The 68,429-nt window shown below is 53.4% G+C and overlaps 3 protein-coding genes across 12 annotated transcripts; 1 reads left to right on the top strand and 2 right to left on the bottom strand.

Moving 5' to 3' along the window:
• Positions 1–18,489: 18,489 nt before the first annotated feature.
• Positions 18,490–35,506, top strand: Fam131c (family with sequence similarity 131 member C). 2 transcript variants are annotated; one of them, XM_087906945.1, is made up of 7 exons: positions 18,492–18,684; positions 28,122–28,240; positions 29,353–29,388; positions 29,636–29,729; positions 31,990–32,172; positions 32,382–32,492; positions 33,029–35,506. In XM_087906945.1, the coding sequence occupies exons 1-7, from the start codon at positions 18,663–18,665 to the stop codon at positions 33,289–33,291; spliced, it is 828 nt and encodes a 275-aa protein (XP_087763071.1). In that variant the 5' UTR covers positions 18,492–18,662; the 3' UTR covers positions 33,292–35,506. The 2 variants fall into 2 exon arrangements, with proteins under 2 accessions (XP_087763072.1, XP_087763071.1); XM_087906946.1 differs by lacking the exon at positions 29,353–29,388 and having other exon boundaries at positions 18,490–18,684.
• LOC125395355 (chloride channel protein ClC-Ka) lies at positions 34,304–46,550 on the bottom strand. 2 transcript variants are annotated; one of them, XM_087906944.1, is made up of 19 exons: positions 46,331–46,550; positions 45,587–45,715; positions 44,835–44,963; positions 43,881–44,020; positions 43,521–43,598; positions 43,361–43,439; positions 42,790–42,915; positions 41,128–41,212; positions 40,937–41,038; positions 40,336–40,420; positions 39,853–40,026; positions 39,269–39,338; positions 39,026–39,136; positions 38,468–38,681; positions 37,117–37,250; positions 36,253–36,341; positions 36,040–36,123; positions 34,913–34,999; positions 34,304–34,621 (listed from the first exon to the last, which is right to left on the bottom strand). In XM_087906944.1, exons 1-19 carry the CDS (start codon positions 46,428–46,430, stop codon positions 34,574–34,576), a joined length of 2,064 nt encoding a protein of 687 aa, XP_087763070.1. In that variant the 5' UTR covers positions 46,431–46,550; the 3' UTR covers positions 34,304–34,573. The 2 variants fall into 2 exon arrangements, with proteins under 2 accessions (XP_087763070.1, XP_087763069.1); XM_087906943.1 differs by having other exon boundaries at positions 34,304–34,999.
• Positions 46,551–54,064: 7,514 nt separating this feature from the next.
• Positions 54,065–66,948, bottom strand: LOC125395360 (chloride channel protein ClC-Kb). Of its 8 annotated transcripts, none has more exons than XM_087906937.1 (22): positions 66,827–66,948; positions 66,221–66,407; positions 65,470–65,598; positions 64,909–65,037; positions 63,568–63,707; positions 63,326–63,355; positions 63,129–63,206; positions 62,976–63,054; positions 62,709–62,834; positions 62,274–62,358; positions 62,079–62,180; positions 61,524–61,677; positions 61,095–61,268; positions 60,271–60,340; positions 59,994–60,104; positions 59,421–59,634; positions 57,778–57,911; positions 55,543–55,631; positions 55,311–55,394; positions 55,004–55,090; positions 54,650–54,705; positions 54,065–54,249 (listed from the first exon to the last, which is right to left on the bottom strand). In XM_087906937.1, the coding sequence occupies exons 2-21, from the start codon at positions 66,318–66,320 to the stop codon at positions 54,658–54,660; spliced, it is 2,163 nt and encodes a 720-aa protein (XP_087763063.1). In that variant the 5' UTR covers positions 66,321–66,407; positions 66,827–66,948; the 3' UTR covers positions 54,065–54,249; positions 54,650–54,657. The 8 variants fall into 8 exon arrangements, with proteins under 8 accessions (XP_087763063.1, XP_087763061.1, XP_087763065.1 ...); XM_087906935.1 differs by having other exon boundaries at positions 54,065–54,194; XM_087906939.1 differs by having other exon boundaries at positions 54,065–54,194; positions 61,524–61,608.
• Positions 66,949–68,429: the final 1,481 nt, after the last annotated feature.

The following is a 68,429-nucleotide window of genomic DNA, read 5'->3' as shown; positions in this document are numbered from 1 at the left end:
GCCACATCCCCCTGCTGCAGAGAGCAGGATTTAGAGGTGAAAGAACCTACAGAGAGGTTCCTTTACCACCCCCACCATCGTGTCTCCTCATCCTGCAATGAGCCCCGAGGCTCTGCCGGGCCTTCCTGTGGCACCTCCGCTCTGTCCTGTTTGCCTTGGACATGGGCCCTGATCTAGGAACAAGGAGAGACAGGGTGGAAGGACGCAGCCCTGAACCCTGAGCTCTTAGCAACGATCTCAGCCATACTGCTTTTCCAGCCAGGAGTCTAGTGACTGAGGACGTCTGAGGCCCACCTGAACCCTGGTCTGTTCTTCAGTTCAGCCCAGTGTAACGGGCTAACCTTCACAGAGTTAGTGTGGAGAAGGGGAGACCTGCCTACTCCAAGGTATAAAGTGGCGGAGAGGAGCCAGGTGATAGAACCAAGTCGGAGAGCTGTCAATCATTTATCCCACTTAGCCCTGCCCTGCCCATTTTCCAGACAGAAAAACTAAGGTGCAGATTGTCTTTTTTTGGTTTTGTTTTGTTTTGATTTGTTTGTTTTTTTGAGACAGGATTTCTCTGTAGCTTTGGAACCTGTCCTGGAACTTATTCTGTAGACCAGACTGACCTCCAACCCACAGAGATCCACCTGCCTCTTCCTCCTTAGTGCTGGGATTAAAGGCATGTGCCATCACTGCCCCCGCAAACGTGCAGATCGTAAAACAAAGAGAGGTAGCCTCAAAACAGAACCAAGTCTCCAGACTCCCAAGCTTGTGCTCCTTCCCTGCCTCTGGCCTGACAGGTATTGGATGCCTTCAGGGGATGGGGAGCTGCCATGGGGACTGGCAGGGGCGTCACATCTCACAGTTGGTCTTTGGTGGCCAGGGACAGGCAAGCGCTGTGGGGCCAGCCTCCTACCTGAGATCCTGGAAACAGGCCCCCTGGCAGCAGCAGAGATTAAGGCTCCTCTCCAGCTTGTCATGCTTCACGGGAGACTGACGCTTCGCTGGCTCCCAGCTCCAAAAACATCAACAAAATAGGCTGAACAAAACAGGCCTTGTTTTGTCATGAGGACTGTGTCCAAGACCTCCAGCCACAGGACGCAGCAGGCTTTACCGCTGCTTGAAACTCGGGGTACGCACACCTGGAAAATGTGTGGTGTCGGAGTACGGGGTAGGGTCTTTGAAAGGTCCCGAGGTGACCTTGGTTTGTGCTGAGTGCTTTTGGGGGTGTTAGGAAGTGTGGCTTTGCTCTGGGTCAGGTGTCGCCACAGACCGGAGGTGACTGTGAGGGGGATCTTAGAGATTTTGATCTAAAAGGAAGAGACAGGAAGCAAAGCTAAAGCTGCTGTCACTCATCCGGCCAGGAGAGAGGATACTGGGTCCTCCCGAGGTTTACAATGCCTTCTTTTTCTCACTGTGTTCACATGTGACGTGGCACAGTCTTGGTTTTGTCTTGGTGCTTTATGGTCCTGCAGTGGCTTTGCGTGACGTGGCAATCTACAACACTACTTCTGTTGGCAGGGATGGCTCCCACTCAGGGGACCCTTCTGGCTTTTACCCAGGTTCTGGGGAGGGGCGGGCCCCAGGCAGGTAGGCAGGCTTGCTCCGTGGTTACAAAGGAAGTGTGGACCTGAGTTCAAATCCTGAGGTTTGTCCTTGGAAAGGCTTGCGCCCCACCGTTCCTTGCAGCTTCATTTTTTTTCAACAAATATCAAAATAACTGTTTATGCCAAGACTTGCATGCCTCAGGCCAGCGTCTTAATTCTCAGCTCTGGAAAATGGGAACAATGTTGGTACCTGAGATACATGAGAGCCCAGCATTGCCCAGCATTTCTGTGACTAAATACTACATGTCAAGTGTGGAACTGTGCTGGCCTCTGCGGTCATAGACCTCTTATTGGTAGACAGGCAAGCGGGGGTAGCTCAGGAGAACAAGTCTTGCTCCTCCTGGTCCTGGTCTAGGGGCCTGACTCCAATGGTTCCCCATGCAGGCCTGGGCTGCACAGACTGGGAGCTGAGGTCCTGTGAAGAAACATTGCATGTCAGGTGTGGAACGGTGCCATCATAGATCTCTTATTAGTAGAGAGGCGAGTGACCTGCACTTTCCCTTAACTTCCCAAAGACTGTGCCAGGAAACATAGCAGAGAGCGGGCCCCATATCTTGAAATTGCCCTGCAAGGAACCAGTAACTGACACCGCCCAGGCTCAGAGGGAAGGCTACTGTTTCTGGCCTGCGCCCCACCTCTGCATGCCAGGAGGCCCTCCAGAACCGATGTCTTGTGGTTCTTCAGTCTCTCCAAAACATCCCAGGGAGCTGCTGGGGCCCAGAGAGGCAGAGAGGGTACAGACTGTCGGGGGTGGAGGAGGGCATGTACTGTCCTGCCTTCCACAGGCGTGGAGGAGGGGGCGGTGGCATGAAGACATAGAAGGAAGTTTGTGCACCTCCTGGAGATGGCAGAGGGAGCACCTATGACATGGGACTGCATGATATGGGCAGGCTGGGTACTCAGTGTGCCCCTGAACGGGTAGGTGTGGACGCGTGTGTGGGTGGCACTCTAGCAGGAGGGTGGGTGCGTGTGCTTGTGCGTGTCTTGCTCTAGCCTCAGTAGGTAGGTCTGGATTCAGGGTTCAAACTGGCCTGGCTCAGTTCCCATTTGAGCTCCTTCCTGGCTGTGTGGTCTTGGCCAGGTCAGTTGCCCTCTCTGAGCCTTTCCCTTGACTGGGGTTAGAGAGATGGCTCGGCACTTGACCCAAGTTTGGTTCCCAGAACTCCCTTCAGGAAGCTCACAGCCATCTATAACGCCAGCTTCAGGGACCTAATCTCCACTGGCCCTGTGTACAAATGTGGCAACACACACATACACTAAAAAGTCTTTCCTAAAAAACAAAGTACAGGGGGATGGAGAGATGGCTCAGAGGTTGATAGCGCTGGTTGCTCTTCCAGAGGTCCCGGGGTTCATTTCTCAGCACCCACATGGTGGCTCAGTTTGTAACTTCAGTTCCAGGGGATCTGACACCCTCACTACAGACATGCATACAGTCAAAGCACCAATGCACATAAAATAAAAATAAATAATTAAAAACAAAAACAAACCAACAAAAAACAAAATATAAACCAGGCGTATTGGTGCACACTTTTACTCCCAGCATTTGAGACAGAGACAGGCGGATCTTTGTGAGTTCTAGACCAGCCTGGTCTACATAGCAAATTCCAGGACAGCCAGAACTACATAGAGAGACCCTGTCTCAACAGACAAAGAAACAATCTCGAAACCCAAAACAAAGTATACTCTGAGACAGACCATGACAGGCAAGTTCTTAGTCTCCTCGGCCTCAGTCTCCCCATTTCTAAAAGCAGGGACCAGGGAGCTGGGTCAAATGCCTTGTAATCTTATTTTCTTTTTCCTTCCAGATCTCTCAGATGGTGGGAACTAGGAACTGGAGGCCCCTTTAGGGCATGCTCCAGCTCCCATAATGCCCTAGTTCTGTCTAGAGGTGAGGCCTGGAACAAGTAGCCCAAGGCTTCTAGGTCTGAGGGAGATGGGGGGCCACCCAAGCACAGACCAACTGGAGGTCTAGAATACAAAGACAATCTGAAGACCTTGTCCACAACCCCTCCCCCTCACACCCAGTGTGGGTACAGGTGTGGGATGGAAACTTCTCCAACAAGTTGGGACACCCTCTGTCCCCAGGGTGGGGCTCCAGGGAGGGGGCTGGGGAAAGGACCTGAGGAGGCAGCTGCCAACTTCCCACTTCCCTGCTGTTTACACCCAAGCGATGAGCTGGCTCCTGGCTTCATTGCCTTCTCACCTGGCCAGGTGTGCCAGGACAGGCTGGCTGCCTTCTGCCGGGTTCCAGCTGGAAGTCAAGGCACTGCTTTGCTGTGCGTAGACACCAGAGGGGAACTGAGTGGGTCCACTGGAGACCCACTGGATGTAGGAGGGAGGGTGTGCAGTTCCCATGCAGGGCAGGGTGGCAGAGCCACGACACCCCTGGGGTATGAGGCATGTAGAAGTGGATTGGTAGATTTTCATCCAAGCATCAGCGGGGCAAAGTGGAGTATCACTGGGCAGGAAGGACCAGGTTAGACCCTAGAGGGATACCCAGGATGGTTGTGGGATCAAGAGTGTCAGCTGAGCCAGGCGGTGGTGGTGCACGCCTTTAATCCCAGCACTCGGGAGGCAGAGGCAGGCAGATCTCTGTGACTTCGAGGCCAGCCTGGGCCACAGAGTGAGTTCTAGGACAGGCTCCAAAGCCACCGAGAAACCCTGTCTCAAAAAAACCAAAAAAAGGGCTGGAGAGATGGCTCAGAGGTTAAGAGCATTGCCTGCTCTTCCAAAGGTCCTGAGTTCAATTCCCAGCAATCACATGGTGGCTCACAACCATCTTTAATGGGGTCTGGTGCCCTCTTCTGGCCTGCAGGCATACACACAGACAGAATATTGTATACATAATAAATAAATAAATATTAAAAAAAAACCAAAAAAAAAAAAAGAATGTCAGCTGATTCTTCTTGGTTCCCACCTCTGGTGAGGGTCAGACGAGGGGCAAGGCCAGAAGAGATGGGAGAAGTGAGCTCCAGAGGCTGCCATATCCTGTTTCTACCCACCTGCCCATTCCCACAGTGCAGACAATCCTGGTTGCTGGCTAGTTTCATGTCAACTTGACACAAGCTAGAGGTATCTGAGAGGAAGGAACAAACCTCAAAATGCCTCTGTAAGATCTGACTGCAGAACCTTTTTTATTAGTGATTGATGGAGGAGGGCCCGGCCCACTGTGGTTGGTGCCATCCCTGAGCTTGTGGTCCTGGGTTCTACAAGAAAGCAGGCTGAGCAAGTCATGGAGAGCAAACCAGTAAGCTGCATCCCTCATGGCCTCTGCATCAGCTCCTGCTGCCAGGCTCCTGTCCTGATTGTGTTTCTGCCCTCATTGCTTTTGATGACGAAGGGCGAGTAAAATAAATTGACCCCCAGGTTGCTTTGCCCCCCCCCCCCAGTTTTCTTTGATCAGGACACTTCATCACAGAAATAGTAACCCTAACTAAGACACCAGGCTTGGGACTAAAAATCACAGGGTAACCCTGAGTCCCTTTAACCCAGCGGTTCTCAACCTTCCTAATACTGTGACCCTTTAATACAGTTCCTCATGTCACAGTGACCTCCTAACCATAAAGTTATTTTACTTCTGCTTCAAAACTGCAATTTTGTTATGAGTTGAAACGCATATATATGATATGCATGCTGTCTCGGATGTCACCCCGTGTCAGGGTAAGTCAACTCCCAAAGGGGTCGTGACCCACAGGTTGAGAATCAGCACCTAAGTTTCCTCCTTCTGCATGAGGAAAAGGGTGCATCTGCCCCTTAGGACTTGCTCAGAGTAAGTAGTATCTTCTGGCTGTCAGACGTACTTATGATACGCCACGCCCCTGCACCAGACTCGCTAATTCCTGCCCTTAGTCCCTTGAGGCAGCACCCATAGGACCTATTTTAGAGAAGAAACTGGGGAGTCAAGGGAGACCCAGGTGAAGCAGGAGATGTTGGTGCCGACGTCTTCCCAGTGCATGGTTACGGAGTGTGGCTGCAGCCTTATAGCTGTGCCCTGTGCCAGGTTCAGGGGACCCTTTGCCAGGGGCAGTCAGTGCTGGGGTGTGTTCAGGGAAAGAGGTGGGAGGTCTCCTAGGTTCTGACCCAGTTCCACCCTCCCCTTGTCTTTGTGCATAATCAACAGGTGGAGGTTGGCAAATCATCAGGGACAAGGTGTGCTTAGCTCCACAGCTGCAGGAGGGAAGCGTAGGGAGCCCAAGCAAGGCCCCTCTGTGCCTGCACTTACATGGATCAAACCCGGCTTTGTCTTTCCCTGGTCCCATGCCGATGCCTAAATAGGATCTCGTTCCTTACCTGAGTCTCCCCTCCTACAACTGGCTTCTGGCCCCTAGGCTTCCCTTTTCCTGTCACCTTTTGCCCTCTGGTAGTTCTTGCGTCCTATGCTTTCTCTGTGGTCTCTGACTTTTTTTTTCTTTTCTTTTTTTATTTATTAATAAATTTATTTTTATTTTCTAGCATTGGTGTTTTGCCTGCATGTCTGTCTGTGTGAGGGTGTCAGATCCCCTGGAACTGGAGTTACAGACGGTTGTGAGCTGCCATGTGGGTGCTGGGAATTGAACCTGGGTCCTCTAGAAGAGCAGCCAGTGCTCTGAACTGCTACGCCATCTCTCCAGCCCCCTTCCGGGCCTTTTCAAAGATGGTTTCCTGGCTGTGAGTCAGCCAGAGAACAGCGGAAAGGCTGACAAGGGCAGCGAGACCCTAGAGGGCCTCCACCTTGCTCTTAGTTCCACGGCAAAGAAACCTTACCGACGCTCGGCCCCTGTACTTTGGACCAGGATCCCCGAAGTCACCAAGGAACCCAGCAACCCACAGGCATAGCTTTGCCTTCCTTCCTCCCCACAAACCAGGACTTATGAAAATCAGGATCCTATAGGGGTCACCCCAGGGTTACTTGCGCCCACTGACTTCATTGCTCACCCACGCTCCCTGCTTCTCCCCAGAGCCCTGCAGCTCAGGCCTACAGTAAGCCTCCCAGCCTTGTCTGGGGAAAGGCCGCCCTCAGCCACGCCTTTCTCCAAGCACGGAGGCCTCCGCCCAAGTCCGCTCCAACAGGTTGTTTTCCAGACTCAGGCCTGGCTCAGCCTTCAGGGCCTGCCAGTCACGTAGCCAAACTCGTTCCCCATCTCTGCTGCTCAGGTTGCTGAGCGCAGCGGTTTCCTGCTTGGAGAGCGCACAATGGAGGCTGCCCCGGGGGACCCACCCTGGGGTGGCGCCAGCCCAGCAGCGTCTGACAGAAGAGGACTGCTGTGTGACCTTGGACAGAGCCACGCCTTCTCTGGGCTTGGTCGTCTCCCCTGAGAAGTGAGGGGGTGAGAGACGGTCCAATAACAGAAGCTGCAAACTTTCCCTGAGCATAAGAGCATGGGAGGTCCTTCAGGCTCAAGAGCTGAGACAGAGAGGATGGTAACTCACTTGGCCGCCACCAACTCTCTCTCTTAATTAGCATCATGTATATGATGGGGGCGGGGCACATGCCATGACACTGGCGTGGAGGTCAGAGGACCACTTTGTGGGGTCTGTTTTCTTCCGCCTTAGCACGTTCCAGTACCTTTACCCGTCAAGCCATTTCAACAGCCTGCTTATTACTTATTTAGTTAGTTTTGAGCTAGGGTCTCGAGTATCCCAGGCTAGACCCAACTTGCTACACTGTCATATATGACCTTGAACTTTTGATCTTTCTGCCTCCACCTCCTAAACTCTGGGGTTGCGGGTGTGCAACACCAGGTCTGGAATGTACAGGGTTGGGGACTGAACCCGGAACCTTCTGCATTCTACATAATCACTCTACCAGTCGGGCTATGTCCCCAGTCCCATCGCCCTTCTTAGTTCAACGTCTCTGAATCTCTGCGCGTCTTGTGTCTCTTACTCAGAAAGGTGTTTTCTGTTCATCTGCAGCATCACCCCTGGGGGGCATAAGCCTGGACTGGGGACCCAGGAGGAAGAGGTGGGAGGTATAGGTGCTCAGGGGGCCCCTGGGCCCCAACCGGGGGTCGAGATTGTGGGACAGTGGACGCGGAGGCGATAGCGAGGGGCGATGAAAGAAGCAGAGGCTCCGACAGTTGAGAATGAACTTCCGGGCTGAAGAGATGGCCCAAACGTTCAGAGCGCTGACTGCTCTTACAGAGCGCTCAGGCTCGGGTCCCAGCACCTACATGGAAGCTCGCAGTGGTCAGTAACTTCAGCCCCAGGGGATATTATGCCCTCCCCTGGCCTCTGAAGACACTGACCACGCCTGGTGCAAAAACCACCAGACACTAGGGAGGAAATAGACTTCAAAAGGAGAAGGCAGCCACTGTGGGCTCCAGGTCGCAGGCTGTACCCCAGCTGGAGCGTTGCTGAGGCTCTGAATCCATGGCCTCCTGGCTTCTGCTTCTATCTCCTCTCCACCCGCTGCCCTCCCCCAGCACGGCAGCCTTCCAAAGCACAGTGCCGGGTGAAGTCCCTCACTGGTGGGGGTGGGAGTGGGGGCACACGCATAGGTGGCAGGTAGATCATTAATGAATGATCTACCTGAACCTCCCTGCAGCCCAGAATGCATAACGGAGTCTAACTCAGCACAGGTGGTCCCAGATGTTCCATAGCTACTTCTGCAGAGATTGAAACTGGAGGGAAGCTCTTTAAACAGCAAAGTAAACAACTCAAAATAGCCTCAGGAAGTCCCTGAAACTAACCAGATTTACTAGGCCCCGCCCCCTGCTAGAGTAAACAATAAAAACTGAGTGTTGCCTGATGTGTGGTGTATGCCTTTAATCCCAGCACTTGGGCGTTTCCTTTGAAATTTTTTTTTTTTAAAAGACAGGGTTTCTCTGTATCTTTGGAGCCTGTCCTGGAACTAGCTCTTGTAGACCAGGCTGGCCTCAAACTCACAGAGATCCACCTGCCTCTGTCTCCCAAGTACTGGGATTAAAGGCATGCTCCACCACCACCCGGCCCCTGGGAAGTTTTGAACATAGCACTAGAAGATCAGATCTCCCAAAAGGGCTTTCCTGGGAGCCCTGCAGGTCCCCCAATTAGGGCTAGGGAGATACAGAGAGGCTAGCCTTCCTGAGGATTCCCAAGGTAGAGGAATAGGACCTGACTATCCCCAAAGTCACAGCTCCCTCCTCCTCAGTCATGTTGACACAGCTGAACTGCCACCCCAGCCCTCTAGGACCCTCTGTACCTGGCTCAGTCCTGACCCACCCTGACCCAGCAAAGGCCTGAAATGTCTATGAAGCACTAGGTCCCAAGAGGACCCTTTCTCTTTTGCTCTCCCTGCCCACTTCCTGATACAGAACTCCACTTAGATTCCAGCCCCCGGCTCTCAGAGCCCCCGTTTAACCATCTGCACAGTGGTCCTCAGAAGAGCCTTCCTTGTAGCTTGGGGGGTGGGATGTGGGGGATGAGAGATGGGGCTGGGGATGAAAGATAGGGGTGAGGGTGGGAGATGAGGGGTAGGGGTGGAAGAGGGAAGTAGGGGTAGGGGTGGAAGGTGGGGATGGGAGGTGGGGTGGGAAGTGGGGTTGGGAGGTGGAGCTGGGGTGGGAGATGTGGGGTGGGAGATGGGGGGAGTGGGAGGTAGGGGCTGGAGGTGGTTGGTGGGAGATGGGGGGGGGAGATGGGGATGAGCTCTCCCTCTGTGGGTCCAGAGTCCTGTGTGTTTATCCCTCAGTACTGGAGATGGAACCCAGGTCCTTACACAGGGTTGGTTGGCAGCACTTGGGCTCTGAGTAGGCAGCCCAGCTGCCACCGGGGCATTTGTTCGTTTACTCATTTATTTATTGAGCCAGGGTCTCACTATGAAGCCCTAGCTGATCTAGAATTCTCTACGTGGATGAGGCTGGCCTTGGAATTGCAGTAATTCTGCCTCTGAAGTGCTGGGATTACAGATCTATGCCACCACACCCAGCAAGAATTGTAATTAAAAGTTTTTATTAATTAATTTGCTTTATCTGAATGGGTGTTTTGCTTGCACGGGCACCATGTGTGTGCCCGGTGCTCAAGGAGGCCGAGAAGGGTGTAAGATCCTCTGGGCCTGGAGTTGCAGATGGTTGAGCTGCTGAGAGAGTGCTGGGCCCCACACTCAGGGTTGCTGCCAGAGCAAGTCAGTGTTCCCAACCACTGAGCCATCTCTCCAGGCCCTGGGATTTTCATGTCTTATTGTGTTCTCTAACCAGCCCTCTGTGTGTTTCTGTGTAGGCCCTGCTCTGCTCTCTGGCACTTCTGGCTTCCCCGTTTCCAATGCTGGACCTTGTCGGTGCCTCCAACCTCAGACAGAGCCTCCCCAGTCTAAGCCCCTCCCCAAACTGGCTTCTGTCCTTCCCAGAGGTCTCAAGCCCAACTGAGAAACCTTGTAGGCCACCTTCTAGGTCACTCTCCCAGAAGGACTTCTGCCCTTCACTAGACATAGGGAAATTTCTGGAATTAGCTTATCTAACCTGCCTCCCAGTGGATGATTCCTGATGACTCACCTTCTTGGTCCAGCCATCAGTCCCTTGAATTTCCTGGGGTTCCCATAAGGCCCACCCTAACCTTGCTACCCTCTTCCACACCTGGGCTGGGAAAACACTTTCCCAGAGTTCTGGCTCCCTTCCTACCCATCTCTAACCAGGACTGGAAAGGCAGGAGTGGGTAAGACTGGGCAGGGTTGGGGAGGGGAGGCCAGCTGGGCTCTGTTTGTTTCGGGGAGGGGGTTCCTCATAAACTGGTCTTCTACACAAAAGGCCTAGCGGCTGCAGGGACATACATAGCCAGCTCCAGGCCTCTGTGAGTTGGAGAGGCTTACCAGAGATGCTAGGGGCCATTTGGACCCTTTGAAGATCAGGCCATTCAGTGGAATCTTTGAAGGCCTGTAACTCAAGGGGTACCTTTCCATTTCACAGATAAGGAAACTGATGCCCAGATGGGGGGGTGTCTCAGAGAGGAGGGTGCTGGGTGGTTGGCTGGGTGGGACGGGCTGGTTCCTCTCTTCCTTCAAATCCTTTTCCTCCCCATCTCCTACCAGCCTGGGCATCCCTTCTCTGAACCTCAGTCTCTGCCTCCCTCCATTGTGCCTTCAGCACAGTGCCATTCCCGCGTAGCATGGGTAGAAAGGGGAACCCATAGGAAGCTCTTCCCAGTACACGATACCGATGCCCACTGTCTCACCCCCTGGAAGAGTCGTCAGCTGTCACCCATGTCCTGGTGCCCCCCACAAGGCCCACCCTGGCCCCCTTGCTCCCTCCCTGTGCTGGGTGGGATACCCCTTACCCGGGGCTCTGGCTCTATACAGGGCTGGGCAAGAGTGGGTAGGGCCCACTACCAGCATTTAGAACATCACCCAGCCCATGTTGGCATGGTGGGTTTGCAGAGTCCCTCCCGTCTCTAAGAGCTGTCTGTCACTCAGTGTTTGGTCACCCAGCCCATAGAAGCTCTGGGAAGGGAAGCCACGAGGTTTCTTTTTTGTTGTTAGTTTTTCAAGACAGGGTTTCTCCGTGTAGCCCTGCCTGTCCTGGAACTTGTTTTGTAGACCAGAACAAGTTTCTCAAACTCACAGAAATTCTCCTGCTTCTGCCTCTCAAGTGTTGGGATTAAAGGCGTGTGCCACCATCGCCCGGCGATGTTTCTCCTTTTTGGGGAAGGACTAGACACCTTGAGAAGGAGAGGAACTTGTCCCCAGGTAGAACAGCTTGATCCTGGAACCTGAAGGTGCCGCTTCTCCATGCTCTTGAAGGCTCTCCAGCCCTGACCTCTGACCTAGGCTTCAGCCTAGACATCTCTCCTTACCTTTCCCTGGGCTCCCCAGCAAGAGAGTCATTCTGCCTGTCTAGTGTCCACCCTAAGCCCCCACGTCACTGTTAAGGCTAATTTGCTCCATGTTCTTACCCTGCCCAGTCCCTACCACTATACTGAGGCATCTTGGGTCCCCTGTGTTTCACAACCATGCCTTCATGCCCCCACTGCAGGCTTGATATCTGTCTGGGCTGATCTACCGAGGACCAAAGGGATTCCAGTTCGGTATCCACTCAGCTTCCCCATAGTGCCCTCTACTGGCTAGACTAAATTTTGTCAGCCTCTGGGTGCTAGCCCGTGCTTGCTCCCAAATCAGCAACATAATAACCCCCTAGGTTTATAGAATTCTTTTCTTCCCCTGAGCGCTGAGCTCTTTCCCATCTGTGATCTCCCTGGACTGGGACCAGCTGCAAGAGTGTGGGAGGACCAGCATGTGTTTCCCCATTTTACAGAGACAAACTGAGGCCTGAAAAGGGAAGAGGCGAGCCGTAGCGTGTGCGGCTGGCGGATCTTCCAGGTGCAGTTACCCAGCCCTCTTGATTCCTGACGACCACACTGAGGCCCAGCGGGGACAGACTTGCCCGAATAAGTCTTGGGCTAGAACCCATTGTCCTAAATACCATCGGGGGGTTTTCCCACGACCATGAGAGCTTTGCCTGCAGACATGGACCAAAGGCTTGGCCAATTCATCAAACACCACAGAACCTCTGCTAGCCCGTCTATAAAAGGGGTGCATGTCCCGCTCCTGGACCACGAGGGGACGATCATCAGTGGTTGGAAGGAAGGCACGTGAGGAGGAGAGGGAGGATGGGCCCCATGGATCTGACTCCTGATTTGGGCTTCTGCTCGGGCAGCTCTCTATAATCTCCCATGAGCGCCCAGAAAAGAGTCACTGTGTCTATGTAGCACACAGTCAACTCCCAAAGGACGGATGTCAACGGGACCTTCCCTTCCACTAGCCGGGCATGAACCACAGCTGGGGAAAAGAGCCCAGACCCAGCCTGACCTTCACAGAGGCAAAGCCATGTGTTCTGCCCACCTTCTGCCCAGGTCGACATGCTCTGGCACCTGGCGGGGAAGAGGTGGGATGAGAAATGTCTCAGCCACAGTCTCAATCCCCGCCCCCTGTTCTGCACCTCCTGGCACTTCTCAGGAGCTGCCAGCTTATCTATCCCAGTGATTTGCTATCTGCCCCCTCAGCCAGTCTTGACCAGATACTGGCAGACATTTCCATTCTCAGCTTTGAGGGTCACACCGTGGCTGCCGCACCCTCCCCTGTGAGAAAGCAGACAGCTAAAGAAAACGGGTGAATGAATAAGCACGCATGTGTTTAAATAAAGTTTCGTTTGCAGAAGCAGGGTGCGTGCCATAGTTTGCTAACGCCAGCCTCAACCTCCAAGACTGCCAGCTTGTGCCTGTGTGCTCTTTGCTGTGTGGGTGGTGAGCGTCTTATAGGAAGACTGAAGAATAGAGAGGAAGGTGAGGGAGCAGGATGGGCAGGACCCAAAGGACAGGCGTGTGTGGCGTGGCCTGACAGAGGGGGAATGCACAGCTGTGCAAATACCCAGAGGCAGGAATAGCGAGGGCAACGCTGGTCCCAGAGGACCCAGGAGCTTCCAGGTTTGGAATCACCCTAGGTGCCATGACAAAGGGGAGCTGGGCTGGGTGTAGCTTAATGGTGGTGTTCTTTTCTTTTCTTTTCTTTTCTTTTCTCTTCTCTTCTCTTCTCTTCTCTTCTCTTCTTTTCTTTTCTTTTCTTTTCATTTTTCAAGACAGGGTTTCCCTGTGTAGCCCCGGCTGTCCTGGAACTCGCTCTGTAGACCAGTCTGGCCTTGAACTCACAGAGATCCACCTGCCTCTGCTTCCCGAGTGCTGGGTTGAAGGTGTGTGCCACCACTGCCCATGGAGTAGTGGACATTACTAATGGGCTCCTCAATTTGAAGGGCCATCCTCACGACTAGGTGTCACTACGCCTGTGAGCTTCTAGGCTGGGTAGCCCGGTGCCAATGTCCCCAGTACTCAGGACAGGGTCTCAGCACAGTCTGCCATGTTTCTTCCATCAGACTGGGGGCTCCCTGAGGGTTCTACCGCCCCTCTCCTGTCCGACTGGGAACTCTTGTTACACTTAGCCCACGTGGGTGTCTGAGGAAGACTCGGTCACCTGACTCTGTCTAGACTGTTACTTTCCCTGTCTCCTCAGAAAGACCCCTGGGGCTCTCAAGCCAAGTGTGTCTCCAAATGTTTAGCACTTAGCCATCACCCCGTGAGTGTCCTGGATCAGAAGGGCCTATGACTGTGGGTTCAAGTCCTAGCTCTTCTACCTAGCTCTAGTCCTTTTCTTGACTCTCAGTCTCCACATCTGTACACTGGGCTCAGGACCATGAAGATCTCAGACTAAGGGATTGTGGTCTACATGGAGAGGTCCTTCAGGGTGGATGCAACCTTGTAGTTGAGGCTCAGGAGAGGTGGCACAGTCCTGGAACAGACACAACTCCATGGCAAACCTCGGGGCCCAGTGGTGAGAACGGGGACAATGCTCCAGCCCCTCCCCCTCACCAGGCACCAAGTTCAGGTTGCAGTGTGTGCACAACGTTGAGCCCTGGCTGGGTCAGAGTTGCCAGCGTGGTGCTTTCTGTGTCCATGGGCCCAGCGCGGAAAAGGAACGCGAAAGCTATTTAGAATGATGCCGTCTCAGACTGCCCCCTGGCGGTCACTTGCTGTATGACTTGTACAAGTCAAGAACCTTGGTATCATCTAGGCCTTGGTTCTGGCCGGGGGGGGGGGGGGGGGGGGGGGGGGGGGTTCCTCTGCCTGCAGAAATCATCAGAACCAGTGTTACATCAACATCACCAACCCCCTGGACCCTGAGAAAGGGATCCTGTCCCGAAGAAGTCATCATGGGCCACACCTACACTAGGCATTTGAGAGACAAACAATACACCTCTTTACTCCATAGTTCTCTTTACTCCTGGAGGCCTCCCTGTGTCCCAGGGCCCTGTACAGTCAGTGGCAGTCATTGCCTCCATCGGACTGAGCTCCCCTAGGACTGCCTCCCCGATCAAACTGAGAGTGTATGCCGTCTCACTTTCTCTCTCTTTTCTCTCTCTAGTCCATCTGTTGTCTGGGGATCAGGGAGACTTCCCATCTGAGAGTTCAGCTGGAAGCCCCCATCCTCATCTCTCCCAGGATGTGCCTTCTGGGGCCCAAACCAGACCAGGCCAAGCCTTTCTCCTTCTCAAGAGCTCCTATCTACCGTGTGCTGACAGAGGTCCCACGTGCACCCTGCTCGCTGCTGGAGAAGCATTGACTCCAACTTCCCCCACGGATATTGTAGTCTCCAGTACGCAGGGGCTTCTACACTGATGTCTCCCTTGCCGGATGCATCAGGAGGTACCTGCTGGTGAGGAGCAAGCTGACTGGGTCTTGGTCCCGATAGATCTTCTGAATGTGGGACCTTGGACAAACCTCACCTTTTCAGGTTCAGTCACCACCTATTAACTGAGCACCTACTAAGGGTTCTTCCATCCACAGGATGCCCACGCAGGTCTGCCAGGATCTCTGCTGCTCTTTCTGCTGTCAAGATTTGCCTTTCTTGGAGAGACTCCTCGCAAGGTCTCAATGACAAACCCAAGGGCAATTCCACCACAGTTTACCCAGGGGAGACAGTGAATTTGCCTGGCTCACTTACAGAGTGTGGGTGGTGGGTGAGGAAGTTTCTCTCAGGAACCTGGTGGGACCCCAAAGCAGCTGCACCCAACAGCTACTTCACCTTGCATGGATGATGGCCTCTGCATCGCCATATAAACGAAACCCCGTTTGATCCACTTTCCCTAGCCTGTATATTCTAGCAGCTCCTGAGGGCAGAACTGCATTCGGGTGGCTGAGAAGCGTGTCTGAAATCCCAGCGAGGGCCCAGTGACCTTCCCATCCTCCTTTCTGAGACGACAGCAGCAGCAATCAGTAGCCAATGGCCTCTTCTGACGAAGATCGCTGCTGTTTTGCTCAATAGAGGGCCCTCTATATTCAGAGGGCACATCCCCCCACCTCTGCTTCTACTCTCCAGATGTCACATGTGCCCCAAGTGTCCCCAAGCATCCCTGTTTTCAAACCTCTGTGTACAGAGAGCCTTCCACCAGTTCTAGCTGCCAACACTCTAGCCAACCTTCAAAAACCTGTTTTCAGGGTCACCATAAACTTGAAGCTGTCCCCAGGTCCCCCTGGCCCTCGACAGGAGCTCTCCTTTCCCAGGCTCTGCTGACCCACTCTGACCCTGAGCTCCTCTCACACATGGCTCTCTCCACAGTGTCCCTGCTGACCCCGGGACCAGGCGAGCACTGGTCTGATTCATCACTGTAGTGGCTCCCGCAGATTAGTCTGCCTCCCGCTCAGCCCTGCCCCGTCCTTCTCCATGCTTCAGTGCCCACAGCAGGGCGGGCTGGCTCTCTTGCCTGCAGATGTCTGATTATTGATGGACAGCCGTGGGAGGGGGCTCTGCCTGGGTCTTCAAGATCATGCCAGGGGAGCAGGACCTGAGGGGTGAAGGAGGTACCCTAGCACTGTCTGCCCATGAGTGGGTGTGGCAGGAGGGCACCCGAGGTGGGCAGTAGAAGGTCACAGGGCAGATGGGCTGTGGGGTGAGTTGGGAAAGGACAGGCCATCCCAGGGAGGACAAGCCACACATCTTGGAGCTGTCTGGACATTGCTTATTGTTTGCTTCAGCAGAATTCCAAGGACTGGGAAGGTGAATGTGGACATGCAAGGAAGAGCCACCTGCCTCCCCCCTAGGATGGCCCAGTCTCAGGGTGGTACCAGTGCTGGGGTGTCCATCAGGAGACCTATGTTCTGGTCCCTGTCCTGCTCTCAGTAAGTTGTGCAACCTTAAGCAAACCCCTGCCCTGATCTGAACACCAGAATGTACGGCGACAAGATTGAATCAGCAGGAAGAGAATCATTGTAAACACATGGGGCAGGCGGAAGCATCCATCCCACCCCACCTGTGTCTCTGAGTCAGCCAGGCAGGGACCCTAGACCTTCTGCTGACCCCATCCACCCCTCTCCATCCCAGGCACGCCCTGCTCTGTGAGCCGCCCTCTCTATCCTCTCTTCAGGGGTCCTCTTCCGCCCGCCCCACCCCAGTCCCCGAACTGTTATGTTGCCAGCTGAAGCATCAGCTGCTGTGACCAGCTCCTGCCCTTACGTCATGGTGAGTCAGAGCCCTGCCTCCAAGCCACATCCACTTGTTCTTGAGAGCGATGATAGAAAGGGCAGGCACATCTGCCTGCTCAGTGCCAGGCCGCAGACGCGGGACAGGACCAGAGCTCGGCCACAGGCAGGTCTGTCTTTCCTCCTCCACACAGGGGCAGGAGCGCCCCTCACGCTGAGTGAGCCACCCGGGCGTCCTTATAATAAAGAATGGTCCATTGGCAGCCACCTCTGCAGGGCTAGGCTTGGAGGGCAGAGTACCAGGCTCTGAGCAGCCCTGCACCCGCTGGAGGACGGCGGCTCAAATGTTGCTCACACTCGCGTGTAGTTGGTGCTTCACACAAGTAGTGGCTTCAGTACTCTCCATGGATGTAGGAGGCTGCAGTAATCTGTGTTGCTGTCGTCATGCCAACCCTTGAGGTCCTCGAGGGATCCATCACCAGGGGCTCCAGCCCCTTGGTAGAATGGTACAGTGTTGCCTCATAACCCATGCACAACCTCCCGTACGCTTTATTTTCTTATCCTTTTCTTTTCGGAGGCAGGGTCCCATGTAGCCCAGGCTGACCTTGAACTCACTAGGTAACCGAGGCTGACCTTGAACTCATTAGGTAACCGAGGATGACCTTGAACTTCTGATCCTCCTGATTCTACCTCCCAAGTGCTGGCCTTATAGATAGAAGTGACATCATCCCTACTCCCAGGCACGTGCACTGTAAATCCAACCATCTCGGGGCTAGCTGTTATGCCCCATGTCTGGTAAATGCTCTTGTTCTGCGTTGTGTAAGTAGCAGTGATGACCACCTATGTTCCTTGCAGACTCAAGTGTGTGTTTAAGTAACACGTTTTATATGAGTCTCCATTTACACCTATGTCTGACAGCCCTAGGGCTAGCACAGAGCCATCTGTACTCTGACTTCCCTCAAGAACTCAACTGCCAGGTCGTGGGCAGCCTCACCAGGCTTGGCTTCTGCTCTGCACAGGGCCTTCCGTCCCAACCCAGGCCCTTGCTTTATTCATCCCTAAAGCCATATTCATCCCTCACGCCTGTCTCTAGGGACACATGTCTGGTAAACAAACCCAATGACTCCTCTTCCTGGGAACAGGAATGCCCATGGATGGAGTGTGATGAAATTTGCCTCACACATGGGGTACTGTGAGCCTGGCAAGGTTGCCAAGGAGAGTCCGGCCACTCTGGGATCCTGAATGAGCATGTGCAAATGCACACAAGAGTGTATGTGTGAGACGTGGAGACCACGCATGCAGGAGGGTGTGTGAGTGCCAGCAATTAATGGCGTCACTGCTGCTCTGTGACACAACTCCCCGGGTGGAGCAAAAGACTTGTCCCTAAGTGTCCTCGCCCTACCGGAGCCCTGGGAGGTAGTCTGGTCTCCCTGCATGAGACCTCTATCCAGCCAGGAGGCCACTAGTGTGTCCTGGCCCTCTCTCAGAACTCTCACCCTGGGCCAGCATCCTCCTAGGAGCAAGCAGGTGACTGTCAACAACCGCTGACCTGGGGGCTAGGGAAATGGCTCAGCAGTTAAAGGCACAGTCCAGGAAGTCTGACTACCGGAGTTTGATCCCTGGGACCCACATAGTGGAAGGAAATAGACTCCTCCAAGTGTCATTTGAACTCCATACTCGTGCTGTGGAACATGCACACACACACACACACACACACACACACACTAACTAAAGTCTTGACCCTTCTCAGTGTGCTCAGTAGGATGAGACTCCTCCTTGCAGAATTCCCCCCTCCCAGCCCCCTTCCCTGACCTTGAACTCCAGACAGCAGGTGCTACTCAGAACTGAGGCTCAAAGTCTTTTCTCACAAGGCTGAGTCCAGGTTACCCCGGGCTGCGACAACAGGTGCACGGGCACGAAGGGGGCGGGGCGCACTCCAGCACCGCCCTCCGCCCTCTGCGCTCCCCGGGTCTCCCCCGCCCGCCGCGGCGTCTCCCGATCCTGGCAGCTGCGGGCGCGGCGCTAGGCGATCGGGACGCGGCAGCGGGGACGACGACCCAGGCGCTAGCGGAGGCCGAGCCGAGCAGCCCCGGCCCGCGGAGACATGAGCGCGCGGCCGCCCGCCGCACCCCGGGCGCAGTGGCCCGGCCCCGCCGCCCCGTGATGGGATCCTGCGTGTCGCGAGGTGAGGACCCTGCGGCCCGGGACGCGGCGAGGGGCGGGGGCACCAGCGCACGGCCCTGGGGAAGCCCAGGGTGGGTGTCCGCCCTTCACGGACCAGCCGCACCCCAGGGGACGCGGTGCTCCATTGGGACAGGGCTCCGGAGGAGAGCGGGCAGTTTGCAGAGCCGGCGGAGGTCTCAGTACCCCACGCCCCACTCGGCACCCGGCAGGTGGCATGAAGCAAGGTCCCGGTGCCTTGCTTTCTTCGCTGCAGCCACACGCCTCCCGCAGTGTGCCTGGGAGGGAAGGATGGCTTCCGGTTCTTTCTGGTCCTCTTATGGGCCACTGAGCTCCAGGAAGACAAGCAGACCTCGCTCCTGCTCCCAAATCGTAGGCCTTTCTAGCCCGGGGTCCCTTTCCCTCCCGGTGCCCCGGTCTTCAACCCTAGAAACCCCCTGGCAGGAAGGGGTCAGCAGGGATGAACAGGTTATCGAGGTTGGCTTTACTCCACCCTCATCCCTAACTCCATCCCCACCCCCATCCCTGCTCAGGGGACAGGAGAGGACAGAGGACAGCTGATGTTCCCAGTAACCCCTGGGCCTTTGTCTCTGACCTGGCACCTTGGTCATCCCCAAGGTGATTCCAGGAAATGGGAGTGACTCGCCCTCATCTGGAAGGGGTGGGGCACCTGACTGTGAATGGGGGCTGTAGGGTCTTTCATGGAGGCTGGGGGATGGGCGTATCTGTCTTTGGAATAATATTTTAGAAAAGAGTTTGGGAAGTGTCAGGGCATGCCTGTAATCTCAGCACTCAGGAGGTGTAAGATCAAGAGTTCAAGGCCAGCATTCACAACATCGACAGTTCATGGACAATCTGGGCTATATGAGACTTTGTGTCAAAACAACAGCCCCCCCCCAAAAAAAAGGTTGGGTCATTGGCCCCACCCCCCTAGGACTCTTACCCTCCGTGGGAGCAGGGTTGGGCTGGGAGTAAGAGCGTAGGGACCAGGGCTCCTTACCCAAGGTCTTTGAAGATTCCCCTGGCCTCTTCAGGCAGAGAAGGATCAGCTGGCCTTGGAGTGGGGCTGGGCAGACCTAGAGGGGATCTTGGTCTGGGAAATGTCGAAAAATCCATCCTCTGGACTCTGTGGGAGTTCTGCTCCGAGTTCAAGGAAGAGTGTCAGCAGTGGGGTCCTGTATGAAGTTGATTCAAGCTGATTGAAGGCCACATGGCTACCTACTGGGTGTCAGTCACTGTGTTAGAGGCAGTGTGGTCCCGTGAGACCCAACGAGCCCAGATACACCTGGCCTGTGAAGCAGAGAGTGAGGAAAGGTCTGGCTCCAGGCTCTCAGGGTCTGAGCTGTTCCCAGAAACCCTAGAGACTCTGGGCAGTCACCCTTGGAGGCAATTCCAGGGGTTAGGTATCTGGATGTCTCCTTAGTGACTAGGTTCCTTCTCCATCCTTTCGCTCCCAGCTGTGGGGTCCCAGCCCTGAGTGCACTGTCCGGTGAGCCCAGGGTCCACAGAGTACAGGATAGAGACTAGACAGCGGGGGTGCCTGCCAAGGTCACACTGTGAGGCTGAGACCTGGGTCCTCTATCTCCCATGCTCCCTCCACGACTCCTCTGCCAGGGCAGTTGAGGTCACACTGACTGAGAGACCCTTGCCTCCTGAGTGCCACCCCCAGACCAGGCTGCATTTTCTAACCCTCTCCCCACCCTGAGAGGACAGAGCCTGACAGTCTCAACATGCACTCCAGCAACTTAGAAGTGAGAGGTATGAGCCGGGCGGTGGTGGCGTGCGCCTTTAATCCCAGCACTCGGGAGGCAGAGGCAGGTGGATCTCTGTGAGTTTGAGGCCAGCCTGGTCTACAGAGTGAGTTCCCAGGGCCATAAACCGGGAGTCAATAGAGGCAGGGCTGCAGATTCTCTTACTCCGGGGGCAGGTCCTCAGCCTCAGCCTCAGTACCCTCGACCTTGTGGTGATATCACCTCAGGTTTTGCTGGGCTCCTGAGTCCCTACCTCTGCACACCTGGGCCAGTTGTTGATCACTGTCGCCGCTTGCCAAGGGTTTGCATGGGCCATGTTCAGAGCCTGAAGTGGAGGTCAGGGGTCATGAACTTCGATGTCTCACCGAGCCTGGAGCCTGCAACCAGCTGGGGCTACCCAGTTCCCCCTACTCCAGGTCCAGGCTACACCAGACCTGAGAGATCCACCCTACCCAGAAGTTAGTTTCTGCCGCTGGGCTTGGGGGTCAGGAGTCTCCAGCCTGCAGTTCCTGCTCCACTGTCCCCAACGGTGTGGTCTCAAGTTGAGTGGTTGAGTGGGAGTCGTAACTATGTGGGAGTATAGGATTGGGCGGGAGAGGGTCTCAGTGCAAAGACCCTCTCCCCACGGTCCAGTCGCCGTCAACACTCAATAGCCGTTTCTCGCACAGAGCTGGTGTATCAGCTTTGCTGCAGACAATTGCTCCGGACCAATCTTGGTGCCTCCGAGGAAGCAGTAGGTGCCAGGCATTTGTGTTGAGGGCAGGGGGATACTGGCTACACATACTGCATCTCAGAGCGTTGTGTTCCTTGTCTATTTCTATTTCCTCAACTTTTATTTACTTATTTATCTTTGAGACAGGCTCTTGTTCCGTAGTCTTGGCTGACACCAAACTCAAGGTCATCCTCCTGCTTCCAGCTCCCAAAAGCTAGAATTTCCTGTTTGAGTTTGCCCTGTTTGTCTTTTTGTTTGTTTGTTTAGATAGGATCTCTAGCCCTGACTAACCTTGAACCTTGAACTTGCTGGCTATGAGGATGACCTTGAACTTCGGATCCTTCTTGCCCCTACCTCCTAAATGCTAGGATTATAGGCATGAACCACCATGCCTCATGGGATTGAACCCAGGATTTCATGCATGCTCAGCCAGCACTCCACCAACTGAGCTACAATCAAAGTCTCAGGTTCATCTATTTTTTTGTTTGTTTGTTTTTCGAGACAGGGTTTCTCTGTGTAACAGTCCTGGCTGTCTTGAAACTCTCTTGTAGCCCAGGCTGGCCAGGAACTCACCGCCTCCCTCTGCCTCCCAAGTACTGGGATTAAAAGCATGAGACACCACCCTGGCTGGTTCATCTTTTTTAAGCGGCCAACTCTTTGGATGCTTATCCTGAGCCACGCCGAGCCAGATCTTGGCTCTCCTGACCCAGTTAGTTCTCCTTGAACCTGGGAGGGAAGTGGGTTCAGAGTGGAGCGAGACCTCACTCAGGTCACCCACCTGGGGGCACGGAGAGGCCGATTCACACATCTATGACTCAGGTCTATGGGCCCCAGTGCTGAGCAAGGAGCCCCTGCCCTTTGATTTTTTTTTTTCAGACTCCTTGCTCTCCCCCAAAGCTGTTGGCACATGGCCAGCAGCAGTCCAGAACCAATTTCTGCGATGGCTCAGAGGCCTCATGTCTGGTTAGGTTTTCCTGGCACCATCAGGGGCAGACAGTGTGGGACGCACAGGGTGTCAGTATCTACCCCTCTCTATCTCGGGGGTCCCCTGTGTCCCCCTATGCCTCCTGGCTCCACAGCTTCTCTATCTGCCCCTCCCATCACAGGCCCTTCCTCCAGCTAGTCAGCCAGCCTCCTGGCATACCCTGGGGGTCCTAGTGTCCAGTGTGTTTGTTGGTTCTTATGAAAGCAGATATTAGCCAATGAGGACTTCCTTCTGAAGAAGCAAATGTCTGATTATGTCTAGAAGGCTGAGGTCCTGTGGGGGCCCTGCCAGAGCCCCTGCTGGGAGCAACACTGCAGTGAGCTCTGTGGGAGAATTAGGAAAGAGTCAATGAAGTTCAGTCTGAGAGGACGGACAGAGTTTTGTGTTTAAAGAAGTCTAGTGGGGGACAGCAGTGCACACACACACACACACACACACACACCACAGAAAATAATGACTGAAGCTCTCTTTCTGGAGATCAGCACTGCCCATACTGCCCCTAGGTCTGCACCTCGTCCTTGCCACTCACTACCTGGTGCCTTGGATATGCCATGCAGACTCTCCGAGGCTTAATTTTCTCATCTGTCAGGTGGGCACCCTGCTACCCACTTTGCAAGGTTCAAAGCGAAATCCTAGGTGAGGAGTCACCATGGTGCCTGACCTGGAGCGCATGCTGAATAAACAGGCAATGTATCCTCTCAGGTCAGGCTTCTCCCCCAAGAGAGTCATCTCGTCAGCTCAGGCCAACCTTGCAGTGTGCCTGGCCTTGGTGCGACTGGAGTAGACTGGGCCCCAGGAGGGCAGAGTGAATGAGAAGGAGCTGGGGTCAGTGAAAGCCCTTGGTTAGGGATGGAAAGGGATCCCTCTGAGCTCAGCAAACCGGAGGATTAGGGGACCATTCTGGTCCAGGTGGTCCGGGAAGACATTGGAGAATGGGCCTCTGCCAAGGGCCTGCTCTCCTGGCAGGGACTCACCAGGCAGAGACGCCAATGATTCAGTCTTTGGTCCCCTCTGTAGGGTTCAGAGGGTCCCCAGGGCAAACACCAGCCCAGGAACAGGACACAGGAGTCCCACTGTTCAGAAAGACAAACTATGGGACAGAGCGAGCAGCTCCTCAGAGGGAGTCCCGGCACAGCGGTAGCCTCCTGCCGTAGCGCTCCGCACACACGGGTGAGAGGTGGGGTGTACATGGCGAACAAATGGCTGTGGTCCAGAGGACTAAGCTCAAGGCTGCTTCTGTACAGCGCCAAGGGCAGCTGATAAATCACAGTGGGAGGGACCACCTGGCGCATGCATTTGCTGCAGGTGCCCGAGCCTCTTTGGGGAGGCTGGCTTCCAGGGAGGCGGCACCAGGGGCTTTGCGCCCAGGCTGCTGCTCACTTGTTCGCCTTCTCAGTGCAGCTGGGAAAGAGCCCTCTTCTCTCCGCCTGCGCTGTCTCCCAAGTGGCTGCAGGCGCATTCTCTCGCTCCTAAGAAACACTCCGGGTGCAGGTGGCAACCACAGTGACTAATGGGCTGGGACACGGGGCCCTAATGAGTAACTGTAAGCTCCGGACAGAGCAAATGAGAGGAGTCTGGGGGGCGGGGAGGCGTGGGGCTAGTCAGGTTCACCCAGGCTGGTAGCGGGAGTGCCACAGCGTGAAGAGTTTAGGTTAGACATTATGGAGAACTGTCTGGGTGGTTAAGCTGACATTCTGATTGGGGAGCTTTGGTAGAAAAGGCAGGAAACATCTCTGCCAAGCAGAGGGATGGAGGGGGATCTCTCGATGACGCCCCTTTCTTGGAAGGATCAAAATGGCCTTCAGGTTGCCATGGCAACAAGAGGACTGTCCCTCCTGTAGCCTGAGGAGGTGAGTGAGGGAGCAGGTCCAAGAAAGGGCCTCAGACATCAAGAGGAAAGGAGAAGGGATGTACACTGTGAAAGAGAGGGGGTGTCACCACGCGACTCCCTTGGGAGAGGCACCCAAAAAAGCAGGCAGGCATTAGAGGTCGGCTGGGCTTTCCTCTGCCCCACCCTGCACAGCAGTGTGTTTTTCCAGTCACCAAGGCCATGATGTGGCCAGGTCCCTGCTGGGCTAAGAGCAGCCTCTGATTTCACCCTGGGCTGCTCTATGGCAACCAGCCCATGACATCATGGGAATAAAGTCTTCAGGGGAAGGAGACTTTGGTAGGGGAATCTGAGTCCCAGATGGGATGGGAGTCAGGCAGGCAGGGGAGGGGCTGGAGCCAGGTTCTACCAGCCCCACCACCACCCCAGCAAATATCTGGTGCCACTGCTGTCCTGGGCTCCCCTTCTCATCCTTGTCACTCCCTGTTCTGCAGCTGGAAGGCTCAGAACTTCAGGGGTGCCCAGGGAGTCCAGAAGCATCCCAGCACCACCCTGTAGCTAGGCAGACCCTGGCTTTGCACGACGTGCAGAACTCCAGAACACTCAAAGTGTCTCTTAACTTTTTGTTGTTTAGGGGGTGTGTGTGCGCGCACATGTGCACGTGTGGTGTGTATGTGTATGATGTGTGTGTATGGTATGTGTGTATAGTGTGCGTATGTCTATAGTGCGTATGCGTGTGTGGTGTGTCTCTGTGTGTGTATGTGGTATGTGTGTGTGGTGTGTCTATGGGATGTGTGTGCGTGCTCGGTGTGTTGCTGTGTATTCTAGACTGACTTGGAACATATATTCCAGATTGGCTTCCAACTCCCGATCCTCCTGCCTCAGCCTCTAGTGCTGGGATCACAAGCATGAGTCACCATGTCTAGTCACAGCTTTCAAACTTTAAAAAAAAAAAACAAACTTAAATTAATTTGAAAAAAATTATTTCATATGTGTTTTGCCTGCATCATGTATATTTCTAGTGCCCATAGAGGCCAGGGAAGGACATGAGATCTATGGGAACGGGAGTTACTGACAGCTGTGAGTTGCCATGTGTGTGCTGGGAATCGAACCCAGGTCCTCTGGGGCAGCAGCCAGTGCTCTTCAATACTAGGCCATTTCTCCAGCCCCTAAGTTTTTGTTTTTTATGTGTGCTTGTTTGTTATGTGTTTGTGTGTGGCAGTGTGCATATGATATTACATGTGTGATGGTCTCAGACCAACTGGGACTCAGTTCTCTCCTGTCACCAATGGCTCCCAGGGATGGAACCCAGATTAGTGGGCTTGGCATCAGACACCTTTAAACCACAGAGACATCTTGCTGACCGAGCTTTCAAATGGATATTTTTGGACCCTGTGGTGAATGAGCATGGCCCCCATATACTTGAACCGTTGGTGCCTAGTTAGTGGAATTGTTTGGGAAGGATCGGGGGTGTGACCTTGTTGGAGGAGGTGTGTCCCTGGGGATGGGCTTTGTTGTCTCAAAAGTTAGCTCTCTCTGCTTTGCACTTGTGGATCAGGATGTGAGCTCTCAACCATGGTTACCGTGCCATACCTGCCTGCCAAGCTGCCTTAGTTGTGGTATCTCAGCATCGCAATAGAAAAGTAACTAAGGCAGACCTGTAGGAAGAAATAAATACATTTTGCATTTTGACCCAGTGTATATATCTAGAAAATTCTCACCTGTGCGAATTCTCTCTCTCTTACACACACACACACACACACACACACACACACACACGCTCCATGACACAAGACTGAATGAATCTCAGGCTGCCTCTGGTTCTGAAGATCTCCATTCTATTCTATTCAATACTTATTTTGTTATTTTTTAAATAGACCCAGTAAAAAGAAGGCTGAGGTTATAAATGTAGTTCAGTGGGAGAACACTTCCCAGCATGCATCAGGCCCCGGTTTTGATCTCCAGCTGGAGATCATTCAGATAAATGGATAACCATGTAAGCAGCAAATGAATGAAAAATAAACCTGATGAGTGGCTTACATGACCGCTGAAAGATGTGGCCCCCTGCCCCGCCTTTGAGTCCCTCCTTTGTGGAGACGGGAGGTACTGGAGCCCAGAGAAAAGCAACACTGACTTGGGGTCACACAGCGGACTGGAACGCAGCAGGCTGTGCTGGGGACTGTAGAGTCCAAGCGCGTGGTGCAGCCCTCATTCTCAGAACCCATGCTGTCTTCTGTGCCCTGCCCTCCTTATGTCTGGGTCACTTGGGGGCAGGAGAGGACATTGACTGTCACCTTGCCTTCCTCTCCTATGATGTCCAGACAGCCGGGTTCCAGGCTCCCTGCCTTGGCCCATGCGTTCCAGCCTTGGGGCAGGTCCCAGATCCTCTGGCCTCTTTCGGAAAGTAATTTGGCTGGAAACTTTCACCTTGAACTCAGGCTTGTACTCACTCTCCTCCCTCCAGCTGGGCTGGCTGTGCCTGTGGTGTGAGCTCTGTGGCACTTCCTCTGTTGGGACCCCTTTCCGCCCTGACCTATTGGGGTCTGGAGCGGAATATGGCTGGAGACAGAACCCTGTGTTTGATTTATCTGGCGTTCTCACTAACGATGGCTTGTCCTTATGTTGATGTCTGAACCCCTCGCTTTTCTCCCTTTTGGAGCCCCTAATGAGATCCTGCTGTGTGCTGGGCCTTGTGGCAGGAGCTGAGGCTGCTGAGGCCCATCAGATAGATGAAGTTGGGGCTGGAGAGATCATTCAGTCGGGGACCTGACTACATTTCATTCCCAAATCCACATTAGGAGGCCAGGCATGGTAGCCTGCACATGCAGTGCCAGCATTGGGCACAGAGGCAGCTGGAGGATCCCTGGCCTGGCCAGGCCTATGTGGCAATTTCCAGTCTAATGAGAGCCCTTGCCTCAAAAATAAATAGATAGATAAATAAACAAATAAATGCATACATAAATAAATAGATAATTAATAGTGACTGAAAAACATCTCCCAAGGTTGTCCTCTAGCCTACATACATACACACACACACACACACACACACACACGTTCTCTCTCTCACTCTCTCACACACATACACACATGCACTCTCTCTCTCTCTCTCTCTCACACACACACACTCACACAAATGCCTAGTCTCAAAGTAAAAAGAAAATATCTTTGTGTAGTTGTAGTATGTGTTTGTATATTAATCTAAGTGCTATTACAAAAGAGTAAAAAAAATATTAATTTTTTTCTTTATAGCCAAGCATTGTGACAGGGTTTCTCTGTGTAGCCCTTGCTGTTCTGGAACTATCTCTGTAGACCAAACTGACCTCAAACTCACAGAGATCCTCCTGCCTCTGCCTCCCGAGGGCTGGGCTGGCAGTGGTGGTGAATTCAGGAGGCAGAGGCAGGAGGGTCTCTGTGAGTTTGAGGCCAGCCTGGTCTACATAGAAAGCCAGGGCTACATGATGAGACCCTGTCTCAAAAAGTTATAAAGTAAAAATAATTACAATAGCGGGCACATTGGCACAGACCTACAAGTGCCAGCTGCTGGGCAGGCTGAGGCAGGAAGTTCAAAGATAACCTGGGCTACATAGAAAGCCTCTGTCTCAAAGATGGAGGAAGAAGAAAAGGGGGAATCAGAAGCTTTACACTTATCCATTGATTTCATTTATTAACTTAGAGATGAAGTCTTGGTTTTTTTAAAAAATATTTATTTATTTATTATGTATACAATATTCTGTCTGCATGTATGCCTACAGGACAGATGAGGGCACCAGACCTCATTACAGATGGTTGTGAGCCACCATGTGGTTGCCGGGAATTGAACTCAGGTTAAGAGCATTGCCTGCTCTCTTAACCACTGAGCCATCTCTCCAGCCCGAAGTCTTGGTTTTTTTGAGACAGGATCTCTCTGTGTAGCCTGGCTGTCCTGAAACTTGCTCTGTAGACCAGGCTGGCTTCATACTCACAGAGATGTGCCTGCCTCTGCCTCCCAAATGTTAGGGTTAAAGATGTGCGCCACCACCACCCAGCTGTCTAGTTTCTTTACACATAAAAGAGGGGTAGCTTGACTCCTCATTTTTGGTCCAAACCCTCATTTCTATTACTACCTTATTACTATGGCTAAGTAGATTTTTTTCCCCTAAATTTCTCCTGCCATCTTTATTTCCAGATCTGCTCACAAGTGCCCACAAAGACTGCCCCAGGCCCCAGGGCACAGACCTCCTGAATCGGGATCTGACCTCCAGCCAGCATCCGCCTGCCGTTGTTCCAGACCATGATGCTGGCAAGGTAACTGGCCGTTCCTCACCCTCCTCCTGCCTGCCCTGGCTCCAGCTGCTCTTTTATGTCCCTAAGGCAGGCAGAAGTCATTCTCAATTCCTTTCTTCCTTGTTTCTCCCTGAGCAGTAGGGGCACCAGGGGCTTGGCATTCAGCTGGATGAGGGTCTGCCTTGGGCTGGGCACCAGGAACAGAGCCAGACTTATTTAGAAAACACAATCCCACCCCAAAGGTCTTCCTACCAAAATTAACTGTCAACTGGCAGGTTCTGCTGCCAGTCCAGACCACTTAGCAACTGGGAACAGATACTCAAGAGCAAAAGTAGGGGGGTTCTCCACATAGATCAGGCAGGTGTAGCAAGGGGTCCTGGCGTAACGAGGGATCCTGGTGTAGTGAGGGGTCCTAGTGCATAATTTCCATACTCGCCCAGGGATGTGGCTTGAACCTACCAGGTTATTTTGTTTAAGATTTATTTATTTTTCATTTACGTGTGTGAGTGTTTGACTTCATGTGTCTATGTTCACCACTTGTGTGCAGTACCTGTGGATGCCAGAAGAGGGCAGTGGATCCCCTGAGACTAGAGGTACAGATGGTTGTGAACTGCCTTGTGGGTGTTGGGAACTGAACCCATGTCCTGTGGAAAAATAACAATGCTCTCAACTACTGAGCCATCTCTATAGCCTTAAGATGCTGTTTTTTAATTTTTTGCTTCATCATTAATGTTATTATGATTATTTGATTTTTTTTGTTCTTGATGTTTTTCCAGTTTTTTGAGACAGGGTTTCACTATGTTGTGCTAGCTGTCCTGGAACTCACAGAGATCCTCCTGCCTCTGCTTCCCTGGTGCTGGGATTTGAGGGGTGAGCCACCGTACCAGCTAGTTCATTGATTTTGAACTCCCTAGTCTCCAGGTATCAGGAACAGTGAAAGTATACTCTGGTCTAGGCCGGACCTATCACCCTCTCCTTCTAAGGCCATTGTGTCCCACTTCTTTGAGTGCTAGGGGACAGCAGGTAGACCTTGATTTCTCAGGTGGAGTCACCCTACCCTGCAGGGGCTTCAGGCCTTAGCCACGTCACAGTGTCCCCAGTCCTGACTGGTCCCCTTTCTCCTCTTGCTTCAGGACAAGCAGATGGATTTCTGTTGGGATCCATGGCAGGTAAATGTGCTTGCTCTCCGCAGTCCACCAGCCCAGCTGATGCCGCTGTCCCTGCTTTCTCTGCTGTGCCCACCCCAGGCCCCCAGTCCCGCCAGCCCAGGGAATGGATAGGATCTCCCTGTCTTTCTCTACCTTGTCCCTGGCTGCTACCTAAGGATGAGTGGGTGGCCACAGTGGTCTGCAGGGGGCAGGGGGACAATGTCCTCTGGCTGACTGCCCTTCCCTCCTACCCCTTCTTTTTCTACAGAGGTGCTTCCAAACCACCAATGGCTACATATCCGACTCCAGAGCCTGCCCCAGCAACTACAGTGTGGCTGCCCTGGCCACCTCATCCCTCGTGGGTAGGTCCCCAGAGTCCCCTCCAGCCCTCCCGGACGTGTGCTGAGGAAGGCAAACGGTCACAGTCACACTGGGTTAATATTTTCTAATTGCCAGATTGCAGGCTGGGTTTCTCTCTCAGGAGTTGGCTTGCTGGGTTTTCTGGCCCTGGGGATGCCTCAGAGGGAGTGGGGAGGTGCAGTTTTTGGGTGTCTGACTGCGTGGTCTCCCACGTCACCTTGGGTCTCGTTCCCTAGAAGCAGAGCCTGAGGTGGGGCCTGTGCCCCCGGGGAATTGCTCTTGGGCTGGCCCCTGGGGTGTGAAGGCAGCTGGGAAGGCTGAGGATTTTGCTCAGTGAAGACTTGGTTATAGTTGTGGCTCTCTCCCTGCCTCCACCCACGGGGAGCCCTGCGGTGTGGTCGCCTGAAGCATCAATGGCTCTTGAAGACCACAGGTCTGGACTTCAGTCCTCAGTTGTCCGTGAGGAGGGCTGTGTCGCCTTGAGGGCATGAGGCCGCACCAAAGCTGTGATAGTTTTTCTGAAGCAGGCGGGGGAAGAAGCCAGGAGCAGCATGCCAAGGCGGCTAGGAGAAGGGCGCGCATGTGGGGTGGAAGACCCACATGGTTGTACTTGGCTGCAAATGGCTCTCAGCCAACCACCAGACCGCTTGGCCCACCAGCGCCCCCTACGGCTTCTCCTCACACTGCAGGCTCCCATCACAGTCCTTCCAGGGTCCCACAGGGCCCACTGCCTCCCTCTGCCGCTGTCTCTGCAGCTCCCTCCACCTGCCACACCTGCCACCCACCTCGCCCTGTCCCCAAGCATCTGAGACACACACCGTCTCTCTAGAGAACTCCGCAGTCCAGCACCCCACTTGGGGGAGCAGGTCTCCCCTTCCTTCTCATCGCCATCGTTCCCATGCCCTGGTCCCTCGTTCCTGTGGACTTCTCATCTGTCCTTGGAACTCACATTCCCCGGGGCCTTGTGTCTGCCCGGCTTTAGGGACCCTGGGGATGTCCAGATCTGTCCCTGGCTCCATCAGCGATGATGAGCGGTTCCTGCTACTTCCTCTCCATCACCTTCTACACTCAGCCGGTCAGGTCCTACGCTCCCCAAGCCCTTCTCCTTCTGTCTAGTCCTGGCCTGCCTCTTGCTGGGTCCCTGCAATGGTCCTGAATTGTTCCCTACCTTCCATCTCCACCCTTGAACTTTAATCTTTCAATTAGGATGCTATTTCCAAATAACATACCAAACTTCCCTCTCCCCTGGTCCGTGTCTGGCTGGGGCTCTCCACTGCTGTGTAGAAAACACAGAGTTGTCACCTTGACTCTCCAGCCCCAGTCTGGTCCCTGTGGGGGCTGCCAGCCTCTTGTCCCTGTGCATCACCCTTGATTGTACTGGTGTTATGCCAGCTCTTTTGTGCCATCAACCCCGTCTCACCTGTGGAGCAGCCTGGCTCCTGTTTCCCACCACCGCAGACCTCCAGAGCCCAACTGCAGGCCACTTCCTCCAGGGAACATTCCCTGAGTGCTCCACCCCCGAGTCTAACTCCACAGAGCAAGTACAGGGAAGTGTCCCACCCAGTCCAGCAGCCGTTAAGTCCCAGAGAATCACACAGAAGTCTACATTAGTTATAAACTTATTGGCCCATTAGCTCAGGCTTTTTATTTATTAACTCTTATAACTTACATTAGCACATAATTCTTGTCTAAGTTAGCCATGTGGCTTGGTACATTTTTGATGAGGCAGTCACATCTTGCTTCTCTGAGGCTGGGTCACGACTGCAAACTGAGCTTTCCTCTCCCAGAATTCTCCTGTTCTCATTGCCCCACCTATACTTCCTGCCTGGCTACTGGCCTATCAGCATTTTATTAAAAATAATACAAGTGACAGGATAAAAGACCATTGTCCCACAGCCAGGAAGCTCCCTCAGAACTGTCAGTTCATGAGTGAAGGGTCCTGGGTCCCAGAAGAACTGAAGGCCATGGCTAGTCTAAGGAGCGGCTGGATTCCTGATTCAAATTCAATGAGACATTGGGAAGGTGGGGGGCGGGGCGGACGTACAAATGGGTGAGACATGTGAGTGAAGTAGGGCCAAGGCTGGGGAGGGCACAGGGTAGGGTGTGGGGCTTGTGAGGCAAAGCTCCCCCTGGTCGTGGTTACAGGAAACTGACAGGCGCAGGCTTAGAGATCGGGGTGGTTGGGGTACAGAGCATGGGATGGCCTGAAATGGGGTTTATGCTGACCTAGTCACCCGATAGCCATCCGTGACCTCCTCGCAGGGGTGGTACAAAGCATCAAGGACCACATCACAAAGCCCACAGCCATGGCTCGTGGCCGAGTGGCCCACCTCATCGAGTGGAAAGGCTGGAGCGTCCAGCAGTCAGGCTGGGAGCTGTCCCCAGGAGAGGACGAGCATTACTGCTGTCTACCTGACGAGCTGCGGGAGGCCCGCTTTGCTGCGGGTGAGTGGGGCAGGTGCAGGGAGGGAGGCCATAGGCGGGGCGGGGTCTGCTGGAGTGAAGCTGGGTCTGAGCACGGGATGGCGGATGGGGCGGGCGCTAGGTGGCGTCCTTCCTCACCTGGGTAGAGAGGCCCGTGTAGGGATAGAGTGCCCCCTTCCCACCCATAGGTTCACCCAGCCCGATCTTGCTGCTCTCCCCCCCCCCCCCAGGTGTCGCTGAGCAGTTTGCTATCACGGAGGCCACTCTGAGTGCCTGGTCCTCCCTGGACGACGAGGAGCTGCAGCCAGAGGACAGTACCCAGGGTGCCTTCCAGCTCCAAGGTACAGCTGGGCGTACCAAGGCAGGGTGGGCGGAAGGGCCCTGAGGGTGGTGCCTGGGTCGCTCAGGTGAGCTCCTTCCTCTCCCTGTCCCCTCTTCTCCATGGCTTAGCTTCCTCCTCAGTAACCTGGGAGAGGCAGCCCTGGCCTACACATTTCCAGGGAGTGCCCTAAGCCAAAAGGAAAGCCTGGCTGCGGTGTGGCTTGAGTTGGCACTAGGTGCATTGTGGGAACTGCTTTCCCAAACCTGCATCCTAGTGAAACTTACATTGACTTAGCTCACTTGATTCTCCCTATGACCAGGAGGGGAGGGCACAGAGGACCCGAAGGAGCACCATTGTCACACTGCTCATCACTTCCTGCTCTTGTCATGGGGAGACAGCTGAGCTCAGAGAGATTCAGAGACCTGCCTGGGGGTCACACAGCTTAGCAGTGACATACAGGTCTCCCACCCCTTGCCTGGCCTCCCACACCCAGGGAGGTAGGATGCAGGATGCGGGATTCCATCTCTCCTCTCTACCCTCTTTTTGGTATTCTAGACCTGGAGAGCATCTACCTTCAGGACAGCCTCCCGAGTGGCCCTTCACAAGACGACAGTCTCCTAGCCTGCTCCCCTGGCCTCACTCTGGACGATGGCTGGCCCTCACTGGAGGAGGAGCCCGCTAGCCCCACCCACCAACACCGGCAGAGGCTGCCTGGGGCTCAGGGGCCTGATGGTGGCGGGGCCCACATCCATGGCTCCCTGCCCTCCGTGGACAGTGGGTCTCTCTCAGAAGACGAGGATGAGGTATTCTACAACTGAGGCGAGCTGGCCGCTCCACACTTCGCTGGGAGCCCAATGCACCGTCTGCTGGCACTGAACATCTCTTGACTCCTTGGGACAAACACAGGGTGGAGTGTGGCAGGGATGGTCGCTGTCATTCTGTGGAGACCGCTCAGTGCCTCTGTGGACCTGCCCTCAACAGTGAGAGGGAGCCCCCTGCTTTGTGGGCTTGGCCCCTCCAGGGCCCCTGCCTTCAGCCCACTCCCAGACTCTAAGCAGACACCAGCCCCAGGAGACTGGCAGTCAGGCCCCTAACAGGACACCGGGGAAAGATTGGGAGAGTGGGGGAGTCATCTGGAGGGGCCTGGGAAGCCAGCCTTGACTTGGGGGCTCATTCCCCTCGCCCTCATCTGTCCCATAGAAGCTGGGACAGTTTCTTCTGGTCAAGCCATTCTTTGCCTCTCTAACATCTCTGGAGGGTCTGTCTGTTCCTCCCCTCTTACCTGGTTCCTCCGTGACCCCCGTGCTCCCAAGCCAAGAGAACCCACGTCTCCCCTTACCCCCTTCATCTCCCGCAGGGTTCTCTGGCGACATTAAAGTAGTGTGCTCATCCTGGATGAACTTGACCTGGTATCCCAGGGAGAGTGTGTTCCTGAGCCCTGGATGAGGGTCTGTCAGGTTTAGGGAGGACTCCTCCCTCCAACACACAGATACCTGAGAGGCCTCAAAGGAGGAGGTCTAGAGCATCTTCTTGTCCCCAAAGAGCCACACCCAGAGACCCCACTTTGCCAGTTGAACCACAGCCAGGGGGATCAAGTCTGGAGACCTCATCCCCAACGTCCTGTTAGAGGTGAGGCCAAGCATCATATGACCTGGTAGGGACCCTCATTTCCCTCTATCTCCTTGCTGAGATGTGTAGATTGAAGAACCCTAGGCCCAGCCTGTGATGCCCATGTGAACACCAGATGCCCCAAGGGCTTAACCTAGACCGACACTGGACCCCGAAGGTCCAAATGCACACTCTTGAGGGAGTACAGGCGTGAACGGTGGCTATGGGCATCAGTTTTATTTTTCTCAGGAGCTACTGGTTAGGGCTAGATCATCTCAGAAGGCACAAACACCAGGGCGAGATTCTTTTCCTTCTTCTGTCCCTTCAGGGTGGGCCACAATGAATGTGGAACCCTGTTCAGGCTGGCGGGACTGCCCACTGAAGGGCTGAGCTGTCCTAGAGGGAGTGGAGTCAGGAGGGAAGAGGGAGTGGGGCTCCATACAGCAGCCTCTGGAGCCAGGCAGGTGTCCCTGTTCCGACTCCCAGGCTGGCTCACTTGGGGGCTGGTGGGTTGACCAAGGTAGAAATGGCTTTCTTCAGCTGCAGCGGAGGAAAGGGGATTGAAGAGGATGGAGGGTTAGAGGGATGGAGACAGCTCTAGCTTCCACATCGACAGCACCCTCGATGGTCAAGTCTGTGGTTTTGTAGCTGGTGCCTACCCCATGGCATAAGGGACACCAAGTCCAGGGAGTGGCAGGCTGGTAATTGATGTCCAAGGCTCAGTGACCCCTCTAATCCAGGGATTAGAGTGTATCTCCCGGTCTTTGAAAGGGAGAATGTTGGTGTCCCCCGCCCCCAACTCTGCTTTGGCCACCCTTGAGACCCCAGTACCTCTACCCAGGACACAGAGCCCACAGCTCTGCCCCGTGATGTCACGAACAGCGTCTGAAGGGTCAGCAGCTCAAAGAGGCTGTGTGTCTGGAGGAGAAGTTGACAGGAAATGGTGGAGTCAGGGAACATCCCTGTGGCCACCATACCCTTCTCTGTGCCCGCTGAGTGGAAGAGTCCAGCCTGCAATGTCTAGTCTGACCACTAGGTGGTAGTCAGAATCCATGAGAGAAGCAAGGCCTCAGGTAGGTTGGTCCAGGTTACCGAGTCCCTAGGACGCCATGCCTTGGTAGAAAACTTGGGGCGATAACCAGGTCCCTAGGCTGCTTCTGTCACCAGTCCTACACAAGTGCCTGCTCTGAGAGGCTGGGTAATCTACTAGCTGTCGCACAAGATAAAGGGGAAGCTCCTCAGATTGGGAGCCTTGTGTGATGCATAAATTTAATTTTTTTTTTCTTTTTCAGAAAAGGTTTCTCTATATAGCCCTGGCTGTCCTGGAACTTGCTATGTAAACCAGGCTGGCCTCAAACTCACAGAGATCCTCCTGCCTCTGCCTCTGCCTCCCAAGTGCTGGGATTAAAGGTGTTTGCCACCATGCCCAGCTTTTCTTCTTTTTTAAACAATTTTATGTTTATAGGTATTTGTCTGCATGTATGTCTGTGTACCACATGGATGCAGTGCCCTAGGGTCCAGAGCGGGTGTTGAATCCTCTAGGATTGGAATTATAGGCAGTTGTGGTTGTGGGAATTGAACCTTTGTCCTCTGGAAGAGCAGCCAGTGCTCCTAAAGCTGAGGCATCTCTCCTGCTCCATGGGATGCTCCTAACTGGCAGTTTCTATCCAGAAGCATGTGTTGCCCAAGCTCTTTCACTTCCCCATCTCCTCTGCATGGCCCCAGCATGCAGTGAGGGGCTCACAGGCTGGGGCTGCTGTACACATCTGCAGGTGAGAAGTGTGCACATGTGTGTGCGTGTGTACATGCACAAGTATGGTGTATGTGTGTGTGTGTGTGTGCGTGCATGTGTGTGTGCAACACTGAACAGTGGGAGGAGGTGGAGCCTAAGGGAAGTGGAGCCTAAGTTTCCCCATCAAGCACTCCCTCTCCATCTACTTTTTCTAATTCTCCCTTACCTGGTACAGGGAGGTCTCTGGAGACAGCTGCAGGGTCACTGGCTGTGTGGGGCAGCCACCAGCCAAGATGTCCTGAAGAAAGCGCTGGGAATTGGGGGAAGATGATGGAGACCTGAGCCAGCCTTCAGTTCCCAGGCTCCTGTTCTCTAAACTCCCCCTTCACAGCCCTGCTCACACCCCCACCCTGTCCCCACACCTGGCAGGGGAACCCACCTGTTGGCCTGGAGCCCAGGAAGCTGACTCTGTCTGGAGGGCTTGCACCAAATGGGTCCTTTCCACAGTGCCCACCAGGGTCTGTGACTCTAGGCAGTGCAGAGGAAGGGACATGTTAGAACTACGGAAGTCATTTTATCTGAGCACCTACTATGTGCCAAGAACATGCTGGGTGTTTGTTTCAAAGATTTATTTATATTTCTATTTTACTTGTATGAGTGTTTTGTCTGCTCATGTATATGTATACGTGTATATGTGTGTGCGCGTACACTGTGTATACTTCCCCTCAGAGGCCAGGAGAGGGTGTCAGAGTCCCCGAAACTAGAGTTAAGAACAGATGTGATCTTCCATGAGAGTGCTGGGAACCAAGGCCAGGTCCTTCAAGAAGAGCAGTGCTCTTAACCCCTGGGCTCTCTCTTCAGCCCCATGCTGGGTGTTCTGTGTCTCCGAGGAAATTTACAGAATTTTCTGTCTCTCAGGACACTTGTCACCCAGTTTACAGACGAGGAAGCAGAGACTGAGTGGCCCAGTTGGGTAACTGTCCTGCCCACAGAAATTTAAGTTCGGACATGGATGTGTGGCCGCTGGGGGCGGCTGCATCACCTTTGACTGGAATCCCCAGAGTCCTCCCTAGGCTGCTTTACAAGAGGCTTCTCATCTCTAAATACGACACAGACATTAGCTGTTATGTCCGTTTCATCCCCGAATAAACCAAAGCACAGAGAAGCTGAGTGACTTTTCCCATGTCACAGAGCAGAGCCTGGATTCCAACTCCCTGTTTGCTCTTGCTGCCTTGACACCCAGAGGGACTCCCCCCCCAACACTCATCCTCCCTGGTAGCCTCCCCCCACCCAAGATGAGTACCTCTGGTCTCCACCAAGGGGTACTGAGCCACATCTGTAGAGGTCACGACCTTGACCACCTCCTCCAGGGGCATGTCCTTGGCCAGGGTGGTGAGGGTGCAGTTCATGAAGTGTTCCACAGTCACTGGGTAGGAGCTGTGGGCAGAGGGAGGTGTGTGTCAGGCCCTGCATGGCGGTGCTAGTCCTCAGGAAGAAGTAGGGAACCTTGCTGGGAAGGACCCATGCGTGATAGTTAATATTTATTTTCAACTAAACAAGATCTAGAATCATGGAGCCTCAGCAAAAGAGTTTTAGGCTGTGTCTATTGAGGTAGGAAGAACCACCCTAAACGTGGATGCAGAACCATCCACGGCGAGCGTGAATGCAGAACCATCCACGGCGAGCTATGGTCCCGAACTCGGACCAAGCGCAAGCTGAGCTCCATTTCTCTCTGCTTCCTGACACGGATGTCATGTGCTCAGCCACCCCACACTTCTGCTGCCATACCTTCCCCCACCATGAAGGACTGTACCCTCAACCTGTGAATGGGAATGAACCCTCCCTTCGAGAAGTTGCTTTTGCCTTGTGTTTTATTGTAGCCAGGAGAAAATGAACAAATGCTTTTGGCTTCTGAGTGCACGACGAGGGGGCTGACTGTCTCCTGGAAGGGGGGACACTTAGGACCCTGCAATAGGAAGGAGCAGAGACCTGCTCTCTAGTGGGAGCATTCTGCACCCTCTGCTGCTGGCACTAGCGCCGCCGGGGGCTGTATCACCTAGCAGAATTCTGCTCTAGAGAATTTCTTTTGGTTGTGTTTGGTTTTCACACCTGAGAGAATTTTAGTGTTTGAGAGCCTGAGAAAGGTACAGCCACGTGGCAGCCGAGGGTTTGGAACAGGATGGCAGCTTGCATGAGCTTGGAGCTGGACCCAGAACACGGCGGATCTTGAGCCTCTGGGCCTATTGCTTTGGGAACTGAAACCGCTGGGCACAGTCTGGTGGAGGGAGGACCTCAGACCCCATCTGCGTCCCAGCTCCTGACCACCCACCTGGCTCAGAGAGCAGGGCAAAAGAGCCAGGAGAGAAGCCTCGCCTAGCTGGCACTCAACCCCCCGTGACCTGAAGCAAGACAGACACCTGTCTGAACTCCGGCTTCCTCTCCTAGCACATGAGGCTCTGAGGAGGTTGATGGCCAGAGGGTGGGTTGAAGACAACTGCATTGAATTTGGGGGGTCCCTTAGCTCCCAGGGGCTGGAGGTACGGCTCAGCTGCTAAAGGCTATGCTCACAACCAAAACTATAAGAGTTCTATTCACTTCACTTCTGATGGTCCCAGACCATCCTGGGACACCCCGTTAGCCAACCTGAAGCTCACCCAATCTTACGGCCACGGATCCACGGCAGGTATGGCAGCTTCTTGGCCATGATGGTGCCATCATAGAAAGAGGGCTGACAATTTTGGGAGATGGCATTGGCCGCCAGCACTGCCATCAGCACAGGCAATGCATGAACGATCTGTCCGGTCAGCTCAAAGGCCAACAATGCTGTGGAGATGCTGTGGGTCACCGCCCCCGAGAAGGCAGCAGCACCTGCAGGGACAGAGCCATGGTGGGTGACTCAGGCCAGGAGCCAACTCACCCAGAGGGCAAGGTGGGTACAGTGTGACCATGGCTAGTGTCAGCAATATCCAGAAGGCACATCCTGGAACCTGCTAGAAACGCCCAGGCACGGTGAGAGAAAAGGAATATAGAGGGCGTAAGAAATGGGGGAGGGGAGAGGGAGCTAGGAGAGAGCTGGGAGGTTCAGAGGAAGATGGGGTGCAGGGAGTGAAAGGCACATTGTACACCACTCCATGCCATAAACAAACATTAGTCCCTTCAACCATAGCCTAGCCCACGTGCTCTTCCCACTTACTGGGCCCAGGTTCACTCACCTGCCAGAGCATAGCCCCCAGGCATGATGGGGTTGATCTCACCTCCAGCCACAATGCCCTCTGGGAAGGCGACAGCCAGGGCCTCTCCCAGGAGGCGCCCGATGACAGCTCCTGCCACAGACTCAGAGTGAAGGGGCAGTCAGGCTGACCAGACCCCCTTCTCAGTACTCGTGGGAGACAGATGGTATGTGGGAGCCACGGTTATGCCCCATGCCCCTGAATCTCCTTGGAATCCAGACTCACCAATGATGAATATGGGCATGAAGTACCCAGCAGGCATGGGGATTGTGGTGGCCAGAATCAGCATCCAGAACTGTGCCAGGAGTGGGAGAAGGGACCAGAGGGCAGAAGTTTGGCAATGGGAGGAGGGGAGGAGCAAAGAAGAGAGGAATAGGATAGGAGTAGGATGTTCCCAGAGAAGTCTCTATTTACACCTGATCTCATTCATTACAGATGGCTGTGAACTACCATGTGGTTGCTGGGAATTGAACTCAGGACCTCTGGAAGAGCAGCCAGTGCTCTTTACCTCTGAGCCATCTCTCCAGCCCCCATGCCCACCAATGGATGCTGAGGGTGAGACTCAGATCCTCATGCTTTTGAGGCCAACACTTTATTAACTGAGCCATCTCCTCAGCCTCTATTTCATGATAAAGATAAAAAAAAAAAAACTGAGTTAAAAACACAAAAGGAATCTGGGGCTGGGGAAACCAATGTGACTTGTGACTCTGGCTGAGGTCGGGGATAGGGTTGGAAGTGGACAGTGCTCCAGGGTCCCGCTGTGAACGCAGCCCCATCCCACCCCAGATCTTCATGCAGAAGGGACCCACCTTCATGACCAGGAAGAAGGCTAGAGTCCCAAAGATGGTGAACTGTGGATGGTACCATTCAAGCCACAGGTTCTGGGGGTCAGGCTCAGCAGGCCAGGGTGGGGATGAGTTCCGGGTCATCAGTGCCCAGGAGTTGTTGTCAAATAGAGAGTGCAAATGCTCCGCCATGGACAGCTGGGGCAGAGACGGTGGTCGGTCAGCCTGTCCCGTCTGCCCCATCTCCGCCATGGACGGGGAGCAGAGGTGGTGGTCGGTCAGCCTGTCCCGTCTGCCCCATCTCCCACCTGAGCCTCAACGACTCCAGCCCTTCCTAGCTGAGGACCCTGAGGATGGCTCTGCCATTACTGAGTGACAACCGGGTCATCTGAAAAATAACTCGTAGGGATCTCCTTTCGAGAGTTTGGGGGTAGTGAAAGAGATGAGGTACACAGAGGAGACACCAAATGGGACTCACCACCCACCCCCTAGCTCAGGGCCCCTCACCCGTGAAGCCATGAAGCGGCCCACACCAGGCGGATAGGTGACAGAGGCCAGGACCAGGGCGACCAGAGCTGCATACAAGGGCTTGCTGTGAGAGAAAGGGAGTTCCAGTTTGTCTCTTCTTCTCCCAAAATGTGCGCGGGGAGGGGGGGGGGATCACTGCAGCTTCTTATCAGAGACAACCCCACAATGAGGACAGAACTGTGGAGGAAGGTGAGGGGCAAAGAAACCGACAGACCCCTCCAGGGAAGAAGCAGGCAGAGGAGCCCAGGAAAAGTGGTGTGGCAAGGGGAGGGGGAGAGTGAGGGTTTGGGATAGAGCCGGACAGTGACAGACCAGCCAGGTCAGGGTGGGGATGGGTCTTGCTGAGTCAGGAGGGAGGAGGAGGAGCTCCAAGATGGGGGACAGGAGGTTCAGGGAGGAGAGGAGGCAATGACTGATGGGAGGGATTCCATGACGGGATTGGTCTCCAGTTAAGTGCGGTAGGAGAGGAGGGGCTTGGCGAGTGTGTGCTGGTGAGGACAGAGAAAATACCTAACTCAGGTAGGGGCGGGGCTTTCTATGGTGGGCTGGGAGTGGGTCCTCCCTGCAGGCCTTCGCCCACCTGGTAGCCAGCAGTTTGGAGGTGTACCGATTGGTCTTGACGAAGCGAACAAAATTCCGCTGACAGGATAGGTAAGCGCAGCTCAGGACACCGCAGATGGCCCTGGAGGTGGCAGTGAGGGTCAATGCAGAGCTACCCCAGTTCATGCCTGGAGGAGCCCAGCTGGGCTCAGGGCCTGAGATCACACTTACCCCAGAGCCACGAAAAAAAAGATTTCAGGCAGATCAAACGGCACATCCACTCGGAAACTGGTCTTGTAGATGGAAGTGATGGTCTCTGAGGGAGGGCGGGGGTGAGAGTCCGAGGTCACACTCCTCCCCACCCAAAGTGCATCCCAGAATAACTCATACAAGGGAGGTAGCATTCAGCGAGCCACGGCTCTCTCTACCCTAGAGCCTTTCTCCCAACGCACACTGTAGGTTCCCTTCCGTCCATCAAGGAGGGAGGTCTAGCCACTAGGATTCCCCAAGAAGGGGTGGTGATGCACGTTTTTAATATCCGCACTAGGGAGGCAGAGGCAGGCAGATCTCTGAGTTCGAGGCCAGCCTGGTCTACAGATAGAGTTCCAGGACAGCCAGTGCGACACAGAGAAACGCTGTCTTGAAAAACCGAAAAAAAAAAATATATTTTTCCCTAAGAAAACTCAATGTCTGACAGGAAGGCTTGATCCCAGGAACTCTCGACACATCAGACGACTTTCTACGTGTGCGTGTGTTCTCATGATTGCCTCAGCTTCTCCCTGAGTTGTGACCCTTCTGTGGTTTTAACCAAAAACATAAGTAAATTCCTTTCTACACATATCATATCATTTTCTCTTGAGGTGGGTGAGCAAGCAATAGGGCACACGATATGGCTGGGTTCTCTGGTCACAGTTTGGTGACCAAGAACAGACCAGGGTCTAGCAGAATTCATCCTGCCATGCTTGGGAGAAGTGTTGTGTTTGGAGAGGGAGAGCCGAAACGTCCAGGTCAAAGGGAGTCACTGTGGTGTCCCTCTCAAAGACCTCTTGAGAGCCGAGGTGTTCAGTTCTGTGAACCTGCCTTCTACCCAGAGGAGCTTTCCAGTATCTTCCAACCTTAGTGGCTATGTGCATCCTGCCCCCGGGCACAGGGATGTGGGCTCCTCTCTTAGCCTCTACACTTCAGCTGCTCTTGGTGGAATCCACACCCTAGTTCGGAGATGGATGGCACAGCATTCCCAGACCCTCACGACTGAGGAACGGACACACACAGGGGGGATTTAGCGAGGGACATGGCCATGAGAATTCCTGTAGGAGAATTCCATCCTGGGCTTGAAGACCAGCTCCCTTGGAAGTCCTGACCCCAGGAGGAGGTCTGCACGCACGTGTTTTCTGGCTTTTGTTTAACCTTTTCAGTGACACTGTGGTGACCAAGGTGCAGACAGACTGAGAACACCCTTCCAGAGTCACCCAAAGCCATAAACAAATTGATTCACACATATATGGGTGTGCACATGCACACAAGTACTCTCTCACACACACATGCACATACACATATGTACACAAACATGCACATGTGCACACACACACACACACACATTCTTGAGATTATTTAGTACAAGTAAGCATTCAGACCCCTGAGCTAGACTTTATGGCTGGATGCTCCAGAAACCCAGGTGATGGAGAAGAAGGAAAAGGGGGAAAGAAGGAAGAAAGAAAGGAAAGAGGGAGGGAGGAAGGAAGGGAGAGAGAAAGGAAGGAAGGAAGGAAGGAAGGAAGGAAGGAAGGAAGGAAGGAAGGAAGGGTGAGTGGAGATGGGAAGGAAGGAGAAAACAATGGGGTGAGGAGTTGCAGAAAATGGAGGGGAGAGACGAGGTCCCCACATGGGACTCACCCTGCTCACTGTTGAAGACCCCCAGAAGGCGGAACATGAAGGCCCCGCAGGTGGCAGCGAAGAAGCCCCTCCAGTAATTCCAGACGGAGAAGTGAGAGGACATGACCTCAATGCTGAACAGGACACCTAGAGGGGCACACAGCTCAGGGGACCCCTCTTCCCTAGCTGCAGGATGTCGGGGTCACATTCTCCCTGACCCTCCCAACCCTCTTGTTTTGCTGCCTGGACCACCAAAGACCCCTATTGCCTTTGACCTTGGCTCAAGCCAAGAAGGCTCACAGGTCCTCATCCTCACCTATCGGGTGGGACTGAGGAGTAGGAATTCTGTTTCCCAGCTTGTGAAACCAGGCTCAGAGTAGTGAACTCACTGGCCAAGGCCACACAGTGGGGACCAAGGGAGTCTACAGGCCTGGACACCCCACCCCAACCACCCTGGGGTGCCTGTGTGCACATGGCAGGATTGAAGGTTTTCAAACTGCCAGGATCAGGAGTGGGGGGGAGTGAGGGGGCAAGCCAGGGAGCTCAGGGCCGGGGGTGGGGGTTACAAGGTGGAGGAGGGGTGAGCTCTCACCGCTGAAGGGGGCTGCGAAGACCGTGGCCACACCCACTGCCGCTGCCGCCGCCAGCATTTCAACTTCCTTGGCCTTGTTCTGGAGAAAACAGAACTCTGGGTTCAGAACCAGCTCCTGTCCCCTTCTAGTCTCAATGGGGCTCTTCCTTGTACCCCTCACCTCAGATTCCCCAATGGTCTTGGTTCGTATGCGGCCCAGGTAAGTGGCAATCATTACACTCAGGTGCACGAAGGGACCCTGAGGGATGGGGGTGGGAGGAGAAAGCATTGATGTGCAGGGTCCAAGCCCTGGGGAAGCGGGGTCCTCCCTCCCCATTTCTCCTCTTTCTCCTTAAGGCCCCCAGGAACGGGAACTGCAAGCTTGGACCGAAGATGATGTGGCAACCTCGTTCACATCCTTGTCCTAGGTGAAGCCCAAACCCCAGGGCTATCCTGAGATACATTTTATCACAGACTTAGCTGTGCTTCTAGAGGTGTGGATGAACAAGGAGGAAGGCGGGTGGGCTCTCCTTGTTCTTACCACTTTGCCTAGGAAGATGGTACTGCCTGTTGCCAGAGTGCAGGAGAGGCCCACCACCTTGGCCCCAAAGTTCTTGATGTCTAGATAATCTTCCAGGACTACACCGGACAGCATGGTCTTCAGCTCTGGGAGTCCGGACCCTGGAGCAAAGTAAAAACAAGGAATTCTCTCTCTTTCTCTCTCTCCTTCCCTCCCTCCCTCTCTCTGTCTGTCTTTTTCACTCCTTGTTCAAGTACTAACCAATTCCAACCACGCCTAGCAAGATCAGAGGTGTCAGGTGCATTCTGGGGGGGGGGGCGGGTACATCTGGCTCTCTCTTTCAACAAGATCTCACTGTGTGACCTAGGATAGCCTGGAGCTGGCAGCCATTCTCCTGCCTCTGCTTCCCAAGATTTGCCTCCAGGCCCAGCGCAGACCTCACTTAGTGCCCCAATGCACACAGCTCTCTCTGGCACGATCCTCAGGACCTCACACACCCTATGAGTGGGGTGTGTGACTTCAGCTGTCCTGAGAGACAGCTGAGGGTCTGAGTGGGACCTTGAAGTCTACAGCAGCCGGGAGGGGACCCAGGGAATGTCAAGCTATCACCAGTTACACCTGGGAGGTCCCTGGGCGGCAGTTGGAGGTCACTCTTAGAGCCTGAGAGTCAGCTGCTTCTGTCAGCCCAGCCCTGACATCATGGACTGTGCTCCTGTAGGTGACCCACCACCACCGTTTGTTTCTGTCCCAAAGGGGCCTAGGGAAATCAAGTCAAGCCAGCTGATGTGCCGGGTCCCCTGCTGACTTTGGGTAAGTGGCCTGCCGCTTCCAAGTCTGCTTCCCCAGCACAAACAACATGCCCCTGTTCCCTGTCCCTCCCTCCTCAGACGTCTCACAGATGTGAAAAGATTTGGACCCAGGGGACCTGCAGGACAAGGCGGGTTGGCCAGAGACCAGGTGACCATGATGACTCACCTCCAGAGAAGGGCGTGATGCTCTGTGAGAAGCCAGAGGAGAAAGACAGGAGGGCCACAGGGTACACAGTCCAGGAGAGATACCAGAGCAGATGACCGTCCCCAACTTCCCTGTACAGCCACTTGTGCGCTGGAGATGCCCAACTGTCAGGGAGCCACCAGAGCCTCTACAGCTTTGGGGACAGACACTTGTGCCCACTCACAGACCAGAAGTGGGCCCACGGCTACCCAGTGAGAGGAGAATGACCAGGTCTCCAGGTTTATGTCTCAGTTTTCCAGCTTCCTACTTGCGGGACTTTATTTAGCTAAGTAACTTGACCGAGCCTCAGTTTCCCTTCGGTCCAGTAGTCAGTGATGGTGCCCTCCCCAACCCTGGGTCCCCGAAAGGCCAAAGGACGCCACTGAGGTCTTGGTGAGACAATATGGAGCCTCACCATGGCAACCGAGTGTCCAGGGGAAGTGCTGTCTCATTGAGTACTCAGCATGGAGAAAGGGTAGAAAGATGGGGGTCCATGTCCAGAAGTAAAGGCTCCTAGAGGCATTCAGGCTCTTCCCCCCACTGTGTGGCTGAGATGACTGAGGCTCAGAAAAGGAACCTTGCCAGGGTCACACAGCTGAAGCCAGCACCAGCTCCAGGCTTGGCTACCCACAGCCCTGCCCCAACTCACTGCTCTTGGCTGCCTAGTTGGCCTCCCAAGTGTAATGTAGAATTCCTATTGCCCAGAGCGGGCGTGCATGCCAGGGAGGCCTTACCTCTGACCACACGCCCGATAGCGAAGTTCATGGCATAGCTGATCAGAGCCATGAGCACCCCGAGGGCCATCAGGAAGTACCAGTCCTCACCCACACGGAACAGCCGCTCTTTCAGCCACTCCAGGGCCCCTGGGCAGGACACTGGGGTCACAGCTCCTTCCCTGGGGGCTACTCAGGCTCTGGGTAGGGACAGCAAGCTAGGGACCTAGAGCTAGAGTCTGGAGGTGATGAGGAGGGGTTCTGTCACATGGAAGGGGCTCAACGGAATGTGTAGAAAGTAAGGTAGTGACACTGTGTGGCTTTGGTCTGTCCCTCTACCGCAGCTCACACTGGGGCCTGACAGAAGGTTGGTCAAGGTGGCGGAGGGAAATGAGGGGCCTGACGCCACACCTCTTACCAAGACCTCATCGTGGTCTAAGCCACCATGAAGAGCACCAAGGGCCTGGTGTTGTCCCCAGGGCTGTAGGCCACCTGCGCTTCAAGTCCCCAGGGATGCCCTTGGCCACTGACTGTCAGCCCAACCTAGAAGATGGACTTCTCTGGCTGTGGGCATCCGCACCTGGGCCTGAACTCTGCCACTTTCTGGGGTTCCCACTTTCTCTGCCCCCTAACAATGAGGGCGGTCAGGTTCTACTATTTAGACAGTGGTGAAGTGAGTGATCTTGGGTCGAGGGTCAGTGATATCCCAAGGGGACTTTATGGGGAAGGGGGTGGAGAAAGGGCAGGGGAGGACTGAGCTCTCACTTCTGATGCCTCGGCGGAGGCGTGGACACGGGCCCCACAGCTCTTGCAGGGTCACCGGCTTCCCGGAGGAGCCTTCACGCAGCCCCACCAGTTCCTCCATCCGTTCTGTGGTAACAGGTGGACAGCTGCTTGGTGACAGGCACTGTGTGCCCTCGTCCTAGGTCCACGCTCCCCCAGTACTCCACCTTCCGAGTTGAAGGCAGAGCCCTATGCTCCTGGGTGGGTGGGTGGGTGGGTGGGGTTGCTGGTGCGGGGAGCTCTCAGGAGCCTTCAAGGGTCTCCGTGTGCCTTCTCTGGGTGGTGCCTGTGTGCTGGATGTGAGAAATGGGACTTCTCAGCTCCAGCCGTACCCAGAAGGAGCTGGGATGGGGACTTGATCTATTTCCTTTCCCTCTCCCTTGCTGGGGCTCCCTGCTGCCATCCTCCAGGGGCTCTAGAATGTTCTGAGCAGTCATTTTGCTCAGAGATGACCCTGTCACTTGGTCCCCGTGGATGGTTCTAATGCCCATACCCATCCCTCAATGCCCTGTGTTCCTCAGCTTAGTTCCACGGGAAGCAGGAAGCTCCCAGACTCAGAAAGAGCTTCTGTCCCTGTTCCTATCCGCACCCTCCCCGCGAGTCCTGATCCTGGCATGTCCCACCCAAGTTCAAGTCCCTGCCTTCCTCGGCACCCTCAGCTCCTTACCTCTCGTGCACCAGGCAGAGGTCCCGACCGGCGCTCCTCTAACACAGCCTCTTTGTTCAGAGAGCCTCTGCACCTGGACAGGTGAGCATTCCACCAATCAACACCCTCCCTCCCTGCTCCCAGGCTCAAGTTTACCATGACCACTAAAGAATGTCCCAGACAAGCCAACCAGAACTACCCCGGTCAACAGAGCACGAAGGACACAGCTTCTGAGAGGTGAGGATGGGGTACGGGGGTATTTCCACATGTGAGAGCTGGACAGAGGGCACCCATCTGTGCTGCTGGGCCCTGGGAGTGTTCCTGGGGTCTGGGTCTGGGAGTAGGGGCTGATAAACACACAGGGCAGTGAGGGAGGGTCCCCTCTGCTTATAGCTGAGCTTCAGGGTCTGGTCTCTTAGCTGAGTGCGACAGAGAGAAGCAAAAAAGAGCAGAGGGAGGCAGCAGGTGAAGGTGCAGGGGCACAGGAAAGGGAATGGGCACAGGGGAGGGGAGAGGACACAGGGGAGGGAAGAGGGCACAGGGGAGGGGAGTGGGCACAGGGGAGGGAAGAGGGAACAGGGGAGGGGAGTGGGCACAGGGGAGGGGAGTGGACACAGGGAAGGGGGTGGGCACAGGAGAGGGGGCACAGGGGAGTGGAGTGGGTACAGGGGAGCGGAGGGGGCACACAGAAGGGCATCTCCATTGATGTCCCTTCCTGGGAGCTGGGCCCTTCCCAAAACAACTCAGAACTTCAAAAATGCAGGGAAATGGCCAGTTGTCCTGTTTGAAAGAAACGGCGTTGCAGATCTGTGGGGCTTCCTGTCCAAGATCACAGGGCCATCTGGCATACTCACTGGCACCTGAATGTCACCTATTTAGGAGGCTGAGGCAGGAGCATTTCTGGAAGCCCAGAGTTGCTGATCAATTTGAACAATATAGCAAGAGGCCATCTCAAAATAATAATAATAATAATAATAATAAGCTAAGGAGCTTTTACTCCTTTTATTTTTCTTAAGGGGTTGGTGTGAGAGAACGTGAGGCCTTCTGCACCCTAGGTCAGTACTCTCTGGCTTGACTTCGTTGCCAGCTCTTAGCTTTCAAGACAAGTTCTCACTATGCAGCCAAGTCTGGTCTCCAACTCCAGATTCTCCTGCTTTTGCTTCCTAAGCCCTGGGATTACAGGCATGGGCTCTGTACCCACTGAGAGAAAGAATTTTTTTAAATGTTTATTTTTTAAAATATTTATTTATTTATTATGTATACAATATTCTGTCTGTGTATGCCTGCAGGTCAGAAAAGGGCACCAGATCTCATTACAGATGGTTGTGAGCCACCATGTGGTTGCTGGGAATTGAACTCAGGATCTTTGGAAGAGCAGGCAATGCTCTTAACCGCTGAGCCATCTCTCCAGTCCCCTAGAAAGAATTTTTAAGTAAGTTGCTATGGGTGTGATGTGGAGAAATGGCTCAGTGGTTAGCAGTGTTTGTTGATCTTGCAGAGGACCAAATTCGGTTCCTACATCTGCCTGTAACTCCAGCTCCAGGGAATCTGACACACTCTTCTGCTCTCTCTCTCTCTCTCTCTCTTTCTCTCTCTCTCTCTCTCTCTCTCTCTCTCTCTCACACACACACACACACACACACACACCCAAACACACACACATACTGTATATATATATTTATATATATATAAATTTATATATATATAAATTTTTAAGATTAATCAAATTAATTGCTTGGGCCAGTAAGACTGACTCCGCAGGTAAGGAAAGAACTGTCTCTTGCAGGCTGTCCTCTAACATCCGCACGTGTGCCCTGACACATACACACACAGATCCATAGTATCCTGAGTGTGCAGCGTGTGTGAAGCCTGCACTGCTGTGCCGTCGCGCGGAATCGCGCTGATACTGAAGTGAGAGAGGAGGATCACCAAAGCAGGGGCTCCTGCAGACAGCCCAGGAGCTTGGCTGAACGTGATGGGGTATGGGAGGAGCCTGTGGAAAGTGGTGCCCCAAATGTGTCATAAGTCACACTTTGGGGTGACATTTGTAGAGGTCCAACCACAACGGGTTCGTATGTTCCAGGGTAGGGGCATGTGAATTAGAAATGCTAGGAGGAACAGAGATAGGAAAGAAACACAGAGACACAGGATAGCATAGGGAGGGCAACTCAGAGAATACTGAATCCACCTGCGCCGGGAGAGCAACTCAGAATACTGAATCATCCACCTGCATTTATGTTGCTCACGCTTTTATACCCCAATACAAACAGGGCAGGGGGAAGAAGGCAAAAGACTGCTTTATCATGACACAAAGGACAACCAGAACAGTTACCATTCCAATACTTGAGACATTTAGCCATTATTTCCTGATATTTTGGGCAGGATATGTAGCAAATACACCCTAGACCAAGTATCCTGTAAGCGGCCACTCCCTGGGTCAAACCTGTCTGAAAATGAAGGAACAGGAATAGGCTTGAATTCTCTGACCTTTGGTCAGGGTGGAGCAGATTCACTTCTATGGGGCCCTCTTAATGTCCAAAACACCAAGTAACCACGCCCTCGGTCAGGGTTTCTTGTTTGTAGCCACACCTGTTGTCAACAACCCTGAAAGAGTAAAAATAAGGTCAGACTCTTTGACCTTCAGTCAAGGTGGAACAGGCTCACGTCTGTGGAACCCCACACAAACGGAGGCTCCATGAGGTCCAAAAGGTGCCAGGTACAACTTCTGGAACCAATTGGCAAAAAGAGAGAGAGGAAGAGAGACGCCTGTCACTGAGGGGTCCAGGCAGGTGAAAACCTGGCTGGATCCTAACCTAGCATGTGCTGGGTCCCACCTGACATATTCGTCCATGCTTGGGAGGGAGGGACGTGTGGACTGAGAAAGAAATAGAGAAGAGACAGCCGATGGAGTTGGGAGGGCACTCATACCGAGATCCGCCTGGCGTTTATGTCTCATTGGCTTCATATGACCCAATCCGAAAAGGAGGGGGAAGGCAAGAGACTTCGGTACATGGAACAAAGTAATTACCTTCTCAATAAACATCGAGTAACCACATCCTAGGTCAAGGTGTCCTGTTAGTAGCCACACCTTAGGTCAAACCTTAAAGGAGCAAGACTAGGTCTGAACTCTCTGACCTTTAGTCAAGGGGGGCAGATCCACTTCTGTGGGATCCCACAAGTGTGGGCTGAAGTTTTTCCTCTCTCACCCTTTTCTGATTGTCTCTGCTAGCCAGGCTGGATTCAAAATCCTGGACTGAAATAATCCTCTCATCTCAGCCTCCTTAGTAGCTGGGGTGCAGGTGCATGCTCCATGCCCAGAGGCTTAGTTGTTTTCTCTTGCCATGACCAATCCAGGAAAGAAAGGGTTACACAGAACTTACACAGCCCCCATTCACAATCCACTGCCAATGGAAGGTGGGGCAGGGACCCGGAGGCTGGAGCTGAAAAAGAACCCAGAGGGCTGCTGCCTGCTGCCTTTCTCTTCATGGCTTTGTTCAGCTCGCTTTATAGAACCCAGGGCCACCTGCCCAGGGGGACAATACCTACAATGGGCTGGTCTCTCCCACATCAACAGTTAATCAAGAAAATTAACTTCCCTACCAGCCTGCATTGACCCTTTGTCAATTTAACACACAGCACATCACTATTAAACCATAAACTCTTTTTTTCTTGTTTATTCCCAAGATTCCATGCTGATATTACAAAACAAAAACATAGCATAACTAAAAATCCTACTGCCTTTTAAAATGTGAAATACTTGCCAGGTGGTGGTGGCGCACGCCTTTAATCCCAGCACTCGGGAGGCAGAGGCAGGTGGATCTTTGAGTTTGAGGCCAGCCTGGTCTACAGAGGGGAGTTCCAGGACAGCCAGGGCTACACAGAGAAATCCTTTCTCAAAACAGCAACAACAAAAACAAACAACCAAAGTTCCTTTATTTTCCACTGTGTGTGTGTGTGTGTGTGTGTGTGTGTGTGTGTGTGTGTGCACACTGTGAATACAAGCTCACCTGGAGGCCCAAAGAGGTCAGCAGCAGCCTTAGAGCAGGAGACCCAGGCAGGTACCACCCTCCTGATGTGGGCAGTGGGAACCAAACTCAACTCCTCTGCAAGAACAGTAAGGACTCTCGGCTCCTGAACCATCTCTCAACCCTGGAGCATCTTTTTTTTTTTTTTTTTCTATGGAGAAGGTTGGGGTTGGAGAGATGGCTCCGTGGTTCAGAGCACTGACTGCTCTTCCTGAGGACCCTGGTTTAATTCCCAGCACCTACATGGCAACTCACAACTGTCTGTAATTCCACTTCCAGGCAGACCTGACACCCTCACACAGGCATACATGCAGTCAGAACACCAATGCACATAAAAGCTTAATCAATTAATTAATTAACAAAGAATGTTATTTTAATAGAAAATTAAATTGAATCTGTATAACTTTGGTAATAAGGATATTTTAACCAGTTATTTCATGCATTCCATGGGCATGGGATGTCTTTTCATTCTAGGGGTTTCTCTTCAACGTCTTTGGTTGATATTTTCTTTCATCATAGAGATTGTTCAGTTCTCTGGGTAGCCATGGCTTAACTTGTTCTGTAGAGTAGGCTAGCCTTGAACTCAGAGATCTACCTGTCTCTGACTCTAGAGTGCTGGGGTTAAAGGTGTGTGCTACTATGTCTGCTTCATTTATTATTATTATTTTGTTAGATTTTCTATAATTACTATTTGTAGATTTGTGAATGTGTTTGGTTTCCTTCTGAATATGGTATTTGTTTATTTAAAAAAACTGGTTTGTTTTCATTTTTCCTTTTTTTGGTGCAGGGGATTGAATCTACGTTCTTGTTTTTTGTTTGTTTGACTGGTTGGTTGATTTTTGGTTTGTTTGTTTTTTGAATTTTTTTTTTGTTTATTTGAGACAGGGTTTCACTGTATAGCCTTTGCTGTCCTGGAACTCACTCTACAGACCTCGAACTCAGAGATCCACCTGACTCTGCCAGCACCGCCTGGCTGAATCCAGGTCCTTACACATGCTAGACAAGAATTCTACCTCTGAACTGTGACTGCAGCCTTCTTTTACTTTTTCATATCTTCATGTGTATGCATGTATGTGTGTCAGTGTGCATGCATGTGTATCTGTGCATTTGTGTGTATTGGTATGCATGTATATGTGGTGATGTGCATGCTTGTGTGTCAGTGTGCACCTGTGTATTTGTGTGTGTTGGTATGCATGTACATGTGTTGGTGTGCATATGTGTGTGTGTCAGTGTGCATGTGTGTATCAGAGTGCATGTGTGTCAGTGTGAGTGTATGTGTGTCAGTGTGAGTGTATGTGTGTCAGTGTGTGTAGACAGAAGTTTCTGTGCCACCTGATCCCACAGCCATTAAGTCCCAAAGAAACACCCAGAGGCTTGTATTAATTATAAACTGTTTGGCTTTTTAGCTCAGCTCATTATTAACTAGCTCTTACATTTAAATTAACCCATAATTCTTGTCTATGTTTAGCCACGTGATTTGGTACCTTTCCTCAGGAAGGCATTTTCATTTTGCTTCTTCCGCATCTGGCTGGTCACAACCTCTCTGCCTTTCCTCCTCCCAGAATTCTCCTAGTCTGGTCATCCCACCTATAATTCCTGCCTGGCTACTGGTCAATCAGTGTTTTATTAAACCAATATGAGTGACAAATCTTTACAGTGTACAAGAGCATTGTCCCACAGCAGTTGCGCATTTCTGTGTGTTGATGTACATGTATGTGTATTGGTGTGCATGTGTGTATGTCAGTGTGCATGTATATGTGTTGGTGTGCATGTATCTGTGTTGGTGTGCATGTGTGTTGGTATGCATAGATGTGTGTAAATGTTCATATGTGTATTAGTGCACATGTACTGATACAGTGTGCATGTGTGTGTATCAGTGTACATGCACCATGCTAGGGGAGAGGTTGATGTCATGTGTCTTCCTCAGTCTTCCTTCAACTTTTTGTTTGTTGTTTTATTTTAATTTGCTTTTTTTATTTTATGTGCATTGGTATTTTGTCTGCATGTATGTTTGTGTGAGTGTGTCAGATCTTGGCATTACAGACAGTTGTGAGCTGCCATGTAGATGCCAAGAATTGAACCCTGGTCCTCTGGAAAAGTAGTCAGTGCTTTTAACTGCTGAGCCATCTCTCCAGCCCTGTTTGTGTTTTTGAGATGGGGACTCACTATATAGCCCTGGCTGACCTGGAACTCACTATGTAGACCAGGCTGCCTCTGTTTCCCAAGTGCTGAGATTAAAGGCATGAGCCACCACTGCTTGACCTTCTTTCCTTCCTTTCTTCCTTCTTTCCTTCTTTCCTTCCTTCCTCCCTTCCTTTGTTTCTTTTCTGTACTCTTGTTTTTAAACTCCCCTTTAGATTTGTTGATTTATAGACCTGGGGTGGGGTGGGGATGGGGGTGGGAACCAGGTCAGAAAGGAAATGAAAGGTGTGGCTTTTCTGAAGACAAAATCCCCAAGGACAGACATGTCCTCTGGAAATAGGACATGAGAGGGTGAAAGTGGATATGGAATCTAAGTGAATTGGGGGCACAAAACTTGGGGAGTGCAAAGGGCACAGTATGGCTATGGCAGGCAAAGTATTCATGGGTCATGGGTCTGTGTGTGTTATTTGGGGTATAGGGAATTCAGTACTCAGGGTTATAGTAGATATTGGATTGGGGTACAGACATGGGTGGTTTGAAGTATTGGGGTACGCTAGACTTATGCTGAGGCAGTCACCTGATTAAGTGGAAGGGCTGGAGTGCCCAGTGGTCTCTTGAAGAGAATGCACTGCATGAGACAGCTTTGCTGTACCTGAGCTGAGGGTTGTGGGTAGGGAGGGCACAGGCCAAGTCTGTAAGGTGAAACTTAGTCCTTGGGGGACACAGATTACCCTGTGGTAATTGTCTAGACAGACAAAATAATCTTAACAATAGAGCACTCAAGTGGGCTCCTTGGTCACCATGGTGAGAAGGGCCACTAAGAGAGGCCTATTTGATCCCGGAAGCCCCCCCCCCCACACACACACTCCGCACCCTTAAGGGAGAAGAGGACTGAACAGCGGCTCTAGGCAGTGGCTCTAGGCATCACTTTTATTTTTCTCCAAAGTTCTTGGTTGGCCACGGATGATCCTAGGAGGCACAAGGGTCCCCCTTGGTGACAGGCCACATTGAAGACTTCATTTACTTTCAGCTCCTTCAGGATGGGAGAAGTAACAATGGGGCTCTCTTCCTGGCTGAGTGGAGGGGCCCTGCTGTGCCAGGAAACTGAGCTGTGCAGCAGCGGCCGCCCCTCCCTTCTGCCCCCATTACCCCATCTAGGCTGCAAACTCCAAGGCTGCTCCTCGCTGCTGACATACCTGCCACCCCCAGGCTGCCCCCTCCCATCTCGCTGCCACACACACACATACACACTCGCTCACACACACTCACGCACATACATATACACTCACATGCACTCGCACAACACATACTCACATACATACACACACAACACACTTGCGCACACACACACTCATAGACATACTCGCACACACATATACACTCACACACACATACACACATACACACAATACACTCAGACACACTCACATTCGCGCGCTTGCAAGCACACACACACACTCGTATACACTCTCACACACGTACACGCACCTGCTGCCTCACTTGGAGGTGGGCGGATTGGTCAGGGTTGAAATTGCTTTCTTTAACTAACAGAGAAGAAGAGGACAGGGAGGAGTGGTTAGAGGAGGGGAAGACTTGTCCCCTCAGGGGCTTAGGCACTGGTGGCTCCCCTGGGAAAGATTTAGAGCAGGGTCCTGTCCCATGCATAAGTAATATCAATGAACCCAGAGAGCGGCAGGGGGTTGGCTGGGGTCCCAAGCCCAGTGGCTCCTCCCATCCGGAAAGTGGGTTACATCAGAGTCCTGGGTAGGCCTTAAGCTTTGGTGGGAAGGAATTTGGCGCTCCCACATCCTCAGCTCTGTCCCGCCCTCAAGATCCTAGTACCTCCACCCAGGTTACAGAGCCCACAGCTCTGCCCCGTGATGTCACGAACAGCAACTGAAGGTTCAGCAGCTCAAAGAGGTTGTGTGTCTGGAGGGGGATTGAGAGAAAAAGCTGACATCCCTTTGCCTGTTTACCGGTCTCTGTGCCTGGTGAGCAGATTGCAATGTGCAACCTGACCACTAGGGGTAGCCAGAGTCCGTGTGAGGAGCTGGGTGAGCCTCCGATGGAAGGAACCTGGTGGTCCACCATTAACCAGCCTCCCCATCAGGCCTCCACCTCCACCCCTACTCTCTAACTCTCCCTTTACCTCATGCAGGGAGGTCTCTGGCGACAGCTGCAGGGTCACTGGTTGTATGGGGCAGCCACTAGCCAAGATATCCTGGAGACGGGGCTGGGAACAGGGGAAAAGGCCGTGGGGGCTTGAGCCAGCCACCAGCTTTGAGATCTTGATCTCCAAACTCTTTAAGAGGTTAGCCATCTCCCTTCACAGTCTGGTTAACCAGCCCCACCCTGTCCCCACACCTGGTAGGAGGACCCACCTGTTGGCCTGGAGCCCAGGAAGCTGGCTCCATCTGAAGGGCTTGCACCAAGTGGGTCCTCTTTACAACGCCCACCAGGGTCTGACACTCTAGGAAGTCCAGAGGGAGGGACATGTAATGAACATAGACGTCACATTCGCTGAGCACCTACTATGTGCTGAGACCATGCAGGGTGCCCTCATATCTGAGGAAACTTACATGGCGCGTGTGTGGTCTTTCAGAATCCTTGTCACCCCATTTACGGAAGGGAAAACTGAGGCTTTGGTGGGCTAACTGTTGCCCTAAACCATTCAGCTTCCACATGGACACGGCAGCTGAGGGCATCTAGGCAAGGCTGCCAGTGGGTCAGCAGGTATTCTGATATCCCCACCCCCCATTTTAGGAGAGAGAAGCTGGGGACATTGGCCTTTGGGCATTTGGGTGTCACAGTTGGGCTTTCTCTTCTGAGTCAGGTTAGTGGAAGGGTGAGCCCTGAGGCTCACTCTAACCTGAGACCCTACTGAGTGCTGGTCCTACTGAGTGCTGAGGCTAAGTCAGCCTGGCTAGCCTGGACACTTGCTGGGCATCTACAGGCATTGTGGGGATTGGTGGGCATTCTTCACTGAGGGTCCAGCTTGATATTTTCTCTTTTCTCCAGGAAATAAAAACCTTGGGACTAGCCCGGTGGTGGTGGTGGTGCCTTTAATCCCAGCACTAGGGAGGCAGAAACAGGCGGGTCTCTGAGTTCAAGGTCAGTCTGGTCTACAGAGTTCCAAGCCAGGGCTACATCCTGTCTTGAAACATTCCCCCAACAACAACAACAAAAAAAAGCAACTGGACTAGACATGACTGTAGCTCAGTAGCAGAAGTCTTGCTTAGTGTGCACAAGGCCCTGGATTCAGTCCCTAAACTCACTTGGTAACTGGATCACACAATAAAAGTGCTCTCCTTTATTTTAGAAACCAGCTCCTTCCTGGGTAGACTCTGGGGATCTAGAGCCAGGGTCTGTTTCAGTGGGAGTTCTGCGACCCAAACCAATTCTTGGAGGTGAAGCCTCTTGGCAGGGCCCTCCTTATGTGAAATAAATGAATACGTGTTTGCCGTGATCTCTCCCGTGATGCTAAAGTCATCCCATTAGCAAAGGGTGAAGCTTCTGATGTTTGCGTGGGAACCTGTGGTGACCTCCATATTTTCATACAAGGACCCTGTAGTTCACGGAACTCGAGAGGTACGTCCACCACTCTTTCCCTTGTTGAGGACTGACTTTATTCTTCTCGGTGGGGGCATATAGGTGACCATGTTGTGCCTGTTGCTCACTGCTCAAGGGCAAGTGAGCACCAGACTCCAACAATCTGCCAAGTGTGCACCCCACTTCATTTGCAGAGAGGGCACACATGGATGGATGGGTGCCCTGGTGGGGCTCAGGGACCTCCTCCCCTACCTGGGTTATCTTCTCCCCTTAGGCAATGTGTTTTCTGAACTGGAGAAGATGCTCAGGATAGATCCCTCCCTAAGACTTAATGTCATTCAAAAAGGCAACTGGAAGTGGGGAGTGGGGGAGGGGATGGCTTTCGGGTCAGAAAGGAAGCTTCTGGAAGACCCTAGCAGTAGCCCTGTCGTCTAAGTTAGCACACAAGATTGGTTCCCAGAATCCAAAGAACCAGCCCCAGATCACCTTACAAGCACCCCTTATGTTTAGTTTAAACACATCACCCTACTTTCTCTAGCAGAAGTGGTTAGAGGAGGGGAAGACTTGTCCCCTCAGGGGCTTAGGCATTGGTGGCTCCCCTGGGAAAGATTTAGAGCAGGGTCCTGTCCCATGCATAAGTAATATCAATAAACCCAGAGAGCGGCAGGGGGTTGGCTGGGGTCCCAAGCCCAGTGGCCCCTCTCATCCGGAAAGTGGGTTACATCAGAGTCCTGGGTAGGTCTTAAACTTTGGTGGGAAGGAATTTGGCGCTCCCACATCCTCAGCTTTGTCCCGCCCTCAAGATCCTAGTACCTCCACCCAGGTTACAGAGCCCACAGCTCTGCCCCGTGAGAAGTGGTTTTTAGGTGCATTTTCTCCATGAAGAAATTAAACTCGGAGAAATTAAGGGTCTAGTGCCAGGTCACACAGCCACCCAATTGCAGCGCCTGGGTTAAGGAACAGATCTGACGCCAGCCATGCTTGCCCTTGCTGCCTGGACACTCAGGGCCTTAGAGGAAGAATAGCGGAAGGAAGCCCAACCCCTTCTCCACGCAGCCGCTACAGACCTGTAGTCTCCACCAGCGGGTACTGGGTCACATCTGTGGAGATCACAACCCTGATCACCTCCTCCAGGGGCATGTCCTTGGCCAGCGTGGTAAGCGTACAGTTCATGAAGTGATCCACAGTCACTGGGTAGGAGCTGTGGGCAGAGGTGGGCACCCGTCAGGCCCTGGGATGGGGAGATGCCAGCCCCTGGGACAAGGCAGAGTCATCCTAAGGTGCCTTACTGGGAGAGACTTATGTTTCTCTAGGATGGGTTTGGAGGGGCCCATAGGTTCTACATCAGTGGTTCGCAGCTGGGCTAATGCTGCTAACTGTTCCTCGCGCTGTGGTGGACCCCAACCTTAATTTTTTTTCCTGGTTTTTTAAGACAGGGTTTCTCTGTCTTCCCTAGCTGTCCTGGAACTCACTCTATAGACCAGGCTGACTTTAAACTCACAGAGATCCACCGGCCTCTGCCTCCGGAGTGCTGGGATTAAAGGCATGTGCCACCACCGCTCGGTTATAAAATTATTTTTGCTGCTAATTCACAACTCTGATTTTGCTGTTCTTTTTTTTTATATTTATTTATTTAGTATACAATATTCTGTGTGTGCCTGAAGGCCAGAAGAGGGCACCAGACCTCATTACAGATGGTTGTGAGCCACCATGTGGTTGCTGGGAATTGAACTCAGGACCTTTGGAAGAGCAGGCAATGCTCTTAACCACTGAGCCATCTCTCCAGCCCCTGATTTTGCTGTTCTTATGAATCATAAGTATCTGTGTTTTCCCATGGTGTTTGGTGACCCCAGTGAAAGGGTCATTTGGCCCAATGGGATCTGTCCCCCAGGTTGAGGACCACACATATCTTTTTGTTGTTGTTGTTTGTGTTTTGTTTTGTTTTTCAAAACAAGGTTTCTTTGTGTAGCAGCTCTGGCTGCCTTGGATCTCTTTGTAGACCAGTCTGACTTCAAACTCACAGAGATCCACCTGCCTCTGCCTCCTGAGTGCTGGAATTAAAGGCGTGCACCACCACTGCCCCGCTAGAACCTTAGGTATCTTTTTTTTAATTATTTACTTTTATTTTATGTGCATTGGTGTTTTGCCTGCAAGTAAGTCTATGTGAGAGCCAGATCTTGGAGTTGCAGACAGTTATTAGCTGCCATGTGGGTGCTGAGATTTGAACCTGGGCCCTTTAGGAAAGTAGTCAGTGCCCGTAATCACTGAGTCATCTTTCCAGCCCCAAATCACACGTATCTTAAAGGTGGGGAAACTGAGACTTGTTTGGAGTTGTACCTTGGACTCAGTGACTCTTGAAGCCTTTGAGTTGCGCTGCTTTGGGGACCAAAGATGCTAGGGTACAGTCTGTCTGGTCAAGAAAGGACCTCAGAGCCCATCTGCATGCCCACCACCCAGAAAGGCCATCAGAGCAGGGGTAGGGAGGAGAAGGACCTTCCTGACCTGGTGCTCATTCCCTATCAGCTTTGCCTGATAGAGACCTAGGGCTCACCTAGCCCATGGGGCTCTGGGGATGTTGAGGTCAGAGGGCAGTTATATATCAGCCTGACACCTGTACAGTTCAAAGTCAGCTGTGCTGCTGATTTCCGGGGTCCCTCCACCCCCAGACTACTCTGGGCATCATCACTTCATCAGCCAGCTCAAGGCTCACCCAATCTTGCGGCCACGAATCCACGGCAGGTATGGCAGTTTCTTGACAATGATGGTGCCATCATAGAAAGAGGGCTGACAGCTCTGGGAGATGGCATTGGCCACCAGCACTGCCATCAGCACAGGTAACGCATGAACCATCTGCCCGGTCAGCTCAAAGACCAGCAGCGCCGTGGAGATGCTGTGGGTCACCGCCCCCGAGAAGGCAGCAGCACCTGCAGGGACAGAGCCACGGAGGGTGGCTCAGGCCAGGAGCCAACTCACCCAGAGGACAAGGTGGGCATAGTATGACCGTGGTTAGGCTCAGCCGTGCGTAAAGAGCACATCCTGGCAACTGTCAGGGGTACCTGGGCATGGCAAGAGGAAAGGGATTCAGAGCAAGTGGCAGATAGGGAGAAAAAAAAAAAACAAAAGAAAGAAAGCTGGAAGGGTTGGGGGGAAGAAATGGCTGAGAGGGTGGACAGTCCTGGGAAGGAGTGGGGACACATTGGGCGGGTCAGTGACTACTATGCACTTCTCCTGTTGCGGTCGGACCCATGAGGTCTGCCCACCTGCTGGTCCCAGGTTCACTCACCTGCCAGAGCATAGGCTCCAGGCATGATGGGGTTGACCTCACCTCCAACCACGATGCCCTCTGGGAAGGCGACAGCCAGGGCCTCTCCCAAGAGGCGCCCGATGGCAGCTCCTGCCGCAGACTCAGGGTGAGGGTAACAGCCGTGCTGACCTGACGCCCCCCCAAGGCCCTCAGACCCTGCCCCATCCCCAGTACCACTTTGGGAGGGAGATAGTATGGGGAAGCCAGGTCCCTCATGCCCCTGAACCTTCTCGGACCTTTGGGACCCCAGTCTTACCGTAGATAAATGTGGGCAAGAAGTACCCAGCGGGGATGGGGATGGTGGTCGCCAGGATCAGCATCCAGAACTGTAGAGGGGTTGGGCCCACACGGCAGGAGTTAGAAGCAAACAGGAGGGCATAATAAAGGGAGGCATGGGAGACCCCCAGGCCAGGACCCAGGGCAGCTCCGGCACTAGAGGTGACACCAGCCGGGGGAAAGGGCCAAGCAATCCTCAGTAAAGCACCCACTGGGTGTGAGCACATGCCAGTGGGTTCCTCTCCTCGCTCAGGCTGACCTTTAACAGAGGGCAACTATTCCATATCAAAAAGTAATGGGTGCCAGGGTCTGGGTGTAACTGCTCTTGCCCCTGAGCCTGACCGCTTCAGCCTGGTCCCTGAAATCCATGTGGCAGAAGGAGAAAACTGACTTCTGTAAGTTGTTCTCTGACCTCTACATTATACTATGGCGTGCTGGCACACACTCGAGTGCACGCACACACACACACACACACACACACACACACACACACACACACAGCGTTTTGTAAAGAATAAGGGAATAGTTGTCATGAGTCATGACTGTCACCCAGCACCTGGGAGACTGAGAAGGGAGAAGCACAAGTCACAAGCCTGGACTATATAACGAGACTGCACCCCTCAAATGAAGGAGGAGGAGGAAGAGGAGGAGGAAGAGGAGGAGGAGAGAGGGGAGCAATTGAGGCTGGGAGGGTTTCTGAGGGATGCGGTGGGCCAGGGTCAGATCAGCGACCTGGACGTAGGAGGCAGGGCTCCAGGCTTAGGCTCAGGAAGCAGGCCCCTCTCACCCAGGACTGGCCATCACCTTCATGACCAGAAAGAAGACAAGTGTCCCAAAGACAGTCAGCTGTGGGTGGCACCATTCCAGCCACAGGTTCTGGGGATCTGGCTCCACTGGCCAGGATGGGGATGAGTTCCGGGTCATCAAGGCCCACGAGTTGTTGTCAAACAGTGTCTCCAAATGCTCCTCCATGGACAGCTGGGGCAGAGGCAGCGGCAGGTCAGCCTACCATCCATTCTACCGTCCATCTGAGCCTCAACTACCCTACCCCTTCCCAGTTAGGGACTCTGAGGATGGCTCTGCCACTGCTGAGCTACAACAACCTTGTCGTCTGAAAAATGACCTGTAGACATTTTCCTTGGGTGTTTTCAAGGGGATTGGGTGAAAAAGTATACATGGAGGGGCTGCAGGTGAGGGTTTTATATTGCCACCACCAAACTTAGTGCGCCTTACCCGGGAAGCCATGAAGCGGCCCACACCAGGTGGATAGGTGATGGAGGCCAGGACCAGGGCGGCCAGAGCAGCGTACAAGGGCTTGCTGTGGGGCATGAGAGTTCCAGTTTGCCTCTTCTTCCCCATATCCATGGGGTCCACACCAAAGAAAGGACTACAGAGGAGGAAGGAGGAAAACTTCCAGATGCCCTCCCCACAAGAAGACAGAGGTGGACTGAGACCAGAATGGGGAGGGGCTGGGGGAGAGTTTGGGACAGAAAGAGACTGGGATGCTGGCCTAGGGCATATGAAATGCTGAAGGTAGGTGTGTGCGCTTGAGGTTGAGAGAGGAGATGCAGGGATCAGGGAGGGGGATGGGAATTCAGGGAGCAGAAAGACTCAGTGAAGGGCTTAATTTTCACATAAGTGGGGCAGTGGCTGTAGGACTAGACAGGACCACAAGCCAGGTGTGAGCTAGGAGGAGCATTGGGGGATTAATGGAAAGAAGGGTTCGGTGAAAGGGGTGGGTCTTTACGGGGAGGTAGGAGGGGCCAGCCTCTGAGAGGCCCAGCCTACCTCGTGGCTAGCAGTTTGGACGTGAACCCGTTGGCCTTGAGGAAGAATAAGAATGAGCGCTGACAAAAGTTGTACCCGCAGCTCAGAATGCCACAGATGGCCCTGGAAGCGGAAGCGGGGGTGAGGCCGAAGTGGGGGTGAGGCCAGAACCACTTTAGTTTGCGTGTGGCTTTCAGGGTTTGGGGTCCCACTCACCCCAGGGCCACAAAAAAGAAGATCTCTGGTAAATCAAAAGGTATGTCCACCCGAAAGCTGGTCTTGTAGATGGAGGTGATGGTCTCTGGGGAGAGAGGGAAGCAAGTGGAAATCCAGTGCCAGCCTTCCCACCCAAACCCAGCCTCAGCATAACCCAGGCAAGGGCGGACACAGCATCAGACCCAACCCCAGAATTTTCCTGCAATTCTAGGCACCTGGCTAGTGTCCCAGCCAGACTCAACACCTCCAGCCCTTAGGGTTCTCCACCCACCCCACCCCTGCTTAACGCAGGTCAGACCCTGTGCTCTCTTAGGACAGAGAAGAGAAAGGGGGAGTGGACGGGGGGGGGGGAAGAGGGAGCAAAATTAGAGAGGAGCCGGAGGGAGGAGTCGCAGAAGAGGAAGGGTGGAGACCAAGTCCCAATATGAGGCTCACCCCGCTCACTGCTGAAGACCGCCAGAAGGCGGAACGTGAAGGCCCCGCAGGTGGCAGCGAAGAAGCCCCTCCAGTAATCCCAGACGGAGAAGTGAGAAGACATGACCTCAATGCTGAACAGGACACCTAGGAGGGCACACACAGCTCAGGGGACCATTATCCCCTCGCTGCAGGACACAGTGTGTGTGTGTGTGTGTGTGTGTGTGTGTGTGTGTGTGTGTGTGTGTGCATGTGTGTGTGTGTTTGTGTGTGTGAAGGAGCTCTCACCGCTGAAGGGGGCTGCAAAGACTGTGGCCACACCCACTGCTGCTCCTGCGACCAGCATTTCCATTTTCTTGGTCTTGTTCTGGGAAGAACAGTATCCTGGGCCTCAGCTCTCTAAACCCCTTCCCCAAGGAGACCCAGCCCTGTGCTTCTCACCTCAGACTCCCCGATGATTTTGGTGCGCACATGGCCCAGGTAGGCTGCGATGATCACACTTAGGTGCACAAAGGGGCCCTGCAGGGTGAGGCAATACGGTGCTGCTGCCGGGATGCTGCACCCTACCTCCCAACCCTTCCACTTCGTCCTCTCCTCTTCTGTTTTCCTCCTCTTCCCCTCTTCTCCTCTACTCCCACCTTCTTCTCCTTCTTCTCTCTTCTTAGGGTCTAAGGAACAAAGGCACAAACCTTGCCCAGCAATGGACCGCATCACATCCCGGTCCTAACCCTCCACCAACCACTCCAAGACGGTTTTTGTCACATTTGAGGATCTGGATGTGCTCCCCCAAGACTGGGCTCACCAAATTTAGGCTGGCTATACTGTGGAATATGGAAAAGGGCTGCACAATAGGATGGTAGGTGGGCCCCCATGTCTGTACCAGTTTTCCCAGGAAGATGGTACTGCCTGTTGCCAAGGTACAGGAGAGGCCTGCCACCTTGGCCCCAAAGTTCTTGATGTCGAGGTAATCCTCCAAGATCACACCAGACAAGATGGTTTTCACCTCTGGGATCCCAGACCCTGGTCCAGATAGGTAGAGAACAGAGGGAGAGCGAGTCTGCATTAATTCTGTGTGCACCCTGTGTGCACAGCATTCTTGGGGCACTTTACTAGGGAGCCCCTCTTGTGCAGCTGTTCCTTCTGAATTAAAACATTCCCTCCTAGAGCAGGGAGAGAGGATGGATAAGATTCAAGAAATAAACTGGCTATGGAGGCGCACGCCTTTAATCCCAGCAGTCAGGAAGCAGAGGCAGGCAGATCTCCAAGAGTACATATTCAGCCTGGTATATGTATCAAGTTGCAGACCATCTAGAACTATATAATGAGACCCTGACTTTAATTTTTTTCCTTTCATTTTTTTATGTAATAAACTCATAAGGTACAGGAAACTCCTGAAACTCACAGGATTCACAGGCTCCTCCCCCAGGGTTTAACAGCACCAATTGCAGGGGAGGGACGATGTTCTGCCAGTTGGTAGAATTGCCTATAGGGCTCACTTTTCACCAGTTGCCACCCATGCTGGGGTGGGCTTTTTAGTGATGCTCAAGCTTTTGAATCACCCATATTCTCTCTGTAAGACCAATTTGTTTATTATGCATATGGTGTTCTGCCTGTATGTATGCCTGCAGGCCAGAAGAGGGCGCCAGATCTCATTATAGATGTTTGTGATCCACCATGTAGTTGGCTGGCAATTGAACTCAGGACCTCTGGAAGGGCAACCAGTGCTCTTAACCTCTGAGCCATCTCTCCAGCCCAATTCATGGTTTGCTTAATATGGATTCATTGCTTTTGTCTGTTGTTGGGCCTCTATATGGGATGAGCACATGCTTGTGTCTCCCCAGGAAAAGTCATAAAAACAGCCTCATACCCCCTAGGAATAGGATTCATAACAGTTTCCAGAAGAAGAAATTGGGGGTTGGATGTACCCTCAAGATTTCCCCCAGACTGTTGTTGGAGGTTAGCTCCAGAATCCTAGGGAATCTGGGCATTGGCTATAGTCCTGAATGGGAACCAACCCTCCTTCTTGGCCCAGAGGAGCCCAGGGAAGTCAGATAGAGCAGGTGATGTACCCGGTCCCCTGCTATTCCCTCTCCTTGTGTGACCTTGGGTAAGTGGCCTGACTTTTCCAAGCCTGCTTTCTCAGCAGGATGTGAAAAGATTGGGATTCATGGGGACTGCAGAACAAGGCAGGCTGGACAGAAAGCAGGTGACCATGACTCACCTCCAGAGGACGGCGTGATGCTCTGTGAGAAGCCGGAGGAGAAGGACAGGAGGGCCACAGGGTACACAGTCCAGGAGAGATACCGGAGCAGGTGACCGTCCCCAATCTCTCTGTACAGCCACTTGTGTGCTGGAGATGCCCAACAGTCAGAGAGCCCCCCAGAGCCTCTACAGCCCTGGGGCAGGGGTAGTCAGACTTTTGTGCCCACTTATGGTCTAGGAAAAGGCTCAAAGTCACCCAATGAGAAGTAAAGGAGAAAACTGTGCCTGGGGTCAAGGGCCATTGAGCTGAGAGGAAGGTGGGCGAGAAGGAACAGGGGTGGCCATGCTCAGTTTAGAGAGGCTACACCCTCTCTGTGTAGACGAGATAGTGAAGGCCCAGCAGGGCACAGGACCTGCCCAGAGACACACAGCAAGTCAAGGGCCAAGTGAGGCTCAATTTCAGGCCTGGTCACTCACAGCCTTTTGCCTCCCCCGCTGCCCCCGGTGGTCCAGCTGGTATCCCAAGCATGAATAGGAACCCCATCGCTCTGCAGGGGCGTGCATGCGGAGGAGGCCTTACCTCTGACCACGCTCCTGATAGCGATGTTCATGGCATAGCTGATCAGAGCCATGAGCACCCCGTGGGCCATCAGGAAGTACCAGTCCTCACCCACACGGAACAGCCGCCCTTTCAGCCACTCCAGAGCCCCTGGGCAGGACACTGGGGTCACAGCTCCTTCCCTGGGAGCTGCTCAGGCTCTGGGCAGGTGGACCAGGCAAGACAGGGTAGGACTCCCAGGGCCGAGGTCCAAATGATGAAGAGGGGCTCTACCTCATAGGAGGATCCAGCATGATTTATGGCAAGTGTGTGTGGTGTGGGCACCATGCCTGTATCCCTACAGAAGGCCCCTGACCTCCCCCTCCATCTCCTCCCACATGGGGACCTGGAGGAATGGTTAAAGGGAGCAGCGGGTTTGGAAAAACCTGGCATTCCCATTCTAGTCAGTGTTTGATTAGGGTCTGCATCCCAGAGGGCACAGCAGGGAGGAGTGCCCAGCTGCATCCCCAGGCACCAGCTCCACCTCAAAGCTCACCCCCTCTGGCTGTGGCCACCAGCGCCTAGACCTGTGTTCTTTCTGGGGTCCCTGCTTTCTCTGTCCTCTGGGTACACAGACAGATGCAAGGCGACCATGCAGACCCCTCCCCCTTGCCACCCAAGAGATTGCACGTGTCATCTGGGAGCACACAGAAGTGGGGAAGGAGGATGCTCTCGGGCCTAGGGGGAGTGTGGTTCTGTGCGGACTCCGAGGGGGAGGGGACCCAGTTCTTACCCTGGATGCTTCTGCGGACGCGTGGACACGGACCCCACAGCTCTTGCAGAGTCACTGGTTTCCCAGAGGAGCCCTCACGGAGTCCCACCAGTTCCTCCATTCTTTCTCTGACGACAAGTAGACAGTTGCTTGGTGAGCCACTGTGCACCTGTGCCCCACTTCTCGAATATTCCAATGTACTCTGATTCTTAAAAACAAGGGAAAGCCATGTGTATTGTGCAGGCGCATGCTCCCACATGACCCACAGGGGTTTTGTGTGTATGAAGGTTCTGTCTTACATGCAAGGTGCTCATTATATAGGGTCCTTCCACGCCCAGAAGTCCTAATCAGAACCAATTTTCTGTTTTAACTCCCACTACTACCCTTCCGAGACACTAGGCTGTTTCCACTACTCAGAGCGGTCATTTTGCCCAGGGATAGCCTGTCCCCAAGGGCAGCTGTGATGTCCTATAGCCATCCTCTGGAGGCCAGAAGACCCCCAAGTCCTGAAGGAGATCCTTGCAGGCAAACACCTCAAGGTCCCACACCCTCCCTCTCCACGTCTACACTGGACCTGGCAGGTGCTGTCCAAGCCCGTGCCCCACTTAGCGCCCAGCTGTCCCTCACCTGCCAGAGCGTCCTGCTGAAGGCCCTCGGACACAGCCTCTTTGTTTGAGGCACCTGTGCACCTGGACGGTGTACCAAGCAACACCCTCCCCTCCCTCCACCTCCTGGGGTTAAGGAAGCCATTAAGAATGTCCTTGAGAAACTGGTCAGAACTCACCAGACTGACCAGGAAGCTACTGAGAAGTCGGGAGGGGTGGATTTCCTCAGCTAGAGAGCTAGGCAACAAGAGAGGGCCCTTGCTGTGGTCCCTGGGGCCTCCTGGGGTCGGGGCCTGGGAACAGCAGCCTCTGACCGTGCAGGATCGTGAGAGTCCTCTGCTGTAGCTGAGCCTCGGGGTCTGGACTCTCGGCTGGACACAGAAAGGGGTTTCAAAGTATAATGGGGGAGGGGAGGGAAGGGGTGCAGCAGAAGGCACATGGGTACAGAGCAACGGGGTCACGTGGCTAGTCCCACAATGCTCAGAACTGCCCCAAATGACTGAGCTCTCCCCAAACCCGAGGAAATGGCCCATAATGGCATTGCAGAACTGTGAGGCTTCTTGTCCGAGATCACAGAGGCCCGCCGAAGTAGAGGCACGCACCCAGTGCCCCCACCTCAAAGAGCCCAGAAGCAGGACTCCCGCCACGGTTTGCCTGACACCTATGCAGGCACACTGTTCTGGGGGTTTGCTTTGACAGTCCCATCTTGTTCAGGGGTGGGAAAAAGAGTGGGTGAACTGGGAGGGCTGGAGACCATGAGGCAAGGAAATGAATGAAATTTTCATCTAGCCCCTGAATCTCAGAAAACTGCCCCTATGGCTGTGGCAGGGTCCTCTGAGAAAAGCATGAGGAGACGGCAAAGAAGTGTGTGTGTTTGTGTGTCTGTGTGTGTGCACATGCGCATATGTGTACACATGTATGTGCATGCATGTGTACATATGTGTGTGCGTGCATCTCTGTGTGTGTATGTGTATACATATGAGAGTGTGCATGTGTGTGAGCTGGCGGCACTGCTCCACTGTTTAGTGTGGCCTCCATACCCTTGTAAGTTGAAGTAATGACACCATTTTGCAGTGCTTGATGAAAGGCCAGAGAAATGCAGTCGCTCACCAATGGTCACAAAGCAGAGGTTGAACTTGGGGTCAGACTGTCTGTCCCATCTCCAAGCTCCCAAGAAACTGGACACAATATAAAGAGCTTGTGCCTGGGGCTACGTTTAGAAGATTGGAGGGGGGGGCTGTCGAGGCAGCTCAGTTAGTAGAACGCCTGCCCAGCATGCATGAGACCCTGAGTTTGGTTTGTAGGACCTGGTAAACCCAGTGTGGTGCACATGTCTGCAGTCCCAGGCCTTGGGAGCTTAGAGGCAGGGGGATCAGAAGCTCGTGGTTATCTTCCTCTACATAGCAAATCGGAGTGAAACCTGGGCTACATGAGACACTGTGTCAAGGAATAGGAGGAGATGAAGAGGAGGAAGAGAAAAGAAAATCTAGGTAAGGGGTGATTTGCCCTTCCTCCCCTTGTCAACCCTGTTACCACTCCGAAGATTATGTCCCTCCAGTGACTGATGAAAAGCCAAGACTTTTTTGTTTTGTTTTGTTTTGTTTCTGTTTTTTTTTTGTTTTTGT

This window comes from Myodes glareolus, chromosome 6, assembly GCF_982192425.1.
Source record: "Myodes glareolus chromosome 6, mMyoGla1.1, whole genome shotgun sequence".
NCBI lineage: Eukaryota > Metazoa > Chordata > Mammalia > Rodentia > Cricetidae > Myodes > Myodes glareolus.
This window is presented reverse-complemented; position numbering and strand designations above follow the sequence as displayed.

Coding starts and splice junctions, on each gene's coding strand:
- LOC125395360 (XM_087906937.1), bottom strand. CDS start 66,320: ATGGAGGAACTGGTGGGACTCCGTGAGGGCTCCTCTGGGAAACCAGTG. Junction 62,359..62,708: donor GGTCTTCAGCAGTGAGCGGG/GTGAGCCTCATA, acceptor CTCTCTCCCCAG/AGACCATCACCTCCATCTAC. Junction 59,635..59,993: donor TGGAGCCTATGCTCTGGCAG/GTGAGTGAACCT, acceptor CTGTCCCTGCAG/GTGCTGCTGCCTTCTCGGGG.
- Fam131c (XM_087906945.1), top strand. CDS start 18,663: ATGGGATCCTGCGTGTCGCGAG. Junction 18,685..28,121: donor GGGATCCTGCGTGTCGCGAG/GTGAGGACCCTG, acceptor CTTTATTTCCAG/ATCTGCTCACAAGTGCCCAC. Junction 32,493..33,028: donor GGGTGCCTTCCAGCTCCAAG/GTACAGCTGGGC, acceptor TTGGTATTCTAG/ACCTGGAGAGCATCTACCTT.
- LOC125395355 (XM_087906943.1), bottom strand. CDS start 46,430: ATGGAGGAACTGGTGGGGCTGCGTGAAGGCTCCTCCGGGAAGCCGGTG. Junction 42,916..43,360: donor CTTCGCAGCCCCCTTCAGCG/GTGAGAGCTCAC, acceptor GTGCCCCTCTAG/GTGTCCTGTTCAGCATTGAG. Junction 38,682..39,025: donor TGGGGGCTATGCTCTGGCAG/GTGAGTGAACCT, acceptor CTGTCCCTGCAG/GTGCTGCTGCCTTCTCGGGG.